The following is a 72,089-nucleotide window of genomic DNA, read 5'->3' as shown; positions in this document are numbered from 1 at the left end:
TTGGAGCCCAAGAAAGTGAAGTCTGTCACTGTTTCCATTTTTTTTCCCCATCTATTTGCCATGAAGTGATGAAACTGATACCTGATACCAAAAAGGTTGGGGACCACTGGGGTAAGTGTGCACCAGGCGCAGGAGGTAAGGGTTGATGGCAATAACCCAGGATGGTGGAGGTGAGGGGACTTCACCTCCTAACCACCTGCCTAAGGAGGTTTCATGGCAGTGATAAGGGAGGAAACAGGCAAATCTAGGAGATGATGTGTGCTCAAAGGCAGGGATGCCTCAGGGTCTTACTTGATTTAGAGCAAGGAGAGGCATCAGGGAGCCCTGGAAGAATCTGGAACATCCTATGTCATTGACATTGTCCTGGGAGCTGCAATAGGCAGGCACGATTAGAACTAAATTGAGACCAGAGTTACCAGGACATTTATTCCACAAAGGAACCACATACAGCTGTCAGTCTGCAGCCTAGCAACTTGATGCCTCTAGTGAGGGTGATGGATGGAAAAGCTGTTGGGGGAGAGGAGACCCACCCTCAAATGCTGCCATACATTTAATGTGGGAGCACAGGGCCAGAATGGCCAGAGCTGCAGATTTTTAAAGAGAAGCTGGGGAACCCAGATGGTGAAATCTTCCATTCTTAAGCGTTGACAACTAAGTTAAATATTTTCCTATAAATACAGTAAGCCAAACTAAACACATCCACAGGCCAGATCTGGTTCCTGGGACTCAGCTTGCAGCCACTGTCCAGGGCGAAGAGGGTAAGAGCTGAGGGCAGGGACTCAAATTCTGTCTCTGCTGCTTCAGCAGCCAAGCCCATCTAAGCCTCATTTTTCCATATAATGGGGACAATTCTAGGACCTACCTCTTGCGGCAGTAATGAGGAATAAATGTCTCTCTTAAGTAAAGCACAGATGAGAGTACCTGGTATGTAAAACTGCTGCACAGTTTATATATTCTACTGTATTTTAGGATTGATTCCCTGGTGGCTCAGACAGCAAAGTGTCTGCCCCCAATGCGGGAGACCCGGGTTCGATCCCTGGGTCTACCCTTGGAGAAGGAAATGACAACCCACTCCAGTATTCTTGCCTAGAAAATCCCATGGATGAAGGAGCCTGGTGGGCTACAGTCTATGGGATTGCAAAGAGTCGGACACGACTGAGCGACTTCACTTTCACTTTTCACTGTATTTTAGGCTTACACCACACAGTCAAGTAAGGTTTATTACAAGAGACCCATTTCCTAGAGAAGGGTGGAAAGAAAGGCTCAGAAATATGAAGTCACTTGCCTCAAATCACTCACACCAAGTCTGAGCAAGCCTTCAAATCTCATTATTTCTGCTTCCAAATGTATTGTGTCTTAGCCCTGACATGTATACCTATCATGTGTAAAATAGATAACTAGTGAAAGCTGCTGTATAAGATAGGAAACCCAGCTTGGCCCTCTGTGATGACCTAGAGGGGTGGGATGGGAGGGAGACTCAAGAGGGAAGGAATGCAGATATCATTATGACTGATTCACTTTGCTGTATGGCAGAAACCAGCACAACACTGTAAAGCAATTATCCTCCAAATAACAATAAATAAATCAAAAGTCTCTCTTACCTTGTACTGACTCTTGTATTCTATTTCAGAGATTGCTAGAAAGAATATTCTAGCCAAGGGTGCTTTTCAAGAAAATTTTAATAGCAAAACAAATTCCAAAAAGGGAAAAAAGTCTCTTCCTCCCCACCTCCCCCCTCCACACACACTCAATCGTGCACACACATAATCAAAATAAAAGTAATGAAAGTTGGGCTCCCTTTGTGGCTTATTGATAAACAATCCATCTGCAATGCAGGGGACATAGGTTCAATCCCTGATCCAGGAAGATGCCACAGGCCGCAGAGCAACTAAGCATGTGCACCACAACTACTGAGCATGCGCCCTAGAGCCTGGGAGCCGCAACTAATGAGGCCTGAGCGCCTGAGAGCCCATGCTTCGCAACAAGAGAGGCCACCACAGTGAGAAGCCTGTGGAAGACCCCCACTCGCAACAACAAAGACCCAGTACAGCCAAAAATAAATAAACAAAACTATAAAAAAAGAAAGTAATGAAAACTGCCAGAACATTCCCCTCCCCACCCCACCACCAATCCAACGGACTCTTAGATAACGTTATTTGAGGGAGTACATTCTTCTTTGTATTTTCTCAATGTCTCAGGACAACCACGATAGTACTATCCTTCCATGTTTTAATTTTATACAGTTTCTAAAAGTTACTTTCCATTTACTGTGATTGAGAAATATTGGCTATATTCTCTATATTGTGCATTACATCCTTGAGCCTCTATTATACTCAATAGTTTATACTGGCCACCCCCCGCCCCTATAACCTCCCCCTTCCCACTGGTAACCACTAGTCTGTTCTCTATATGGTATATGTGAGTCTACTTCTGCTATGTTATTGTATTTACTAGTTGTAATTTTTTAGATTCCACCTATGAGTGGTATCATACGGGCTGCACACCTGTTCTGCCTCAGAAGGGCAGGAGCTGATAGTATAGCATCAGGGACCTATGCGTAGGCCCTACGGCAAGAGACGAACAGGCAGGACCCTAACGCCTTTCTTGAGGAGACCGGGCCCTTGGGTCCACTCAGCAGTGGTGACAGACTCAGCACCAAACATAGGGCCCTACCCTGGAAGGCAGTTAGACATTTGCTCAGTGGCCTGTCCTTCACGTGCATCCTCCAGTTCCACAAACCGATCATTCCATCTCCTGTTTCTCCTCAGGGCCTTTATCCTCTGGAGCTGTCTACCCAGATCTTCCAGCGACCAGGACTTCCTTTCTTAAAAAGAGTAGATGAAAGAAAAGATTTGTCTTGTTCATATGTCTGAAAGTAGCACGAATTTTAACCTGTTCCTGGAATAAATTCTGGAACATTCGAATGGGGAGTAGCATTGGGGTCAGGGTAGGGGAGGTTCCAACTGGGAAAGTCAGAGTGATGAAAGTCATAGCCAACAGTTCTGTTTGGTTCTTCTGAGCATGGCCCAGGCAGTGGGACTGACAGCACAATGTTCTCAATAACAGCCTTGACAATAACGTGATTTGTTTCCCTTTCGGAGCTGAAAAGGGCATCTCAGCCTGCCAAGGGGAGCTTTCTTCTGAATCCGTGTGATGGCAGAGCCGATGTCAGCCTCATACTAGAAAATGAAGACATTAAGGGGGGTGGATTCAAATTGAAATACCATCCGAGCCATCACACTCGCCCAAACAATACATGTTTCTTTTTGTATTCTGGAGGAACGTCTCTTCGGTGTTTTCATGGGTAGGATTTCAGACTAAGATGTTCATCTTTTCTAACCACCAGATTGAAACTGAATACTGCCTCATTCCACAGGGGTACAATGGCTTTGTTTTTTTTCTGTAATTCACAGCAGAAATGAAGTCCTGAAGCCTGACCCAAGCCAGCTGACATTTTTAGGCCCCGGACTGAGACTTACCAAATGGTTTTCCTTTCTTTACGCTTTTCTGGATTCTTTTGGTGAATTGGGTGGATGTAAAGTAAGCCTTGGTGCTTTCTCAACAGAGAAAACTGAAAGCAAATAGCCATTTCTGCTGTTAAGAAGAATAATGGCTGCAGTTAGGTAGCAGTTAATCAGGATGGTAAGTGATTGCACATCTTGAACGCTACAGACAGAAACAAATGAGGGTTCTGATGCTTTCTCCGTTGGTGAAAAGCACAGATTAAGCTCAACACTGGCCAAAGCCGGGCTCTAGTACTGTAGGGAAACAGTGAGTCATCGAAGTCATTTCAGTCCCTGCCCCGAATGAAATTACAGGAATGCAAGAGCAGGGTGCCCACAGGCACACACATGCACACACCTGCAGTAGCTAGCACCGTCTCCAAGGCAAGCTTGGGTGTACGCGTTCATTTACAAATCAATGGCTTGAATTCAGATTGCACTTGGCAATGTAAATTAGACCCTGGAGGCTACATAAATTCTTAGGCTGACAGATCTCACCGTCCCTTTGCTTCTTCAGACAACTGTAGGATTTGTCCGCCTTCTGTAACATTGTTTCTATGGACTAATGGATTGCTTTCCATGGTTCTGATAGCAAATTCCAGAAGCTTCATGTCACCACCCTGGCTGGAGAGAATGTCCCCTCCTCTCTCCTTTTACTGGGATTCTGCTTTCTTAAGTGCTCCTGTCGGGGTGGGGCAATATACCTGACTGTGGGTGGGAGTAGTGAGAGATGGGGACTTGAGTAAGGCCAGGAGGTCTCCAGGGCATTCAGGGAGCACGGCATCTTTAGGAAGGAGTTTATACCTTAGCTGTGGCACTTATTAGTCCTGGGGCCTTAAGCAACACCTTCTTTTTTAAAAATTTATTTTGAATTGGAGGATTATTGCTTTACAGTATAGCATTGATTTCTACCAAACATCAACACGAATCAGCCGTAGGTGTACCCATGTCCCCTCCCACTTGAACATCCCTTCCACCTCCCTCCCCATCCCACCCCTCTAGGTTGTCACAGAGCCCTGGTGGTTTGAGTTCCCTGAGTCATACAGCAAATTCCCATTGGCTGTCTATTTTGCATATGGTAATGTATGTTTCCATGTTACTCTCACCACACCTCCCACCCTTTCTTTCTCCCCTGCCTGCGAGGCAGCAACATCTTCTTGAAGAGTCCTTCAGCCCTCAGGGACCTTTTGAATCTCAGTTTCCACATCCAGATAATGGGAACAATAGTAACACAGAAGCTCCCCTCAGGGGGTTGTTGTGAAGATAAGAAGATGGGGTCTGAGAAAGCACCTAACATGATTTGCTATCCCAAGGTGGGCATTCAGTAAACCACTGAATTTGGATCTGTGAGAGGAAGGGATGGCTTGTACAAAAGTTTAAACAAGTACAAATACATCGAATGCAATGTATTGGAGTTATGGGGAGATGAGGTCATTTGTGGATTCGCAGATAAATCTATCCAGGGAGATTCTGAAACTTCTGCATGGATGCCTCTCTCCAGGATGTATCTCTTAGCAGGGCCTGGCTTTTGAGGTTCTTTGTACTGATGTGGGCTTGGTCAGGACTTCCATGTGAGGCTCTTGGCTCTGCTTCTGTTCCCACTGATAAGAAGGAGCTCAGCCCCACCCACGTAGGGCTGTAAGATTTATCAAGCAAGACCATAGAATGCTCAGCTAAATGTGAATTTCAAATAGACAATACAAAATTGTTTAGTATAAGTATGTCTGACAGAATTGTGGTCCACTGGAGAAGGGAATGGCAAACCACTTCAATATTCTTGCCTTGAGAACCCCATGAACAGTATTAAAAGGCAAAATGATAGCATACTGAAAGAGGAACTCCCCAGGTCGGTAGGTGCCCAATATGCTACTGGAGATCAGTGGAGAAATAACTCCAGAAAGAATGAAGGGATGGAGCCAAAGCAAAAACAATACCCAGCTGTGGATGTGACTGGTGATAGAAGCAAGGTCCAATGCTGTAAAGAGCAATACTGCATAGGAACCTGGAATGTTAGGTTCATGAATCAAGGCAAATTGGAAGTGGTGAAACAAGAGATGGCAAGAGTGAATGTCAACATTCTAGGAATCAGCAAACTAAAATGGACTGGAATGGGTGAATTTAACTCAGATGATCATTATATCTACTACTGCAGGCAGGAATCCCTCAGAAGAAATGGAGTAGCCATCATGGTCAACAAAAGAGTCTGAAATGCAGTACTTGGATGCAATCTCAAAAATGACAGAATGATCTCTGTTCATCTCCAAGGCAAACCATTCAATATCACGGTAATCCAAGTCTATGCTGCAACCAGAAATGCTGAAAAAGCTGAAGTTGACCGGTACTATGAAGATCTACAAGACCTTTAAGAACTAACACCTCAAAAAAGATGTCCTTTTCATTATAGGGGACCGGAATGCAAAAGTAGGAAGTCAAGAAACACCTGGAGTAACAGGCAAATTGGGCCTTGGAATACGGAATGAAGCAGGGCAAAGACTAATAGAGTTTTGCCAAGAAAATGCACTGGTCATAGCAAACACCCTCTTCCAACAACACAAGAGAAGACTCTACACATGGACATCACCAGATGGTCAACACCGAAATCAGATTGATTATATTCTTTGCAGCCAAAGATGGAGAAGCTGTATACAGTCAACAAAAACAAGACCAGGAGCTGACTGTAGCTCAGATCATGAACTTCTTATTACCAAATTCAGACTTAAATTAAAGAAAGGAGGGAAAACCACTAGACCATTCAGGTATGACCTAAATCAAATCCCTTATGGTTATACAGTGGAAGTGAGAAATAGATTTAAGGGCCTAGATCTGATAGATAGAGTGCCTGATGAACTATGGAATGAGGTTGGTGACACTGTACAGAAGACAGGGATCAAGACCATCCTCATGGAAAAGAAATGCAAAAAAGCAAAATGGCTGTCTGGGGAGGCCTTACAAATAGCTGTGAAAGAAGAGAAGCAAAAAGCCAAGGAGAAAAGGAAAGATATAAGCATCTGAATGCAGAGTTCCAAAGAATAGCAAGATGAGATAAGAAAGTCTTCTTCAGCGATCAATGCAAAGAAATAGAGGAAAACAACAGAATGGGAAAGACTAGAGATCTCTTCAAGAAAACTAGAGCTACCAAGGGAACATTTCATGCAAAGATGGGCTTGATAAAGGACAGAAATGGTCTGGACCTAACAGAAGCAGAAGATATTAAGGAGATATGGCAAGAATACACAGAAGAACTGTACAAAAAGGATCTTCACGACCCGGATAATCACGATGGTGTGAACACTCATCTAGAGCCAGACATCTTGGAATGTGAAGTCAAGTGGGCCTTAGAAAGCATCACTACAAACAAAGCTAGTGGAGGTGATGGAATTCCAGTAGAGCTATTTCAAATCCTGAAAGATGATGCTATGAAAGTGCAGCACTCAATATGCCAGCAAATTTGGAAAACTTAGCAGTGGCCACAGGACTGGAAATGGTCAGTTTTCATTCCTATCCCAAAGAAAGGCAATCCCAAAGAATGCTCAAACTACTGCACAATTGCACTCATCTCACATGCTAGTAAAGTAATGCTCAAAAGTCTCCAAGCCAGGCTTCAGCAATATGTGAACCATGAACTTCCAGATGTTCAAGCTGGTTTTAGAAAAGGCAGAGGAACCTGAGATCAAATTGCCAACATCCACTGGATCATGGAAAAAGCAAGAGAGTTACAGGAAAACATCTATTTCTGCTTTATTGACTATGCCAAAGCCTTTGACTGTGGATCACAATAAAGTGTGGAAAATTCTGAGAGAGATGGGAATACCAGACCTGCCTCTTGAGAAATCTGTATGAAGGTCAGGAAGCAACAGTTAGAACTGGACATGGAACAACAGACTGGTTCCAAATAGGAAAAGGAGTACATCAAGGCTGTATATTGTCACCCTGCTTAATTAACTTCTATGCAGAGTACATCATGAGAAATGCTGGGCTGGAAGAAGCATAAGCTGGAATCAAGATTGCTGGGAGAAATATCAATCACCTCAGATATGCAGATGACACCACCCTTATGGCAGAAAGTGAAGAGGAACTAAAAAGCCTCTTGATGAAAGTGAAAGAGGAGAGTGAAAAAGTTGGCTTAAATCTCAACATTCAGAAAACCGATGATGATGGCATCTGGTCCCATCACTTCATGGGAAATAGATGGAGAAACCGTGGAAACAGCATCAGACTTTATTTTTTTGGGCTCCAAAATCACTTCAGATGGTGACTGCAGCCATGAAATTAAAAGACGCTTACTCCTTGGAAGAAAAGTTATGACCAACCTAGATAGCATATCCAAAAGCAGAGATATTACTTTGCCGACTAAGGTCCGACTAGTCAAGGCTATGGTTTTTCCAGTAGTCATGTATGGATGTGAGAATTGGACTGTGAAGAAGGCTGAGCACCGAAGAATTGATGCTTTTGAACTATGGTGTTGGAAAAGACTCTTGAGAGTCCCTTGGACTGCAAGGAGATCCAACCAGTGCATTCTGAAGGAGATCAGCCCTGGGATTTCTTTGGAAGGAATGATGCTAAAGCTGAAACTCCAGTACTTTGGCCACCTCATGCGAAGAGTTGACTCATTGGAAAAGACTTTGATGCTGGGAGGGATTGGGGGCAGGAGGAGAAGGGGACGACAGAGGATGAGATGGCTGGATGGCATCACAGACTCAATGGACGTGAGTCTGAGTGAACTCCGAGAGTTGGTGATGGACAGGGAGGCCTGGCGTACTGCGATTCATGGGGTCGCAAAGAGTTGGACACGACTGAATGACTGAACTGAACTGATAAGTATGTCCCATACAATATGAGGGGGGTGCGTGTCCAACTCTTTGTAATGCTATGGACTGTAGCCTACAAGGCTCCACTGTCCGTGGGATTCTCCAGGCAAGAATAAGGGTTGCCATTTCCTCCTCCTGGGGATCTTTCTGACCCAGAGTTCAAACCTGCATCTCCCGCACTGGCAGGCAGATTCTTTCCTACTGAGGCCCCTGGGAAGTCCTATTTGAGATGTACTTTTACTTAAAAAAAAAAATCCATTATTAATCTGAGATTGAAATTCAACTGAGTGACTTGTATCATATTTGGAGACCTTACCTTTGTCACCCAGAATCTCAAAGGACTAAGGGCAGAAGTCAACAGGATACTCCACACTGACCTATTGGGGAAGAGAAATTAACTACACCCTGGATAGTTGGATAGATTCAGGAAAAATGGTGAGAGCAGTGCTGAGGGACAGGAAGGATTTCTGTTGTCAAAAAAAGGATCGAGGACTTCGCAGGTGGTCCAATGACTAAGACTCTGGTATCCCAATGCAGGGGGCCCGGGTTTGATCCCTGACTAGAGAACTAAATCCTGCATGCCCCACCTAAAAGTTCGCATGTCACAACTAAAAGATTCTACATGCCACAATTAAATAAGACTCAGTGCAGCCAAATAAATAGATAAATATTAAGGAGAAAGGCTCTGTCACCTCCCCTCTCCTCAACTCTCCTCTTTGGATCAGGAACTCTCCGTGAATGAACACCAAGATTGATGCCCCTGGACTGTGTAGCTTTGGGATTCAGCCCCAGAGGGAGAATGCTTGCCTGTCCCGGATATGGATCTGAGAGGAATTACATGTGACCTTAGGCCAGGGTTTCTCTAGATTCTAATCAGTCCTCTGCCTCCGAGTCAAGCTTTAGAGCATGGAATCCACGGCTCCCCTCAGCACCCACCATCTTTATGCTTTCCTGATGGAGACACAGGGTTCTGTGTTTCCTTGGTCGTGTTTTGAGGAGATGGAACTTGGTAAATTCTTAAGACAACAACATGGCTTGAAGAGAAAGATCTGAGGAGGCAAAGAAAACCTTGAAAATATAAAAATAATTATATTAAATGACAGAAGCTTGGAGGGAGGTGATCTTAGAAGAATGGAAAAGCACTGGCTTCTTAACCTTACATAGTGGGGGATGAATCAGTGCTATCAAAGGCTGGTGAAACAAGATACAACAACATAATTTTGAGTTATACACATAACTAACAGAAATATTTTTAAAAGAATAATAAAACGAACCAAAGTCAAGAAATGGGAAGTAACGTGAGAAAGGCAGAGACAGTGAAGAGGTATTTACTCTTTTTATTTTTTTAGAATAGAAAGTTAAAAAAAACATTAAAAGTTTATAATTAAAGGCATATAACATATCAGTCAGCTTTCAGTCGGTTATAATGAGATAACAGATAATGCCTGAAACAACGGTTTATCATTTTGCTTTTATCTCATGACTGTGGCTGCCAGCCTCTGAAATGGCCTCCGACCAACCTTGGCTCTTGGAATGCGTACCCTTGTGTAGTCCCCTCCCACTTGGTACTGAGAATTGGTCTATGTGACCAATATAGTACTAGAACAGTGATGAGATGCAGCTTCTGAAGTTAGGCTATAAAAGACACTGTGACTTCCATCACGGGCACGTGGCATGTGTCGCTCTCTCTTGGATCCCTTGCTTTGAAGGATATCGGTTGCCACGCTGAACAGCCCCATAGAGAGGTGCCTGTGGTGAGGACTGGAGACACACCTCCTACAGATAGCCACATGAGTTGGTCCTCTTGGGAGCAGATCCAGCCCCACTCAAGTCTTCAGATTGCCCCACACCAACTTGGCTGCTTAACAGCAGCCTCGTGAGACTGAACTGGTATTGCCCCACTAGATTGCTACCAGATTCCTGACCCTCAAAAATTTGGTGAGACAGTAATACCTACGTTGCTCTAACCCTCTGAGAAGGTGACTATACTTGGAGATAAGGTCTTTAAAGTGTTGTTGTTTAGTCGGTAAGTGGTGTCTGACTCTTTTGCCACCCCATGGACTGTAACCCTCCAAGTTCCTTTGTCTACAGGATTTTCCAGGCAAGAATACTTAAATGGGCTGCCATTTCCTTCTCCAGAGGATCTTCCCGACCAAGGGATTCAACCTATGTCTCCTGCATTGCAAGTGGATTCTTTACCGCTAAGCCACTAGGGAAGCCCTCTAAGTAGATACAGTACCTACTAAAAATACTTACTTGAAATTAAAATTTAAAGTGGGAGAGGGAGTGTAAGACTTCTATTTTGAAATAAGTCATTACCGGGGAGACACTTGGAGAACACTAGTTATTTATGGAGAGTGAAGTGAGGGTAAGGCAGGAGAAGTGAGATGCTTAGATGTTTCGTTTAGATCCTGTTAGTTACTTTTTAAAATAAGACAAACTTCTGCTTCCATTTTTCCCCCTATTTCCTCACCAAGGACAACTAAAATCCCTGGACATTCTATTTAAAACAAAGATTAGGTGATACTGAAAGATAGAGAGACGTAGACAGACTGGCTAGGCATCTAGGGACCTGAGAAATGACATGCTCAGGAGTTCCCTGAGTTCTCTTTTTACCTCATATACCCCAGACTTGGAGCTGAAGAAGCCAGTGACAGAAAAAATGTTCACTTATTGAGGTATGAACAGTTGCTCTGGATTATATGTGATTTGGCTTGAACATTATGCTAGCTGCAACAGCCTGTCTTTTGGCCTGTCAAACACACATTGTACATTGGCTTTAACCATTAAAGAAAAGAATGTAGTTAAAAATCAAAATGGGCTAACTGTGGTTTGAGCTTTCAAAGCAAAACTGGGTGGCCATTGTGGATGTGGTTTCAGGCACGTTCCTGCATCTCTGAGAACTTGACTCTTCTGAACTGTATCAGACTCAAGGACACCACCAACTGTTCTCAAAACAATACCTGCTGGCAGCTACCAGCTGCCACCTTATGGTTACAAGTTCTCCCCTTGTAATTATGCCACCATTTCAGACCCCAACCAAGTCTTACTGTTGAACAGCACCCTTACTTCTTGCAGTTGTCTACTCTTGAAAAGGGCTTCCCTGATAGCTCAGTTGGTAAAGAATCTGCTTGCAATGCAGGAGATCCCGGTTCAATTCCTTGGTGGGGAAGATTTCCTAGAGACGGGATAGACTACCCACTCCAGTATTCTTGGGCTTCCCCTGTGGCTCAGCTGATTAAGAATCTGCCTGCAATGCGGGAGACCTGGGTTCAATCGCTAGGTTGGGAAGATCCCCTGGAGAAGGGAAAGGCTACTCACTTCAGTATCCTGGCCTGGAGAATTCCATGGAGTCAGAAAGAGTCAGACACGACTGAGCGACTTTCACTCTTGATAAATAACTCATGTAACTAACTGTAACCTTGTGGGTTTTGGCTAAGTAAGCCTCCCCCAGTTTGTAGTACAATGGAACATACAATTTAAGCATTTCTTGAATCTGTGTCTCATGGGCTATGTCACCTTGCAACGCAGGGGACTCGGGTTTGATCCCTGGTAGGGGAACTAAGATTCCCCCACACCTCAGGGCAACTAAGCCCACATGCCATAACTATGGAGCCCACACAGTCTGGAGCCCGAAGCAGCCAAATAATTATATAAACATTAAAAAAAAATACTCAATTTGGATAGAATAAAACACTTGTGTTTCCATTATACATTGTTTATTGACTATATTTCTGTCAATACCAGCAACCCAGAAAGTACAACAGGAGCAGACAAAAAAAAAAAAAAAAGCCCTAAGAAAAGTCAATTTTCTCTAGTCTAAGGAAGAGGAAAGAAGCAATCAGTCCAGAAAGACAGAAATGTTTAGATAATAACTGCTTTTTCAGTGGAAGACCATAGGAAAACTGCCACCCATGCCAGTGATGACCAAGTGGAGAACCATACTTTGACCTTTGTGAGGTTGTACCAAGGTGCTCCCGAACACCCCACTAGGGCATGGTCAGAGAAAGGCAAGTAGGGCGTTTTTACCTCTAGAGGTCTGTAAGAATCCCCCTATCTAAAATTTATATGGAAAGAAAACTAATTTAGGATAACTAAAACTGTTTTGAAATATAAGAATGAAATGAAAGAAATTGGTCTACTGAATTTCAAGACATTATATAGCTACAGTATAATTTGGCCAACTGATGCGGAGAACCAGTCATTGGAAAAGACCCTGATTCTGGGAAAGATTAAGGGTAAGAGGAGAAAGGGATGACAGAGGATGAGATGGTTGGATGGCATCACTAACTCAATGGATATGAATTTGAGCAAACTCGGAGAGAGATAGTGAAGGACAGGGAAGTCTGGCATGCTACAGTTCATGGAGTCACAAAGAGTCAGACACGAATTGGTGACTGAACAACAGCAATTACTATAGCTACTGCTGCTGCTGCTAAGTCGCCTCAGTCGTGTCCGACTCTGTGCGACCCCACAGACTAGAATTGTGCGACATTGGTGGGAGAACAGACCCACAGATCAACAGGACACAACAGAGACCCTAGAAACAGACCCAGACAAATATAGCCTATTTCTATTTGACAAAAAGTGTCCCAAGAAAGGGAAGAAAAGAGAAAATTGTGGTTTTAGTGCAAATTGGACATCCACAGGCAAATAATGAAACTCAACCTAAGGCTCACATTTTATAAAAATTAACTCAAAATGGATCATGAACATGTAAAATGTATGATTATAAAACTGCTAGAAAAAACCATACAAGAATATTTTCTGGATCCAGGGTGAAGAGTTATCGGACAAGACACCAAAAGTACAATCTATAATGGGAAAAATTGATAAATATAGAAAGTTAAAAAAATTCAGTCTGTGAAAAACTCTCTTAAGAGGAAGAAAAGGTAAGCTATATATTGGGAGAACATATTTAAAAATCACATATCTGTCAAAGGACTGGTATACAAAGAATGTTCAAAAACAAATAGTGAAAAACCAAACAATCCAGTTAGAAAGTGGGCAAAAGATATGAAGACACATTTCATCAAGTTGAATATACAAATATCAATAAGCACATGAAGAAATGTTCAACATCGCTGTCCATAAGGGCAATTTAAATTATAACCACAATATTTCTACTCACCCAGTAAAATGCCTAAAATAAAAAATAGCAACAACACCTACTGATGGCAAGGATGTAGAGAAACTGGATGACTCATACATTGCTGGTGGGCATGCAAAATGATACAGCCATGGGAAACAGTTTGTCAGTTCCTTAAAAAACCAGACACACTACAATCAAATGACACCCCAATTGCATTTCTAGGAATTTATCCTAGAGCAATGAAGAATTATGTTTACACAAAAATCTATACATGAATGTTTATAGCAGCTTTATTTGTAACAGCCCCAAAGAGGAAATAACCCAGATGTACTTAAATGGGTGAATGGTTAAACAAATGGTGATACACCGATACCTTGGAACACCACTCAGGAAAAAGAACAGATTATCAGTACACATGACAAACTGGATGAGTCTCCAGAGTATTATGCTGAATGAAAAAAGCCAGTTCCCAAAGGTTATATCCTGTTGATTCCAATTATGACAAAATTTAAAAAATGGAGAACAGATTCACAGTTGCTAGGGATTATGGGAAAGGTGAGAGGAATGTGGATGTGGCTATAAAAGGGAAATATGAGGGATCCTTTTGATATTAGAAATGATCTGTATCTTGGCTGAATTGATGCCAACAGCCTGACTGTAATAGTGTATTGGTTGGCCAAAAAGTTCCTTCAGGTTTTCCCGTAGCTTGTTATGGAAAAATCCAAACAAATTTTTTGGCCAAACCAATGCTATAGTTGGAGGAAACTGGATAAAGAGTAGAGGCAATCTCTCTACATTATTTCTTAGAATTGCTTGTGAATCTACAATTGTCTCAAAAGTTTAATGAAAAAAATCATACTTCAGTTATAAGGAAACCTGAAACAAGCGAAAACAATGTTCATTTATAACTTAAAATAAACAACATACTGGGAAAATACATTTAGCATAAATTACAAAGTGCTAATATTATATTGTAACATGATCTTTATGTAATATTGACAACAGACAACTTAATAGAAAAATAAGCAAAAGCCACAAACAAGTGATTCTCAAACTAAGAAATGCAATGTCTGGTAAGTCGTATGACTTGAGTTTCATTTGCTTCCCTTTTAGCACACCTTTCCACTCTTACAAGACTATAAATTGTATGGTAAGTTATATGATCATCTCACTGATAAATTACTAAAAAGATTTTAACTTTCACAGTGAAAGAAAAGTGAGAAACCAAGGTATTGTTTTTCCCTATCAGCTTGTTGATGGAGAAGGAAATGGCAACCCACTCCAGTATTCTTGCCTAGAGAATCCGTGGACAGAGGAGCCTGGCGGGCTGCTGTCCATAGGGTCGCACAGAGTCGGACACGACTGAAGCGACTTAGCATGCAGGCATCAGCTTGTTGAAGGATATAAATTTGCTAATTCTCACTGTGGGCAAAGATGAGGAGGGAAAGGTGGATCTCATGTTCTGTTGGTCAGAGTGAAAATTTGTTCGGTTCTCTTGAGATTCATTTGTCAACATGTCAAACCCTTTAAGAAAAATACATTCTGTATATGGCGCTATTTCATTTCTTTTCATGACTGAGTAATATTCCATTGCATCCATGTACCACATCTTTATCCATTCCTCTGTTGATGGACATCTAGGTGGACTTACAGATTGTCATTTTGAGTGAAGTAAGTCTGAAAGAGAAAAACAAAAATCATATAATATCACTTATATGTGGAATCTAAAAACATGGTAGAGGTGAAGTTGTTTGCAAAGCAGAGTCACAGATGTAGAATATAAATTTATGGTTACCAAGGAAGAAGGAGGGGGTAGGATGAATTGGGAGATTGACATATGTACACTGTTAATACTATGTATAAAATAGATAACTAATGAGAACTACTGTCTATCACAGGGAATTCTACTCAGTGCTCTGTAGTGATCTGAATGGGAAGGAAATCTGAAAAAGAGTAGGTACATGTATAAATGTGATTAGTTCACTTAGCTGTACAGCAAGAAACTAACACAATATTGTGAAGCAACTATATGCAATAAAACTTAATTTAAAAAAGTGCATTCTTATGAACAATAATTCAATTTCTGGAAAATTAGACAAGTATACATAGATGGATATTCAAGAATTTTCAGTGAAATGTTGTATTAGGTTGGCCAAAAGTTTCATTCAGCTTTTTCTATACCATCTTATGGGAAACCCTGAATGGATTTTTTGATCAATCCAATATACATTAATACATTGAAGACAATCCAAATAGCAAACATTCATTAAAATATAAATAATGGTACCTACAAACAGGTAGATATGATGGAATATTATATATATACATATTAATATATAATATGGTCATATATTATATAATCATATATAATATATAATATGGTCATATTTAAAGATAATAAAATGAGCATATCTTGGTAAGTGGGTTACTTGTTAGTGCTTATTTTCTCCTTTATACCAAACTATTTTCAAAAGTCACACACTATTTTCATAGTTATAATACAGCAAATCTATTTTAAGAGGATCCTGAGTAAATTAAACCTAGAAGATCAAGATAGCCCCAAGGAGATTCAGTGAAGCAGTGAGAACATGTCACTTAGGAAAGTGACCTTCACAGAATGTGGGAACTGATTCTAGCATCTAAGAATAACACCAGCGCTGAGCCTACCTACCAGGCTGAAAAACATGGTCACCTTGCTGTTCTGTTTTCAGAGTGGCTCCTTCACAGCTAGAATATGTGAGGAATGTCCTTAATAGATTATAAAATGCCATGAACATGTTGGCTATCACTCTTAACAGAAGTGGCCACTCCACACTGCTGAGATGGGATCTGAGGGTGGTTGTGGAATACCAGCAAGCCAGCCAGATCCTGGGGGATCGTGAATGGAGCACGCTGGTGCTCAGCTCACATCCAGCCCTTTGGCCAGCCTTGGGCTCTGCGCTGAGATGTCACATGGTGTTGGGCCCAGAGCAAACGTTTGGGCATTGTTAAGACATGGGATCAATTTCTGCAGACCCATTCACATCAAGAAACTTGGGCAAATTGTTGCAATCCCGCTATCTGTTTTCTCCACTTCGAAGTGAAGAAAAGAATAACTCTCATGTCACAGGACTGTTCTGAAGTGCTAATGAAATGGGACAGGTGAAAGTGGTTTACAAATGCAGTATTCTACAAAGCTCAGGTATGCTCGTGGAAGAGGTACCACTGATACTAGGAAAGCATCGCTTTTGCAATGTGAACTCAGAGTGGCCACCTGTAGTCATCTTACTTAAACTCTTTAATCTTCTGTTTCCTTATCTATAAAATAAAAATTATAATAACTTCCTTAGAGTGTTTTTGTAAGGAGGGAAACACAGTTTTGAGCATCTGCTATGCTTCATGCCCACAGTAGGTGCTTTTTTAAATAGCAAGTTTAAAAAAAATAATTTTATTTATGTATTTACTTATGGCTGTGTGGGGTCTTCGTTGCTGGGTGGACTTCTCTCTAGTTACAGCAAGTGAGGTCTACTCTTATTGCACCATGCAGGCTTCTCAGTGTGGTGGCTCCTCTTGTTGCTGAGCATGGGCTCTAGGGTATATGGGCTTCAGGAGTTGCGACACATGGGCTCAGTAGTTGTGGCTCCCGAACGCTAGAGCACAGGCTCAGTAGTTGTACTGCACGGGCTTAGTTGCTCCAAGGCATATGGGATCTTCCCGGACCAGAGAGAGAATCTGTGTCTCCTGCAGTGGCATGTGGATTCTTTACCACTGAGCCACCAGGGAACCCCAGTAGGAGCTTTTTAAATGATAGTAAATAAATGTAAGGCACATTTTCCTCCAAATTACCCTTTGATATAAGAGTGGTACCTTCCTTTCAGGTCCTTACAATTTCCCCTGTATTATGGGATGTTTTCTCAGTTATTTTATTTTTGAACAGCAAAGTACCATTTAAGAAGTACACAATGACTTAGATCAGAATGACTCAGTGGATGTTGATTTTGAACACAGAGGTCATCGGACAAAATCTGTGAAATGAGGAAGTAACATTCCAGGATGGTTAACCAGCACATGACATGTTTGATCGTGAGTCAGCATCTGCAGAGTGGCTATCTAGCATTCACCATCAGTCAGTTCAGTTCAGTCGCTCAGTCGTGTCCGACTCTCTGCGACCCCGTGAATAGCAGCACGCCAGGCCTCCCTGTCCATCACCAACTCCAGGAGTTTACCCAAACCTATGTCCATCGAATCGGTGATGCCATCCAGCCATCTCATCCTCTGTTGTCCCCTTCTCCTCCTGCCCCCAATCCCTCACAGAGTCAGAGTCTTTTCCAATGAGTCAACTCTTCCATGAGGTGGCCAAAGTATTGGAGTTTCAGCTTTAGCATCAGTCCTTCCAGTGAACACTCAGGACTGATCTCCTTTAGGATGAACTGGTTGGATCTCCTTGCAGTCCAAGGGACTCGCAAGAGTCTTCTCCAACATCACAGTTCAAAAGCATCAATTCTTTGGTGCTCTGCTTTCTTCACAGTCCAACTCGCACATCCATACATGGCCACTGGAAAAATCATAGCCTTGACTAGATGGACCTTTGTTGGCAAAGTAATGTCTCTGCTTTTTAATATGCTATCTAGGTGGGTCATAACTTTCCTTCCAAGGAGTAAGTGTCTTTTAATTTCCTGGCTGCAATCACCATCTGCAGTGATTTTGGAGCCCCCCAAAATAAAGTCTGACACAGTTTCCCCCATCTATCTGCAATGAAGTGATGGGACCGGACACCATGATCTTTGTTTTCTGAATATTGAGCTTTAAGCCAACTTTTTCACTCTCTTCTTTCACTTTCATCAAGAAGCTTTTTAGTTCCTCTTCACTTACTGCCATAAGGGTGATGTCATCTGCATATCTGAAGTTATTGATATTTCTCCCGGCAATCTTGATTCCAGCTTGTGCTTCTTCCAACCCAGTGTTTCTCATGATGTACTCTGCAGAGAAGTTAAATAAGCAGGGTAACAATATACAGCCTTGATGTACTCCTTTTCCTATTTGAAACCAGTCTGTTGTTCCATATCCAGTTCTAACTGTTGCTTCCTGACCTGCATATAGGTTCCTCAAGAGAGAGGTCAGGTGGTCTGGTATGCCCATCTCTTTCAGAATTTTCCATGGCTTATTGTGATCCACAGAGTCAAAGGCTTTGGCATAGTCAATAAAGCAGAAATAGATGTTTTCCTGGAACTCTCTTGCTTTTTCCATGATCCAGCGGATGTTGGCAATTTGATCTCTGGTTCCTCTGCCTTTTCTAAAACCAGCTTGAACATCTGGAAGTTCATGGTTCATGTATTGCTGAAGCCTGGCTTGGAGACTTTTGAGCATGACTTTACTAGCATGTGAGATGAGTGCAATTGTGCAGTAGTTTGAGCATTCTTTGGCATTGCCTTTCTTTGGGATTGGAATGAAAACTGACCATTTCCAGTCCTGTGGCCACTGCTGAGTTTTCCAAATTTGCTGGCATATTGAGTGCAGCACTTTCACAGCATCATCTTTCAGGATTGGAAATAGCTCAACTGGAATTCCATCACCTCCACTAGCTTTCTTCGTAGCGATGCTTCCTAAGGCCCACTTGACTTCACATTCCAGGATGTCTGGCTCTAAGTGAGTGATCACACCATCGTGGTTATCTGGGTCGTGAACATCTTTTTTGTATAGTTCTTCTGTGTATTCTTGTCACCTCTTCTTAATATCTTCTGCTTCTGTTAGGTCCATACCATTTCTGTCCTTTATAAAGCCCATCTTTGCATGAAATATTCCCTTGGTATCTCTAATTTTCTTGAAGAGATTTCTAGTCTTTCCTATTCTATTGTTTTCCTCTATGTCTTTGCACTGATTGCTGAGGAAGGCTTTCTTATCTCTCCTTGCTATTCTTTGGAACTCTGAATTCAAATGGGAATATCTTTCCTTTTCTCCTTGGCTTTTTGCTTCTCTTCTTTTCACAGCTATTTGTAAGGCCTCCTCAAACAGCCATTTTGCTTTTTTGCATTTCTTTTCCATGGGGATGGTCTTGATCCCTGTCTTCTGTACAATGTCATGAACCTCCATCCATAGTTCATCAGGCACTCTGTCTATCAGATCTAGTCCCTTAAATCTATTTCTCACTTCCACTGTATAATCATAAGGGATTTGATTTAGGTCATACCTGAATGGTCTAGCAGTTTTCCCTACTTTCTTCAATTTAAGTCTGAACTTGGCAATAAGGAGTTCATGATCTGAGCCACAGTCTGCTCCTGGTCTTGTTTTTGTTGCCTGTATAGAGCTTCTCCATCTTTGGCTGCAAAGAATATAATCAATCTGATTTCAGTGTTGACTATCTGGTGATGTCCATGTGTAGAGTCTTCTCTTGTGTTGTTGGAAGAGGGTGTTTGCTATGACCAGTGCATTCTCTTGGCAAAACTCTATTAGTCTTTGCCCTGCTTCATTCCGTATTCCAAGGCCCAATTTGCCTATTCCTCCAGGTGTTTCTTGACTTCCTACTTTTGCATTCCGGTCCCCTATAATGAAAAGGACATCTTTTTTGAGGTGTTAGTTCTTAAAGGTCTTGTAGGTCTTCATAGAACCACTCAACTTCAGCTTCTTCAGTGTTACCGGTTGGGGCATAGACTTGGATAACTGTGATATTGAATGGTTTGCCTTGGAAAGAAACAGAGATCATTCTGTCGTTTTTGAGATTGCATCCAAGTACTGCATTTCAGACTCTTTTGTTGACCATGATGGCTACTCCATTTCTTCTAAGGGATTCCTGCCTGCAGTAGTAGACATAATGGTCATCTGAGTTCAATTCACCCATTCCAGTCCATTTTAGTTTGCTGATTCCTAGAATGTCGACATTCACTCTTGCCATCTCTTGTTTGACCACTTCCAATTTGCCTTGATTCATGGACCTAACATTCCAGGTTCCTATGCAATATTGCTCTTTATAGCATTGGATCTTGCTTCTATCACCAGTCACATCCACAACCGGGTATTGTTTTTGCTTTGGCTCCATCCCTTCATTCTTTCTGGAGTTATTTCTCCACTGATCTCCAGTAGCATATTGGGCACCTACCGACCTGGGGAGTTCTTCTTTCAGTATCCTATCATTTTGCCTTTTAATACTGTTCATGGGGTTCTCAAGGCAAGAATCCTGAAGTGGTTTGCCATTCCCTTCTCCAGTGGACCACATTCTGTCAGACCTCTCCACCATGACCCATCCATCTTGGGTGGCCCCACATGGCATGGCTTAGTTTCATTGAGTTAGACAAGGCTGTGGTGCATGTGATCAGATTGACTAGTTTTCTGTGATTATGGTTTCAGTGTGTCTTCCCTCTGATGCCCTCTCACAACACCTACTGTCTCACTTGGGTTTCTGTTACCTTGAACGTGGGGTATCTCTTCATGGCTGCTCCAGCAGAGTGCAGCTGCTGCTCCTTACCTTGGACGAGGTCACCCCTCCTGACTTTGAATGTGGAGTAGCTCCTCTCGGCCCTCCTGTGCCTGCTACTCCTTGGATGTGGGGTTGCTCCTCTTAGACGTGGGACTTCCCTGGTGGCTCAGATGGTAAAGTGTCTGCCTACAATGTGGGAGAAAGTGAAAGTGAAAGTGAAGTCGTGTCCGACTCTTTGCGACCCCATGGACTGTAGCCTACCAGGCTCCTCTGTCCATGGGATTCTCCAGGCAATAGTACTGGAGTGGATTGTCATTTCCTTCTCCAGGGAATCTTCCTGACTCAGGGATCAAACCCAGGTCTCCCACATTGTAGACAGGCGCTTTACCGTCTCAGCAGGAGAGCCGGGTTCAATCCCTGGGTTGGGAAGATCTCCTGGAGAAGAGAAATACAACCTACTCCAGTATTCTTGCCCGCCCCCACCCAAAAAAAGGTGGGGGCATTCACCATATCTTTAGTGAAATCATTTCTCTGATACAAGGAATAGTGTCAAGACTAGTGATCGGTTAGGCATATTGTACAGGTTCCTCTCAGCCCATGTCCTTTTATAAACAAGACATAAGAAAGTGGCAGATGTAGACCAGCTATCAGCCCCTTGGCCCTCTGTCCTTCCCTTCATGGGGGACCCTGTTTCCTGATCTGACCCAGACTGTCCAGTGCTCTCTAAGAACATCAACGTGTTCGCCCCAGTGCTAGCCTTTCACACCCAATGCTCACTAAGTAGAACTCCTTTTCTGCACTTGCTTGTCAGTACGTCCCTGTTTGTCTGGTGGGGTTCAGTCCAACATTTTTGAGGTTGTGGGAGAGGAGACTTATAATTCCCCACATTCCCTTTAGCTGGGAGAAGTTACCAGTAGTCCCCAAAAGAAACTGATGCTTTCCAAATGACAAACTTTGCTTAAGTCAGAAGGCAGTGTCCTTGTCTCTCTCCCCAAGACCATAAAGTCCTTTAAGCAAGAACTATGCCTCAAGATGCTTTGTGTAGCGCTTTGTGCCAAAATGATGCAGGAAACCAACAGGTCATTTGGAGTAAAGCTACTTATGTTCAAATCCTGGCTCTTGCATACATTGAGAGTCTTTGGGGAAGTTACTTAAGCTCATCACGCCTCAGTTTCCTTTTCTGTAAAATGGAAAGGGCAACCATGTCACCCACTCTGTAGGGCTTTTGTGCAGATTCAGGTAATAGATATGAAGAGTTCAGAAAAACACTTGATTTTCAATAAACATTAGCTCTTCTCATTAAGAAGGTGGAAAATGTTTGCTATGTGAGGTAGGAATATAGGATTCTGGTAACTACACTGAAATCTGCCCAGACCAGCTATGATTGTGTAATCAGTTGCTATAAATCTGCTAACCTTCCCAAGAAATACATCCATCAACGAATGAATCTACCTGCACTGCACTTGAAGCTGCCCCAGTAGGGCTGAAGGCAGGCCACATGGCCAGCCCCTCCATCACCCCATCCTGCTTCTCAGTATAAGCCCCCAGAACACTTTCTGAGAAGACCTTTGGTTCTGAGATGGATCTAGTTCCAACTTGTCCCTAATGGGCCCTATTTTTTTCCCACACTGAGTGACCTTCCCATCACCATGTTGCGTCTGATAATTGGTAGATCTCCTCCTTGGTTTCATTCCATCTCGTTACTTCATGCTTCTCCTTTCCCCCAGCGATGCTTCGTGGTTCCCAGAGGGTGAACTGGCATGAGAACAGGGCACTTGTCGAGTCTTGGAAAAGAATGGCTTTTCCCATCAGAGTTGGGTTTGGCAACTGTTCTGTGGTTAGGCTGACATGTGTGGTGCTTGTACGGTTTGCAGCAGCACATGAGTCTCCACATGCATGCCCGGAGCCACTAGCACTCGGATCTGGATCTACGTGAGGCTGTGCGCGCACCCCATGTTCATTCACACGTGTTCATTCACAAGGCCCTCCCGTTCGCACAGATTCCCCACTTACCCTGAAATGGCCTGGTCTGGGGAGAGGAGGGGGAAGCAATCCACGTTCATCCTCTCATTATGTTTGCCAGACTTGTTGCTGTTGTTGTTTTAGTCACTCAGTCGTGTCCAACTCCTTTGCCACCCCAGGGACTGTAGCCCGCCAGGCTCCTCTGTTCACAGGGTTTTCCAGGCAAGAGTACTGGAATGGGCTGCCATTTCCTCCTGCAGGAGATCTTCTTGACCCAAGGATCGAACCCGTGTCTCCTGCATTAGCAGACAGATAATTTACCACTGAACCACCCGTTGGCCAGACACTTGTTTGGAATACTGGGCCCCTCCACTCACATTTATTCCTTTCCTCTCTGCCCTCTGGGTTCTGTTCCCTGCCTCCTCCACCCAGAGAAGATTTCAGCTGGGTGGATAAAGCCCAGGTATATGAGCATGTGCTGTACTCAAGGTGATGACTTGTTCTAAATGCAACTTTGTGGGCCCTTTATGTCCAACTGAGAGGAAGTCAGGACATTGTCCTACCATTCTTCCCCAGTGGCCTTGGGACTGTGGTGGTAAGGACAGTCGTGGGGAATGGACTTGAGGACTGAGATTCCATCGTCCTTGGGCAGACTTTCTATCTTGGTTGCTGCCTCTCTCGTGAGAATGTGCCCCTGGAATTCTGAAGCACTTACAGGCTGTTGCCACCCATTTCCTTGAGATGGGTCCAGCTTATTTAGCAAATCCCTGGGTTTGGTTCACATCAAGCACCCTGGAACTGGCTTACGTGGTGTGTCTTGCATGCCAAGAGAGCAAACATGCCCATGTGGTCCCTCATGATGAGGACGTCCTCTCCTCCTCATGTAGGATGGTGACAACATGACCCAACCCCTCCCACACAACGGAGGCTATTTATAGCTAGGTGAGTGTCTATACATAGAACTTTCTAGAATAACCTTCCAAGTAAATTTTCTTATCTGTCCCTTAAATAATATTGACTGACAGGGAGAGGCAAAGTTATATTAGCTTTCCACCAGAAAGCAGAAGGCATGGCTGATCAATCCGCCAGGTGAGATGTTAATGAGTTTGTGTAGGTGAACTCCCGGCCAGAGGGATGAGAGATAAACACCGTCTAAGAGATGTGAACTCTCACCCAGTACCTATGTTTTTTGTGTTGTTGTTTTTTTTTTTCTCCACTAATTACGCCCTGGCTTCAGAAAAGAGATTAGATAATGCAGGTAAAATGTGCTTGTATCCTGGTTGTCAGGGAGAGGGGGAAATCTGTTTGCTTAAGTCTACATACAGGCAGACTTCGTAAGCACAGCCCAACATTTAGATTTCTGGATTTTTATCAAATCACTGCATCTTTGCTTCAAAACTCTGTTGAGTTCAGTGACTTGTGGTGTGTTCTTTTCCTTCCATGGTTCTCTTCTCTCAGCCTCTCCCCAGCCAGGGAAACTACTGACATACAATGAAATCTCCTGTGGAAGGGGAGCTTTGCCAGGCTCCCACATCTGATGTCTTTGAGCCCCTAGGATGACAGAGCTGGGCAAGGTGTCCATCCGCAGCCCAACTCCCACACCCACTTCTCTGGACAGGGAAGTAGAGACCTTCTCAGCCTACTGACTGGTTGGTTCAAAGGACAGGTGATTGAAGTAGAGAAGTGTGATTTTGGAGTCAAAGGGGCTTGGAGCCAGAGAAGAATACACTGAGACACGAGGGCAAGAAACCTGAACCATAGATTTTGTTGACCTGTTTCCATGTCAACCAACTGTTTCAGATCCAGGGGCTGGAATGACAGGGTTTTCCTGGCAGAATGGTGGGGAAGCTTGTGGGACCAGTCAGGCCAGGATGAGCTTTGCTGGCTGTTCTGTTTTTCCCCTGGGATCATTTCTTGGTAAGCTTGGTCCCCTTTGGTCGATCAGTGTTAAATCATTACAGAGCTACAACTGGGGTATGTGTGAAAGCTCCCCATGTTCTTTAGCCTTGGACACAATTGAAATCGTCAGACTTTTAGGATCAATTTTTGTTCACTCAGCTGTGTCTTCTCCACGGGGCTTCCTTCAGTCCTTGCCTCTCCAGTCTCTCTGAGCATTCCGAGGCAATGTCTTATAGCCTCCTTGGTCCATCTGTATGGAAACAGCAGCCTGTCACCTGTGAGCCTCTGTTTGAGAGGGTTCCCTGAAAATTTGTTGGAAGTTTAGGAGGTCAGGGTTGAGTTGCATCTGACCCTTTCACTTCTGGGCACATCCCTTACCACCAAAGGGGATGGTTGGGGTGAGTCCAGCAAAAGCCATCCATGCCTTTCACTCACATGGTTCTTCATCCCTGGGAAACATTCTCCCCAAGGAGGCAGCCACCCTTCCTGTGGTTTGCCTTCTTTTATCCTCGCCTCTCTCATTACCGTTCACCAGTCAAGGAGGCAAAGTTCAAAGAAATAAATCATCTTTTTTGAAAATGAATGAATCAAAAAGGACAGATGAAAGTAAACTGATCTGATTGCAAGTGTGAGGAGGAGGGCCTGGGGGGACCAGGTGACAGGGCAGCTATGGGAAGTGCCCTGGGAGAGGTGACTGGAGCCAGGAGGGAGCTCAGAAATGGGATTATGCAGACATGGGGTGGGGGAGGGGGGGAGGATGTTCTAAGTGCTTCCATAGCAACCGGGCTTTCCTCTGAATGGCCTCCCACAATTATAGTGCCTTGTAATTGCTCTCTCCGTGTCTCTCCACTAATCTAGGAGCTTCAGAGACTGAAGCTTTAATCTCTGAATTCCCAGAACCCAGCTCAGTTCCTGATATATAACAGGTGTTCCAAACACAGAAGAATGACTCAGGTAAAGATCTGGAGGCGAAGCAGGCACACTGTGGACCACAGGCCGTAAACAAAACTGCTTGGTTTAAAATGATGGGTGTTGTAAATTGACTATACTTCAGTAAAAATAAAATGTAGTTTGATTTTTTAAATTATGGATATATATAGGGAAATGACTCTTATAGTCAGCCTTGAGGACCTTGGTTTTATTTAACAATGAGTTGGAAGCTGAAATCAATCCTTGAGAGTGATCCCAACAAAGCCTGAGAATGAATTTTCAGAAGTTGGGTGTAGAAAGGCTGGGGTTGAGGGAGAGGAGGAAAGAGGTTATGGGCTGAGGGACTCACCTAGAAGGTGTTGTGGGTAGTCAGCCAGTGACCCGGGAGGGAGGAGCTGAAGGTCCATTTACTGGAAGACAAGGCCGAGCAATGGGGGAGGAGGACATTGGATGAGCAGGAATTAGGCTGGACCGAATGAAAGACTTCTTGGCACAGACTCATTCATTTGCTCCTTTGTCCATTAATTCATAAGCTCATGCAGGCTTCATTTAGCACTGGGTTGTGTCCTTGCCCTTGTTAAGCACTCCACTCTCTTCATGGTCAGATGATAGCTGCAGGTTTCACCGCAGTCAGGGTGACCTCACAGCAGTCTGGACCCTGGATTCAGAGCACGCTGGTTCATATCCAGATTCTGCCTGCATGTGGTGATGACTTAGTTGCTCAGTCGTGTCCGACTCTTGTGACCCCATAGACTCTAGCCTGCTAGGCTTTTCTGTCCATGGGATTCTCCAGACAAGAATATTGGAGTGGGTTTTGCCATTTCCTTCTCCAAGGGATCTTCCCAACCCAGGGATCGAACCCAGGTCTCCTGCATTGCGGTTAGATCCTTTACCAGCTGAGCTGCCAGGGAAGCCCAGGTAAAAGGAGCAGAAACAACAGGCTTCATGTCACATAAGCTGAGGAAGGGCAAGTTAGGAATTGGGCCAGTTATGTGGTCTGTAGTGAGGGGCCAATAAGGACTGACTGAGGCACCGTCTTCACCCAGCACCAGGGTCTGTGAGGCCATAGCAAGACTAGACGCATCCACATTCATTCACTTCTTTCTGCCCTGGCTGAATCCAAACTGTCTCTTCTCTAGACAGCTTGCAGCTAGACCGAAAAACAGAGAAGGCAATGGCAAGCCACTCCAGTGTTCTTGCCTGGAGAATCCCAGGGACCGGGGAGCCTGGCGGGCTGCCGTCTATGGGGTCGCACAGAGTCCAACACGACTGAAGCGACTTAGCAGCAGCAGCAGACCGAAAACATGGAGGGACATCTCAGAAAAGAGAGGAGAAAGAAGGCAGGGGTTCTAAGACCAAGGCTTGATGACCAAGGTTAATGAATAAACGGAGAGAGTAAAACAGAGTCTGCAAAGGAGGCTGTCAGAGGTCACTCCGGGTAAAAGGAGCAGGAACCACAGGGTTCATGTCACACAAGCTGAGGAAGGGCAAGTTAGGAATTGGGCCAGTTATGTGGTCTGTAACGAGGGGTCAATAAAGGAAGAACACCCCCAGGGCCATTTCCAGTGGTCGGCAGCATCCTCCTCAGAGGTTTCTATGGTAACGGCTATGGCCACTCCGGGCTGGCTCTCTGGTGGCAGCCCGCAATTTCAAAAACATTTCTTCTTCCCTCCAGGTCCCCATTGCCCTCTATATCCCCCACCACTCCAGGTCCGCAGGTCACGCAGATCCCAGTGAGGGGGAGCAGGAGGGCGTGGGGCTCTACTGGGGGCCACTCCACAGACCACGCCGCTCTCCCAGGACAGCCCTGCCAACCCCCAAGCCTTCTGATGGTTATGGTTCCAGCAGGAGAGCCCCGCCGTCATGAAGGGCAGCTGCCTGTCAGCCTGGGGTGAGCCTCCAGGAGGAATTCAGTAAAGCTGAGATGAAGCAAAACAGAGACTTCCTGTGTCGCTCTTGCAGCTGCGATTGGTCTGCAAACTACCTGCTGGTGTCATTCTCCCAGGAGATGACCTTAAAAGACTCAGACCTCAAATATTTAATGACAAACAAGTATGGTTGTTAAGATAAAGTCCTATGATACTGGGTCATTCACAAATGCACTGGTAAGCAGTGAGGGCCACACTAAACTCTGCCAGCTGCTGCTGCTGCTAAGTCGGGTCAGTCGTGTCTGACTCTGCGCGACCCCATAGATGGCAGCCCACCAGGCTCCCCCTCCAGGCTCCCCCTCCAACACTGGAGTGGGTTGCCATTTCCTTCTCCAATGCATGAAAGTGAAAAGTGAAAGTGAAGTCGCTCAGTGAAGTCCGACTCTTCGAGACCCCATGGACTGCAGCCTACCAGGCTCCTCTGTCCATGGGATTTTCCAGGCAAGAGTACTGGAGTGGGGTGCAATTGCCTTCTCCGAAACTCTGCCAGAGGTCCAATCTATTCCAGCACCTAAAACAAAACTTAGGAAATGTGCAGTTCCTAAAAACAACAGATTAGTAGGCCCACCTTTGCTTGCACTGTATGCCAGTGAGTCCAAACATGGGTTCCCTCTGGTCTATTTATAGCTGAAACTTTGTCCAGTGGAATAAAATAGTACTTTCTCCTGAAAGTACAGTAATACAGTGGAGAAGACAAATATGGTAGGAGATTTCCTGTTTTTTTTTTTTTTTTTTTGCCTCCTCTTTGCCTCATATTTTCTAAAACTTAGATTGTGAATGAAATCTAAAGAACTACCCTAAGACAGCAGGGTAAACTAACAGGGTTAATGTTTAATTTGCTTTTGGTTGATGAGGACTTTAAAACTTTGAACAAACTGGGCTTCACTAAAGATAGAAGGTGGAAGAAGACGTTAATACAGTTTTGGTGTAGAAACAGGACAAAAGCAAGTCATTAAGGAGGAACTAGTTTGTAAGGAAAAACAAGCCACATCCAGGGGTTGGTGAACAGAGTAGGGAGAGCCAAAATCTCTGCTTATGTAAACGAAGCTCTTGCCTCTTCTTCAGGGACTGGGCTGTGTTCTCACTGTACCTCATTCTGCTGGACCTTCCTCACGTCATACGCAGTCAAAACTTGCCAACTGGTCACCAAATACCAATCTAGGACCTACTAATTGAATTGCTAAGCAGAATACTTAGCATATGGGGGTATAGAAAGTAGTCCATGCAACCCCATGGACTGTAGCCCACCAGGCTCCTCTGTCCATGGAATTTTCCAGGCCAGAATACTGGAGTGGGCAGCCTTTCCCTTCTCCAGGGGATCTTCCCAACCCAGGGATGGAACCCAGGTCTCCTGCATTGCAGCCGGATTTCTGTACCATCTGAGCCACCAGGAAAAGCCCATAGAAAGAAGAATATTCTAAAACCTTCTTCATCATTTTTACAAACTATTTTATTTTTTGGCAATGCTGTGTAGCACGTGGGATCTTAGTTTCCCAACCAAGGATCAAAATCCATGCCCCCTACACTGGAAGCATGAAGTCTTAACCACTGGACCTCTGAGAAGTCCTAAAGCCCTCTTCATCTTCATCTACTTGAGATGACTCTGACCCCCAGACTAAGTGTGGGGCCCCATCACGTGTGTGTACAAAACCTCAACTTTCTCTTTCACTCGACCTCTTGTTTACTTGATGAGTATCTGTCTCCCTACAAACTATAAGCCCCAAGAGGGCAGTGACTCTTGGGGAGCTGATCCCATCTATATCTGGAACACCTAGCATAGTGCCTGACACAGAATGAATGAATAAGCAATGGAAGGACAAGTACCATTCCAGTGCCATTGAGAGTATCAGTTCATCCTTCTTTTGGAACAGCCATGGAAGAAGTGAAGTGAAGTGAAATCGCTCAGTTGTGTCCGACTCTTTGCGACGCCATGGACTGTAGCCTACCAGGCTCCTCCGTCCATGGGATTTTCCAGGCAAGAGTGCTGGAGTGGATTGCCATTTCCTTCTCCGGGGGACCTTCCCGACCCAGAAATCGAACCCGGGTCTCCCGCACTGCAGGCAGACGCTTTACGCTTTACCGTTTGAGCCACCAGGGAAGCCGTGGAAGAACGCCATTCAAATATCATCAGCTCACTCACCCTCCCTTCTCTTATCTTCTCTTTCTGCCTCCCGGTTTACTGCTGCATGCTTCACTCCTCACCCCCCTATCAGCCCCTCAAATATTGAAAGAACATCTTCAATACCCCAAAACGCACTCTGAGCGCCTGCCTCACCGAGGAGGTGGTGGCGTCCCTGTGGGCTGCGTGGACAAGCCCACGTCCTCAGCTGCGCTGCCTGGGGTTTTTATGTAATAGGAACATGTCGATTGGCACGTTCTCAGCGTGGAAAGAGAAGCCATGCCTTGTTGTGGCTTTGAGTTCGGACCAATCTTTCTTCATCTTTGAAGATGAAGAGCCCTACAAGCCAAGCCAGTCAAAACGAGCCTGAATGCTTCAAGGCAGCAGGAAGAATGCTGTGCAGTGATATTGTTTAGAAAGACTTGGTAATTGCTGTGCTGGAGAGCCGACATTTGCAGAACTCAATTGTGTGGCGTCCGACTGAGTAAGTTAGCAAAATAAAGACAGATGGCAATGGATTAACTCCAACCCGCCCACCAGACAGCAGCCAACGTGGAGAACGGTGGAGGGCTCTCAAAAAGCGCTTTCTGGAAGAGTTCGCCAAGCGCCTCCGGGAGATGCCACCTAGCGACTCACCCAAGCATCGCATCCTGCACAATCCTATAGAGGAAGCCGCTTAAGGGGACTGAGGCCCTTGGCTTTGTTTAACAGGAAAAGACAAGAGGGAGAGATACCAGGTCATGGAGGCCTTGAAAATGTACAGTAGTTTAACGCTCAGTTCAGTGAGAAGTAATGGCTGAATTCTGTATTTTGCCTTGTACGCTTAGGAAAAAAGAGAGAGATACAGAACACAAATCCTACAAAGCAGGCAGAAATAAATGACCATCCAGAAATAAACGACCCAGAGGGAAATATAAGATACAGGAGAGTTTATGCATTGGGGTGGGCTTCCTTGGTAGCTCGGATGGTAAACAATCTGCCTGCAAGGCAAGAAACCCGGGTTCCAGTCCCTGGGTCAGGAAGAGCCCTTGGAAAAGGGAATGGTTACCCACTCCAGTATTCTTGCCTGGAGAATCACATGGACAGAGGAGCCTGGCAGGGCTACAGTTCATGGGTTGCAAAGAGTTGGACACAACTGAGTATGCATGAATGTATTGGGGTCTTGGATTTATACAACTAAAACCTAGGATATGAATCATTCACTTCAAGTGCCAGCTTCAGTTGACTAGCAGAAGCTCTTGGGAAGATGTGAGGGGGGCTCCATGCTCATGGTTGGGAACTTGTGGTCCTTGAGGTTGTCTGCTGCAGCTGCAGGCAAGGGACTGTAGTGTCTGGGTCTGCATTAGACAATCATATATCAGGCTACCAAATACCCTATTTTTTTTTTTTTTTGTTTTGTTTTAAGAAACTGTACTCCTGACTATCAGAGGGGAGGAACTGAAATGTACATAGAACATATAGAAAAGGTGGTGGTTTCCATGTAAAGGAGAGATGAACAAGTAACATTTGTAGTTTTGTTCATTTCTACCAAACTCCGGTTTCAGTATGTTTGTCCTCCATTGTGGAAGGTGGTGTTTGATTGGTAGTTTACACCCTGGCATATATAATTTAGGGCTTATAGCCCTTGAATATGTGCCAAGAACTTGATGCTGAAACACTGATTATTCTTAACTGTAGATGTATTTTATGAGTGATGGTCTAGACAATTTCACTACAGGCTGACCTCAAAGATATCATAGGTTCAGTTCCAGACGACCACAATAAAAGCCAATATTGCAGTAAAACAAGTCACATGAATTTTTTGGCTTCCCAGTGCGTATAAAAGTTATGTCTATGCTATACAGTAGTCTGCTAAGTGTGCAAGAGCAGTCTGTCTATAAAACAATGTACATGCATTCATTTAAAAGTACTTTATTGTTAAAAATTGCTAACCATCATCTGAGCCTGTGCTGAGACATCGTAGTTAACATCAGAGATCACCAATCACAAATCGCAGTAAAATATAACAATAATGACAAAGTTTGAAATATTTTGAGGATTACCTGTGACACAGAGAGATGAAGTGAGAAAATGTTATTAGAAAAATGTTGCCAATGGGCTCGAAGGATGCAGCCCAAACCTTCAATTTGTAAAAAAATGTGAAGTTTCATAAAATGAGAAGTTTTATAAAATGATGTAGTCTATTCATTGTCACATGCGGCAAACTCATTGGAAGTGTCTAGAAGTGTAGCCCAAAGTGGTTGGTGAACACATCTTGTGCCAGGCACTATTCTAGGGGTTCAGGGACACAGAAATGAAAAAGAACCACAACTTGTGCAGGAGAAGTCTGTGTTTTAGTGAAGAGACAGACATGCATAGATAAATCCCCAATATTATGAAAGAGATGCTATGATTGAGGTCATGGCTGAAGGATCTGAAAGCTCAGTGCAGAAGGTGAAAATTTAGCTGGGTCTTGAGGCACAACTGAACAGGCTGAAGATGACAGACTAGTATTTTCAGGGGCAAGGTCACGCAGAAGGGCAATGCACAATAGGAAATAATAAGTTCTAAGCATTGGAGAAGGAAATGGCAACCTACTCCAGTGTTTTTGCCTGGAGGATCCCAGGGACAGGGGAGCCTGGTGGGCTGCCATCTATGGGGTCGCACAGAGTCGGACACGACTGAAGTGACTCAGCAGCAGTAGCAGCAAGCTCCAAGCCGACTGAAACACAGGGCAACAAGAAGCCACTGCTAACAAAATCACAAAGGTTTTCATGTCTTCTCTGCTTTAACATGGACAGAGGAGCCTGGTAGGCTGCAGTCCATGGAGTCGCTAGGAGTCGGAAACGACTGAGCGGCTTCACTTTCACTTTTCATTTTCATGCATTGGAGAAGGAAATGGCAACCCACTCCAGTGTTCTTGCCTGGAGGATCCCAGGGATGGGGGAGCCTGGTGGGCTGCCATCTATGGGGTCACACAGAGTTGGACACGACTGAAGCAACATAGCAGCACAGCAGCTGCTTTAACATGAGCTTCATGTCTGGAGTTTATTCTGTGGGCCAGCAGCCCCCCGATATTCACTCTTAAGAACTTTTTTTATACTTCCTTTCCAGTGAATCATAACTTTATAGATTTCTTTTCAGAACTTCCCCAATCCTACAATTCAGTTCAGTTCAGTCATGTCCAACTCGACTCTCTGTGACCCCACGGACTGCAGCACACCAGGCTTCCCTGTCCATCACCAACTCCTGGAGCTTACTCAAACTCATGTCCATTGAGTCGGTGATGCCATCCAACCATCTCATCCTCTGTCATCCCCTTCTCCTCCCACCTTCAATCTTTCCCAGCATCAAGGTCTTTCCCAATGAGTCAGTTCTTAGCATCAGGTTGTCAAAGTATTGAAGTTTCAGCTTCAACATCGGTCCTTCCAATGAATATTCAGGACTGATTTCCTTTAGGATGGAATTGTTGGATTTCCTTGCAGTCCAAGAGACTCTCAAGAGTTTTCTCCAACATCACAGTTCAAAAGCATCAATTCTTCAGCACTCAGCTTTCTTTATGGTCTGACTGTCACATCCATACATGACTACTGGAAAAACCATAGCTTTGACTAGATGGACCTTTGTCGGCATAGTAATGTCTCTACTTTTTAATATGCTATCTAGGTTGGTCATAACTTTTCTTCCAAAGAGCAAGCATCTTTTAATTTCATGGCTGCAGTCACCATGTGCAGTGATTTTAGAGCCTAAGCAAATAGATTCTCACTGTTTCCATTGTTTCCCATCTATTTGCCATGAAGTGATGGGAACTCATATGCCATGATCTTAGTTTTCTGAATGTTGAGTTTTAAGCCAACTTTTTCACTCTCCTCCTTCACTTTCATCAAGAGGCTCTTTAGTTTGTCTTTGCTTTCCTCCATAAGGATGGTGTCATCTGCATATCTGAGGTTATTGATATTTCTCGCAGCAACCTTGATTCCAGCTTGTGTTTCATCCAGCCTGGCATTTTGCATGATGTACTCTGCATAGAAGTTAAATAAGCAGGGTGACAATATACAGCCTTGATGTACTCGTTTCCCAATTTGGAACCAGTCTGTTGTTCTGGGTTCAGTTCTAACTGTTGCTTCTTGACCTGCATACAGATTTCTCAGGAGCCAGGTCAGGTGGTCATGTATTCCCATCTCTTGAAGAATTTTCCACAGTTTGTTGTTATCAACACAGTCAAAGGATTTGGCGTAGTCAATAAAGCAGAAGTAATGTTTTTCTGGAACTCTCTTGCTTTTTTGATGATCCAACAGATGTTGGCTATTCAATCTCTGGTGTCTCTGCTTTTCTAAATCTAGCTTGAACATCTGGACTTTCATGGTTCTCGTACTCTGCTGAAGCCTTGCTTGGAGAATTTTGAGCATTACTTTGCTAGCGTGTGAGATGAGAGCCATGAAATTAAAAGACGCTTGCTCCTTGGAAGGAAAGCTATGACCAACCTAGACAGCATATTAGAAAGCAGAGACATTACTTTGTCAACAAAGGTCCATCTAGTCAAAGCTATGGTTTTTTCCAGTAGTCATGTACGGCTGTGAGAGTTGAACTATGAAGAAAGCTGAGTGCCAAAGAATTGATGCTTTTGAACTATGGTGTTGGAGAAGACATTTGAGAGTCCCTTGGCCTGCAGGGAGATCCAACCAGTCCATCCTAAAGGAGATAAGTCCTGGGTGTTCATTGAAAGGACTGATGCTGAAGCTGAAATTCCAATACTTTGGTCACCTGATGCGAAGAACTGACTGATTTGAAAAGACCCTGATGCTGGGACAGATTGAAGGTGGGAGGAGAAGGGGATGACAGAGGATGAGATGGTTGGATGGCATCACTGACTCGATGGATATGAATTTGAGTAAGCTCCAGGAGTTGGTGATGGACAGGGAAGCCTGGTGTGCTGCAGTCCATGGGGTCACAAAGAGTCGGACACAACTGAGTGACTGAACTCAACTGAACTGAACTGAGATGAGTGCAACTGTATGGTAGTTTGAACATTCTTTGGCATTGCCTTTCTTTGGGATTGGAATGAAAACAGTCCTGTGGCCACTGCTGAGTTTTCCAAATTTGCTGGCATATTGAGTGCAGCACTTTCACAGCATCATCTTTTAGGATTTGAAATAGCTCAACTGGAATTCCATCACCCCCGCTAGCTTTGTTCATGGTGTTGCTTCCTAAGGCCCACTTGACTTCGCATTCCAGGATGTCTGACTCTAGGTGAGTGATCACACCATTGTGATTACCTGGGTCATGAAGATCTTTTGTACAGTTCTTCTGTGTATTCTTGCCACCTCTTCTTAATATCTTCTGCTTCTGTTAGGTCCATACCATTTGTGTCCTTTATTGAGCCGATCTTTGCATGAAATATTCCCTTGGTGTCTCTAATTTTCTTGAAGAGATCTCTAGTCTTTCCCATTCTATTGTTTTCCTCTATTTCTTTTCACTGATCGCTGAGGAAGGCTTTTTTTAAAAATTTTTTTTTGTACTTTACAATATTGTATTGGTTTTGCCATACTTCAACATGAATCCACCACGGGTGTACATGTGTTCCTCTCCTTGCTATTCTTTGGAACTCTGCTAGAAAGTAAATAATTTGTTTCCTATTTCAAAAAAAGTCATCTAATCTCCATGAGATCCAGCAGATAACATGAGATAAAGGGACTTCCCTGGCCATCCAGTGGTTAAAACTTTGCCTACCAAGGCAAGGGTGTAGGTTTGATCCCTGGTCGGGCAGCTAAGATCCCACATGCCTCCAGGCCAAAATCCAAAACATAAAATAGAAGCAATACTGTAAGAAATCCAATAAGGACTTTAAAAATGGTCCACATCAAAAAAAGAATCTAAAAGGAAAAACGGAAAACAAAAACTGAGTTGATAAAATACCATTCAGGAGAACAGGCACTTTCTTATGCAGAGAGCTATATGATGGGATGTGTTGATCAGATATAGAACATTAGTTGCTGCCCTAGATAAGACCACCAAATCTCATTGTTTTAAGTGAAAGTGAAGTCGCTCAGTCGTGTCCAAATCTTTGCTTCCCCATGGACTGTAGCCTACCAAGCTCCTCTGTCCATGGGATTTTCCAGGCAATCGTACTGGAGTGGATTGCCATTTCCTTCTCCAGGGGATCTCCCCAACCCACGGATTAAACCCAGGTCTCCCGCATTGTAGACGTATGCTTTACCGTCTGAGCCACCAGGGACGTCTTAAGTCTTGTTTTAAGACACAGAGGTTATTTTGCTCAAGTGAGGGCCAGTGCATGTAAAATCTGTGTCTACACTATACAATAGCCTCCCTTCATGTAACAGTAAAGCCACTGAGAACATTGTCTTCCAAGGTCCCTGCATCAGAGGAAGAGAGAGCACAGAGGAGGCATCCTGTCTCAGCCTGTCGGTGACCTTGTTACTTGTACTCACCATTTATTGGATAACACTAGTCACATACCAAGACACAGGATTAGTATTCTGGGTTTCTTAGTGGCTCGGTGGTAAGGAATCCACCTGGCAATGGAGGAGACACAGGTTCGATTCCTGGGTCGAGAAGATCGTATTCTTGCCTGGGAAATCCCATAGACAGAGGAGCCTGGCCGGCTACAGTCCATGGAACCGCTAAAGAGTCAGACAGCACTTAGCAACTAAACAACAAGTCACATGCCCCAATCTAACCACAGGGGAGGGTAGAAGGTGTGGGAGTGCGTCATTTGCTCATCATTAACGGCCTCTGCCCTGTGTCATGCATGTGTGATTTTGCTCCTGGGTCTGTGGAGCTCAGAGGAACCTCCAGTTGAGAACCACAGCCATGGCAATAGGAAATGGGAGAGTACAGCATTGGTTTCTTTCTCAGAAAGATCTCACAGGTGGGAGTTCAGTGAATGGACTCCAGGAAGTAGACTGGAGACAGGAAGACCAGTTTAGGAGGATGAGGGCCTGGCCCAAAGCAAGGGGTGGAGCTAGGGAATGGGTTCTAAAAATAGTCTTAGGGTAAGATCCCTCCGTGTTGGGGCCAGATATGATGCCTGAGGGAGTCAGAGGTGTCAGCATTGGTCTTGGGCTTCTAGCCTGGGTGAGTCAGAAGCACCATGACAGCCGTGGCATGAGTCAGATCGGAAGTCGGGCCAGGGAGGCAGGATCCCCTTCTCCAGGGTTGCAGTATAATGATTGCCAGTCATCCCCTTTTGCCTGCTGACCTAGTCATTTGTCCTACCCATTCCCCACCCAAGAAAACACCAAGTTTGAGTCACAGCCTGTGGAAGCTCAAGAGCCAAAGCATCAGAGTTAGCACAGGTGTGGCCTAAAGTTTCAGACTCCAGCCCAGGGAATGAAGCCTTCCCAGTTCTTCCCATCCTTGCTCAGATGCTCCCTTAATGTGTTTGGGCCAAACAGCACTTAAAGCCACCACTGCAGGGGACTTTCTTGGTGGTCCAGCAGTTAAGACTCTGTGCTTCCACTGCAGGTGGTGCTGGTTCGATTGCTGGTCAGGGAACTAAGACCTCACGTGTCCCATGGCATGGCCAACACATTAAAAAAGAAAAACAAGACAAACAAACAAAAATGCAACTACTGCCATCGCCCAGTGCTCCTTCTTCTATACTTTCCTTCATCAGATATTTTCCCTTCCAGATGCTTCTCAGTTACTCCAACTGACTTTGTCAATTTGTACCAAGAATTATGTCTCCCTGTTCATCACTCTGCAGATATTGTAATCAAATATACCATGTACTTCTTGTCCAGCCTGTCCTGTCTCCCACTGGACGGTGACTTCCTCCATGGAGGAATCACACCTTCCCGATTGCTGTGAATGAGCAGAAAGGGGCAAACGCCACTGCTTTCAATAACGCAGCTATGCTCTTTATCTGGACACCAGGGCCTCGAAGGCAAAAATCTATCTGTGTTCCCCTATTTGAAGCATCACCTTCTTAGCAGAACCTACTGGAACATGGTTTCTTTAAACTTTATAAGGAGAATTGAAACAACCACTTGAGAAGAACTGAAACTATATTTAGGAAAAAAACACTGTTCTGTGTACTAAAAATCTGTTTTGTCTACTCAATACCATGAACTACCAATGACTAAGGGGCTATTATCTGGAGAAGGAAATGGCAGCCCACTCCAGTATTCTTGCCTGGAGAATCCCACGGACAGAGGAGCCTGGTGAGCTACAGTCCACAGGATCACAAACAGCTGGACACGACTGAGCAACTAATACTACACTAAGGGGCTATTATGGTGGATAGCAGGAGAGAATTAGTTTAGCATCAGGGAGAACTTGGCATTGGGTTCTAAATTCCCTGATAGCTCAGTTGGTAAAAGTATCTGGCTTCAATGCAAGAGACCCCAGTTCAATTCCTGGGTCAGGAAGATCCCCTGGAGAAGGGAAAGGCTACCCACTCCAGTATTCTCGCCTGGAGAATTCCATGGACTATATTGTCCAGAGGCTCGCAAAGAGTCGGATACAACTGAGCGACTTTCACTTTCACTTTCTAATTTGCTGCATGTAAAGCTTCTCTCTCTTCATTTGCAAACAAGGGGTCATAAGAGGCAAAGGCAGTGCTGTTCGAGGCCTTGAGTCATGCAAAGTACACATTGCAGCTTTGCATGCTAAGAGCCACTCAATAAAGAGCAGCTGATACCACATGATTACCATTCAGTTCCCATCCTATGCCATTTGATGCTACAGCCTGGAATGTTTCTGCCTTTTTCCTTTCTTCCTTCCTTTCTTTTTTATTTTTGGCTGTCTGAGTCTTCATTGCTGAGCATGGGGCTTTCTCTAGTTGCGGTGAGCGGAGACTGCTCTCTAGTTGCGGTACACAGTCTTCTCATTGTAGTGATTTCTCTTGTTGCACAGCATGGGCTCTACAGCGCAGGCTCAGTAGTTGGGGCACATGGGTTTAGTTGCCCCTTAGCAAGGGGATCTTCTTGGACAAGGGATCGGCCCCATGTCCTCTGCATTGTCAGACAGATTCTTAACCACTGCATCATCAAGGGAAGTCTCCTCAGCCTTTTTTCTTGTCCAGGTCGCCTTTGCATTTTATCTTCCTGATCTTGGGTCATTCACTGACCCTCATTCATGTATCACACAGAACCTTGCTGGGCTCATCCTTTCTTAGTCCTACTAATAGCATTAATTGTGAAAGGCGGTCAGTATTTTGTTTGCTTAAAAGTTGAACATAAAGTACAGAGTTTGCCTCCACTGCTTTTATAAAGAGAGCCTGAGCTATGGAAGTTTCCATTTGTTGTTCTATGGGACCACACAAAGGCCACTGGATTTGCTTCCAATTTTCTGAGAGCTGCCTGGGAATATCATTTTGTGGTCAAAGAAGATGAGCCAGCACCGATGCTCCTTCTGCCAGAAGTTCAAGAGGTCTCCCTTCCTTTCAGCTTGAGAAGATTATGCTGCTCAGAAATTAATTACTTTGGGATCTGACTGTTGTCTGACCATGAGTTATCCCTACTCGCTGCAGAAGCTGGGGTTCAAAGCTGCACTGTTGTTGCCTGACTGTGGATTTGCTAGTCAAGCATTTCTTACCATCTGTGTATGTGGTGGCAGCAAGTGCAAGGCTATGTGTACTCTGGGAAGTACTTTCTGTTTGATGTGTCTGATGCATTCCTGATGTAGTTTGAGAGTTCAAAGCCACTTCAAGTAACTCTTTTTTTTGCAACACGTGGGCTCAGTGATTGCAGCTCCTAGGTTTAGCTGTCCTGTGGCATGTGGAATCTTAGTTCCCATCAAAGGATCAAACCCACATCCACTGCATTGGAAGACAGATTATTGACCACTGGACCATCAGGGAAATCTCTCTACATAGCCTTTTGAGGAAAGGAGTTGTAAGAATACACCCAAACAAACAAACAAAAACATATTAAATGGCGTATTTTTCCATCTGGGCCTGCATTGAGTGTTAGGGCATCTTTAGGGTATCAGAGTATTGGGGTTTCCTTCTACCTTTTGCAAATGTTTGACCAGAGCATGGAGGTAACCAAGGTGAAAATAAAGGGAAGAGGTTATAGCCTGGGAGAGGTCCTATGGCTGAGAACGTAAGAGTGCATGGTAGAGGGGGAGGAGTGGAAACATGCTGTTCTCTACTCAGCTGTGTTTCCCCCAAATCCATATGCTGGGGTCCTAACCCCTGAGAAGGTGACGATGTCTGGAGACAGGGTCTTTGAAGAGCTGTTGCTTAGTCGCCAAGTCATGTCTGACTCTTTTGCCACCGCATGGACTGTAGCCCTGCAGGCTCCTCTGTCCATGGGATTTCCTAGGCAAGAATACTGGAGTGGGTTGCCATTTCCTCTGCCAGGGGAATCTTCCCAACCCAGATGGGATTGAATCTGTGTCTCCTGCATTTGCAGGCAGATTCTTTACCACTGAGCCACCTGAGAAGTCCCCTTTAAAGAGTTAATCAAGTTAACATGAGGTCATTAGAGTGGGCCCTAACACAATATGATGGTCGTCCTTGTAAGAAGAGGTCAGGAACGGACACACATAGAGGCTAGACAACGTGAAGACATAAGGAGGAGAAGACGGCCATCTACAAGCCAAGATGGGAGGGCTCCAAAGATGTCAACTCTGCTGACACCTTGGTCTCAGTCTTCCAGCTTTCAAAACTGTGAAAAAAGATATTTCTGTTTTTTTAGCTACCTAAGCTTGTACTACTAGAAACAGTTGCATGCATGCTAAGTAGCTTCAGTCACATCTGACTCTTATGGAGTCAAAAAAGAGTAGCCCACCCAGAGGAGACCTATGAACCATAGCCAGCCAGGCTCCTCTGTCCTTGGGATTCTCCAAGCAAGAGTACTAGAATGGGTTACCATGCCCTTCTCCAGGGGATCTTCCTGACCCGGGGATTGAACCTGCATCTCTTAAGTCTTTTGCATTAGCAAGCAGGTTCTTTACCACTAACACCACCTGGGAAACCCCCTAGAAATGGATAGACTTGCCTTATCCATGCAGAGCAACAAGTGAACATTTCACAAGTAAGGAAGTTTAGGAAAGCTGGGATAAAAGATTACATATCTCTAAAATATTGTGTATAGGTATGTTGGTATTTAAAGTTGCCCTATGCCTCTTACTCCTGAAATGCTTGTTCAAGTTTAAATAGTTCAAGATCTTGGGGTCAATCTCATTCAGAATCATACTCAAAACTCCTCCTTTTAAAAGAACATTAAATGGGTAATATTCAAACTCTTCTATCTGGGTATTCCTAAAAACAAGTAAGAAGAGGTAGATCCAGGGACTTCTCTGGTGGTTCAGTGGCTCAGGATCCACCTGCCAGTGAAGGGAATAGTGTTTCAACCCCTGGTCTTGAAAGATCCCACGTGCCACGGGGCAACTAAGCCCGAGCACCATAACTACTGAAGCTGTGACCAGAGAGTCTGCAATGCAACCAAAGATCCTGCATGGATCATCCCTTTAAAACCACACACACGGGGCCAGGGTTTGGGTGGGAGGCTCTTGCCAACCATCCCTGTGGAAGCCTCTTGTTTCTCCTTCACTGCCTTGCAGGGTATACTGACAACAGACTAGTAAAACCCAGGGTTTGCAAGAGGGCTGTATGGTGATGACTCAGTTGATTTACACTTATAACAGAAGCTCATATAATCTAAAATAAAGCTGCCTGTGTTAAAAAAAAAAAAAGATCTCACATGGCATGGGGATATCCCATGTGCCACAACTAAGACCTGACACAGCCAGATAAATAAAGAATATATATATATATATATATATATATATATATATTTTTTTTTTTTTTTTAAGAGTAGATGCAGCAGGGAATTAGCCTGCACCAGGAGCCTGGAGTAACCTGATTTTTTTTTAAAGTCAGGTTTATTAAGATGTAAGATGTACTTTACATAAAGTAAAATTCATCCTTTTAAATTATATAGCTAATTGCATTTTTACAAGTATATACAGTCATGTACAAAAAAGATCTTCATGACCCAGATAATCACGATGGTGTGATCACTCACCTAGAGCCAGACATCCTGGAATGTGAAGTCAAGTGGGTCTTAGAAAGCATCATTATGAACAAAGCTAGTGGAGGTGATGGAATTCCAATTGAGCTATTTCAAATCTTGGAAGATGATGCTATGAAAGTGCTGCACTCAATATGCCAGCAAATTTGGAAAACTCAGCAGTGGCCACAGGACTGGAATAGGTCAGTTTTCATTCCAATCCCAAAGAAAGGCAATCCCAAAGAATGCTCAAACTACCACACAATTGCACTCATCTCACATGTTAGTAAAGTAATGCTCAAAAGTCTCCAAGCCAGGCTTCAGCAATATGTGAACCATGAACTTCCAGATGTTCAAGCTGGTTTTAGAAAAGGCAGAGAAATCAGAGATCAAATTGCCAACATCTGCTGGATCATGGGAAAAGCAAGAGAGTTCCAGAAAAATATCTATTTCTGCTTTATTGACTATGCCAAAGCCTTTGACTGTGTGAATCACCATAAACTGTGGACAACTCTGAAAGAGATGGGAATACTAGACCACCTGACCTGCCTCTTGAGAAACCTACATTCAGGTCAGGAAGCAACAGTTAGAACTGGACATGGAACAACAGACTGGTTCCAAATAGGAAAAGGAGTACGTCAAGGCTGAATATTGTCACCCTGCTTATTTAACTTCTATGCAGAGTACATCATGAGAAATGCTGGGCTGGAAGAAGCACAAGCTGGAATCAAGATTGCCGGCAGAAATATCAATAACCTCAGATATGCAGATGACACCACCCTTATGGCAGAAAGTGAAGAGGAACTAAAAAGCCTCTTGATGAAAGTAAAAGAGGAGAATGAAAAAGTTGACTTAAAGCTCAACATTCAGAAAACGAAGATCATGGCATCTGGTTCCATCACTTCATGGGAAATAGATGGGGAAACAGTGGAAACAGTGTCAGACTTTATTTTTGGGGGCTCCAAAATCACTGCAGATGGTGATTGCAGCCAAGAAATTAAAAGACACTTACTCCTTGGAAGAAAAGTTATGACCAACCTAGATAGCATATTCTAAAGCAGAGATATTACTTTGCCGACTAAGGTCCGACTAGTCAAGGCTATGGTTTTTCCAGTGGTCCTGTATGGATGTGAGAGTTGAACTGTGAAGAAAGCTGAGCGCCGAAGAATTGATGCTTTTGAACTGTGATGTTGGAGAAGACTCTTGAGAGTCCCTTGGACTGCAAGGAGATCCAACCAGTCCATCCTAAAGGAGATCAGTCCTGAGTGTTCATTGGAAGGACTGATGCTAAAGCTGAAACTCCAATACTTTGGCCACCTCATGTGAAGAGTTGACTCATTGGAAAAGACCCTGATGCTGAGAGGGATTGGGGGCAGGAGGAGAAGGGGACAACAGAGGATGAGATGTCTGGATGGCATCACCGACTCGATGGACATGAGTTTGGATAAACTCCAGGAGATAGTGATGGACAGGGAGGCCTGGCGTGCTGCAATGCATGGGGTCGCAAAGAGTTGGACACGACTGACCAGCTAAACTGAACTGAATCATCATCACAGTCAAGATATAGAACATTTTCATCATCCCAGATGATGGGATGATTTCCTTGTGTACCACTGCAATTTCCTTCCTCTGCTCGTAGCCCCTGGCAAGCACTGAAATGAATTTTATGCTTATAATCTTCTCTTTATTAGAATGTCATGTAAGTGGATTCACATGTCTGGTCTCTTTCATTATTCTGAGGTCCAGTATTTAGGTTCTAAAATTTATTTGAATTTTATATTCAATACTGATATATATGATATATACACATTTAACATATATTTAAAATGCTAAATAATATACCCACATTTGTTTTAATACTGGGAAACATTTAAACCTACCTACACAGCTAGATTACTTAAACATGACCTGATAATAATTAGATAGAATGAATACCCCATGAAGATGCCCCATTTTCTAATTTAAAAAATATCAGTTAATTATAAAGATGTTGGGTTACAAGAGACCTCCAAGAAAGTTCAAAGAGGTATTCATTAAATACTGAAAAAGTATGGAACAGGGAAAAATGAGAGACAGCCTCCACCCCTTCTGTCAGAGGCTGAAATCAGAAATGCCTTCTTGGGGTTTGAGAGACAACACATTCTATAAGTAAAATCAGTGGAAAAAACTTTAATAAGAAAGATATCCAATGGGCTTCCCTGGTGGTCCAGTGGTTAAGAATCTGCCTTCCAATGCTGGGGACGCAGGTTTGATTTTTGGCCGGGGAACTAAGATCTGCTGTGCCAGGAGCAACTAAGCCCCACGCACCACAACTACTGGGCCCATGCACTCAGCACAACCAGAGGGGAGCCCACACACTGGAGCAAAGAGCTGCCCTCCACAGCTTAGATCCTGCGTGCTGCAACTAAGATGCTGCCATGCAGCCAAAAATAAAGCAATTAAATAACTTTTTTTTTTTTTTAAAGAAAGATATAGAAGCAGGCCACCTGATAATCTCAATAATGATGTATCATTGAAACATGCTGATACCCTAGAGTTCACTGTGTGGACAGGAGTCGCTGTGGATGTGGGGTCTCTGCTACCCACCAAACCAGCTCCTCACAACTGGAGGCTTTTCTGCTTGGTTGTTTCCCTGGGCCATGATGCATTCGTAGAAGATGCTTGAGATCTGTCTTTAGATTGCTGATCAGAAAAAGATCTTGTGCAGGGACTCCCCTGGTGGTCTAGTGGTTACTAATCTGCCTGCCGACACAGAGGTCATGGGTTCAATCCTTGGTCTTGGAAGATCACACCTGCAGAGGGGTAACTAAGCCGGAGCACCACAGCGACCAAAGCCCGAGCACCTAGAGCCTGTGCTCTGCAACAAGAGAAGACCTTGCGTCACAGTGAAGAGTAGCACCCACTCACCGCAAATAAAGTCCATATGCAACAAAGACCCAGTGCAGCTCCAAATAAAAACTAATCACTTGTTTTTAAAAAGAAATAGTTCTTGTGTTAAAAATAAAATGTTCTTTTGATGCAAGGTCTAAGCTCTGGATAAGATCAACACAAAGAAAGAGGAGAGGAAGAGGCTCCCACTCGGTCAACTAGACAGTGTACTTTCTGGGCTGTCTTTCCATACTCTCCTTACTGAATTCTTCAAGATCCCACTCACATATTTCCTCTTCTGTGCCCCCACCATGACCTGACCCCTAATGCAAGGCAGAATTGGACCTCTTATAACACTTGCACATAGAGTTACCACATTTTATGACAATTTGTTTTATATTTTATGTATATATATCATATGCAATCTTCCTGCAATGCGGGAAACCTGGGTTCACTCCCTGGGTTGGGAAGATTCCCCTGGAGGAGGACATAGCAACCTACTCCAGTTTTCTTGCCTGGAGAGTTCTTATGGACAGAGGAGCCTGGTGGGCTACAGTCCATGGGGTCGCAAAGAGTCGGACACGACTGAACAACAAAGCGCAGGACATGTCATGTGCTATGTCCTAACCCTTTATCCGTAGAGCCTGGCATTAAAGCAAATGCTTGCCCCTTACAATATATGATATGCCACATGAAACAGACCTGCCTCAATTAGACTTTGGAGAACCAAGCACTGGACTGTGCAGATGAAGAGCTAGTCTCCATTTTAATTTGTGTATCAGGCTTCATGTTTCCTACCAGTCTGCCAAGCTTTTGACCTAGATTCCTTCTCTGAGCCTATTTGCTTGGTCCAAGTGCAAACATAATTCCTGCTCTGACCCAGATCTACTGCTCCTACTTGTTTCAGCTCACCAGGGTCTCCTGCTTTGGCCTCATCTATGAAACCTGATGTGTGACTAAGGCAACCCTGGGGAAGAGCCAGGTGGGGCAAGCTGGCACTGCAAGGTCCCAGGGTGACATCCGACTCTCCTGGATGTCTGCAAGGCCACTGGGTGGGCCAACTGGAGTACGCTTTCAGGGGCTCCAGTGTACACCATGCTGCCTGCAGCGAATCCTGAGGTAGGGAGCAGGTGCAGACAGGGGCCAGAGTGGAGCCTGGAAGAGGTTGATTGGTTGGTCAGGATGTCTTGCTTGCCCCTCTGTCTGTTACCATTCCATGAAAGAGGTCTGGATGACACTAGAATAAGTGTGCAGGGGAAAGGAAAAGCAGATATATGTAGGTTCTAGCAAGGTTAAGGGATGAATTCTGTTTAGAACCAATTGCATGGGCATGTGTGAGTTCTCAGTCACTTCATTCATGTCTGACTCTTTGCAAGCCCATGTACTATAGCCCCCCAGGCTCCTCTGTCCATGGGGAGTCTCCAGGCAAGAATATTGGAGTGGGTTGCCATGACCTTCTCTAGGGGATCTTCCCAACCCAGGGATTGAACCCATGTCTCTTATGTCTCCTGCATTGGCAGGCGAGTTCTTTACCACTACTGCCATCTGTGAAAGAGTTAGAACCCATTAGGGCCTTTTTATTTCTCCTGGTGGGTTGACAAGGCTGCCCCCAAAAGATATATCCATGTCCTAACTCCTGTGAATGTGAACCTATTTGGAGAAAATTGTCTTTGTAGGTATAATTAAGGATCTCAGGATGAGGTCTTCCAGAATTTAGGGTGAATCTTAAGTCCTACGACAGGTGTCCTTAATAGAGATGGGTAGAGGAGGATTGACTTCCCTGGTGGCTCAGAGGTTAAAGCGTCTGCCTGCAATACGGGAGACCCAGGTTCAGTTTGTGACAGAGATGCAGAGAGGGAGAAGTCCACGTGAAGATGAATACAGAGACTAGAGTGATTCCTGCCACAAGCCAAGGAATGCCTGGAGTCACCAGAAGGTGGAAGAGGCACAGAATTCTCCCCCAGAGTTTTCAGAGGGAGATGGCCCTGCCAGTACCTTGGTTTCAGACTTCTGATTCCAGAGCTGTAAGAGAACAACTTTCTATTGTGTTAAGCCTCCAAGTGTGGGGTGTTTTGTATAGCAGTCCAGGAAAATTAATGCACCCCTCCTTTGTTCACTTATGAGAGAAATAGACATGCATTTGAATGTTTAGGTCAATGAGGAAGGTTTTCAGAGCATTAAGGAAAGAAGACAAAGCACAAGGAAGAGACTGGCTCAGAATCACACAGAAAAAACTCCTTTTCTCCCCCAAACATCAGTATAGACCCAAAGCATCCACTGGAAGAAAGTTTCTATTATTCCATTAAATTCGCCCTAGGAAAGTATTGAGTTGGCCAAAATGTTTGCTCAGGTTTCTCCATTACATCTTATGAAAAGCCCAAATGAACTTTTTGGTTAACCCAATTGTCCTCCACTTACAAAGGAAGTGATGATAATAGAAATATTAATAATAATTACAGGGAGTATGCCATATGTTAGGCACTGAATCAAGTGTTCTGCATATATCCTTTTTTTTTTTTTTTTCTGATGAGGCTCAGGATAATTAGGTATACCTTTACATTGTACTGGGTTTCCCTTGTGGCTCAGCTGGTAAAGAATCTGCCTGCAATGTGGGAGACCTGGGTTCGATCCCTGGGTTGGGATCCATGGGATCCCTGGGATCCCTGGAGAAGGGAAAGGCTACCCACTCCAGTATTCTTGCCTGGAGAATTCCATGAATGGTATAGGCCATGGGGTCGCAAAGAGTTGGACACAACTGAGCGACTTTCACTTCACTTTACATTGTACTTAGGGCTTCCCAGGCAGCTCAGTGATAAAGAATCTGCCTGTCAATGCAGGAGACACAGCCTCTATCCCTGTGTAGGGAAGATCCTCTGGAGAAGGAAATGACAACCCAATCCAGTATACCTGTCTGGGAAATCCCATGGAGAGAAGAGGCTGGCAGGTGACAGTCCATGGGATCGAACAAAGTCAGACACAACTGAACGACTAACAGTTTTACTTTACATTGTACTTATTATATGCCAAGCCCTGTTCTAAGAATTTTACAATTATTAACTCATTCAGTCCTCATAATAACCCTATGAAGGAGAAATTATTTCCACCTTACAGATGAGAAAAACCAAAGCCCAGAGGGGGACTGTAGGCGCTAGAATTCAAATCCATAAGTTTTGCCCCAAAGATTCTGCCCTTACCTGAAATTTACCCGATGGCCATAGGTAAAGGAAGTCTTGAATGCAAGTTCATCTGACCCCAAATCCCATGTATATTCCATAGACTGTACTGTATCTTAGGAAAAAGTGTGGAATCCCATTGTGAACAGTGGTCCTGCCCACATGACCAGCCCTGTCTGCCCTCTCAGTTACAGGTTCTGAAGCCAGAAAGGAAATCCTCCCTGTTGCTTACATAATCCTGAGCACAACTGCCAGTGTAGATGGAAGCTGAGACCTTCCTCCAGGCAAAGACTGGCACTGGCTTCATGGGCCAGTCTCTGGGAGATTGGAGGAAAGCTCTAGCCACCTCCCTCCCTCCCCCCTTGCCCTCCCCCATGCTGTCCTGGCCATGTTTACCCAGTTGTGTAACTGAAAGTTGTACTGTTTCAACAAATATTTACCAGGCATTTACTGCATGGTCTGCAATGTGGCAGATGGGATAAAGGCCAAGACCTAGGCAAAGCATGCACGGTCTCCAACTCAGAATGACAGGCGCCATCAAGGGAGAATAACAGTAACAGCCAATATTTGCAGAGTATTTGTTATGCTCTAGTCATTAAATTGGGTTGCCCAGAAAGTTCGTTTGGGTTTTCCTATATGATGTTACAGAAAATCCAAAAGAACTTTCTGGTCAGTCTGATACAATCCTGGGCTTCCCAGGTGGCTCAGTGGTAACAAATTTGCCTGCAATGTGGGAGGCCTGGCTTTGATCCCTGGGTCGAGAAGATCCCCTGGAGAAGGAAATGGCAACCCACTCCAGCATTCTGGCCTGGGAAATCCCATGGACAGGGGAGCCTGGTGGGCCACAGTCCATGGAGTAGCAAAGAGTAGGACACGACTTAGCAACTAAATAACAGCAACAAAGGAGAGTATGGTAGGGTTCCCAGGGCAGTTATCTCTTTAAACCTCTCAATTTTTCTCTACTTGAGAGGCTATTTCATGGTCCAGGCATGAGGAAACAGTAGCTTGGAATGAGACACAGCAGTAAGGAGGAGACTCAAGGAGATTTGGTGTGAGAAGCCTCAGATCTTGGTGATGTTTTTATTTAGAGATTAGGAACAAGAAAGGGAGAACAAAGGGTCAAAAATAGGGACGGGGGGCTTCCCTAGTGGCTCAGTGGTAAAGAATCCGACTACCGATGCAGAAGAGACAGGTTCAATCCCCGATCAACTAAGCCTGGTTCACCACACCTATTGAGCCTGTGGTTTAGAGCCAGAAAGTCACAACTACTGAGCCCACGTGCTACAACCATTAAAGCCGGTGCACCTAGAGTCCGTGCTCTGCAACAAAAGCCACCGCAATGAGAAGGCCATGCACTGCATCTGGAGAGCAGCCCCTGCTCGAAACAACTAGAGAGAGCCCAAGCAGCAGCGAAGACCTGGCACAACCAAAGGGAAAAAAAAAAGATGGGCATGGGAGTTCTTCACACTTCTTCTAGTGTTATCTGCACCCCCTGCAGTTTTATCTTCAGCAGCCTAATGAAGAAAGGGTTAGTTTCTGTCGTGTCCAACTCTTTGTGATCCCATGGACTCTTAGCAAGCCCACTAGGCTCCTCTGTCTATGGGATTCTCCAGGCAAGAATACTGGAGTGAGTTGCCATTCCCTTCTCCAGGGAATCTTCTGACAGAAGAATCTGCCAGCAGGTTTCTTTACTGTCTGAACCACCAGGGAAGCCCACTTTCTTTCTCTTTCATTATAGTTTCATTTAAATAGAGGCAAAAGAAAAATTTAGTACCACTCTTTGCAGTATCAAAAAGATGATGCTGAAGAAGTTATAAAAAAGAGATTAATTTTGGGGGGAAAGAGGGGTGGGGTGGAGAACGAAATGGCAACCCACTCCAGTATTCTTGCCTGGAGAATTCCATGGACAGATGAGCCTGGTGGGCTCCAGGCCATGGGGTCCAAAGAGTCGGACATGACTGAGTGACTATCACTTGGGGGGAAATTCCCCATCTCCACTCCAAACATTCTTCCCTCTGAATATTGCTCTTTAGGTTAATTGATTGGCCTTGTTGAAATAACCACATTTAGGTATTAAAAAAAATATATATTTAGAGGCTTAGGAAATTACACCAAGGGATTTTTCCATGCTTTGGGCAATGGGAAGCATAGCCACCCAGCATGCTAAATTTTGCAAAAGGAACTTTGTGGCTGGCTTCACCCTGGCCCTACCTCTTCTAAACGGAGTCAGGAGATGGCAGCAGTCGGAAATGGTCCCACTTTCCTGTTGCTCTGATTGGCTGGCTCGCAGTTCACCTCATATTCTTGGCATAATGACTGTGTTGTGGGATCTGACAGTTGCGACATCTAATCTGCCTCAAAGACTTTCCTCATGTCCAGGGAGTTCCACGGGACCTCCCTTAGTCTGGTGTAAGATCTAACCACAACCTTAATTAGTAGTCTTGAGAGAACCAGAGAGACTGTCTCCCACACTATGACTGTCCACTCAGCCCTGAATGAACAATTCAGCTCTTCACAGCTAATTCCCAAACAAGTGTCAAGCCCCGAGCATGAGTAAACTAATTCTGTGCTTTGCACAACACAGCCCAGGCATGCCGCTCCTATTTTGCTTCTTAGGCAGCGTTTTACACTCATTTGCAGACTGAGTAAAACTTTCTCTGGTACCTTCTCTGACTCACAAGAGCACCAACTTAATCCACGGTAATAACAGAGTATTCTATTTAGCTGTACTTGTGAAAGAGGCAGCATCAAGGTTGCTTAGCAGCAGACATTGGTTTATTAAAAACAACTGTCTGTCTGCGAGGAAATCACCTCCTCATTTTCCTATGGATTCATGTCTTCCACGTGATTGTTGACTGAATGGCTCAAAAGAGTCTCTTTGGATGTGATGGGGGTGGAGGGGGGACTGAAGAGCAAAATGGCCAGGAAAGACTCAACATTAGAAAGAAGTTGAGATGCCTTGAAGCAATTAGGGGGACTGCATTTCCTCTGTCTAAAAAGTTGCAGGACCTCAGCACAGCTGTGTGTCCCGTGTTCTGCCATTGGGTTTCATGTGAGCTCCAGCAGGAGGAGAGAGCTCTCAGCGCTCAGAGAGAGAGAAGGGACAGCTCAGCGGGGACTTGAGGATAATCAAGCTAGGAAACGACGCAGACTTGAGTTATCACCTCTGACCCGGAGGACCATAAGTGCCAAACTCATTTTGTTAAACTTCTTAGACTAACAGTTAACAATTATGCTCACGGGGCTGGGAAGGTATGGAAAATGGTAAAGCTACTTGTGTCAGGGGGGTGGAGAGGGAGAATCATTGACATTTATTGGACGATTGTTATATGCTAGCCACTGTTTAAAGCATTTTTGGTACATAAAAATAATTGCTATTAGTTTAACATTGTCTCAAAAGATGAGAAACCAAGACTTTGAGAGGTTAAGTTCATGAATTTGGTTGCCTGTAAGTTTTAGATTTGCAATGGAGTAGAGTCTAGACCAGGAGAAGGCAATGGCACCCCACTCCAGTACTCTTGCCTGGAAAATCCCAGGGACAGCGGAGCCTGGTGGGCTGCCGTCTATGGGGTCACACAGAGTTGGACACGACTGAAGTGACTTAGCAGCAGCAGCAGAGTCTAGACCTGTGTGTTTAGACCACACTGCCATGATCCCATAGTTCAAAGAGGTCAGAGGAAGCTGTGATGCTGACCAGGATGGAGCAGGGATGGGATCTGAAACCTGACAACCAATATTCCTATCCATTTTCCTAGGTAGTCCCTCACTTATCAGATAATTGTGACCATGGGGTATATTGTGGTCCTCAACTGTCAGATCTTCCCATTTTTTCAAGCTTCTCTGAATTTATCAATAAGAAAATTTTGAATTTTTTAATTGTTGGAAATATCTTTTTAATGTTTTTGTAAGACCAATTTCAGGTCAGCAATTGAATGCAGATTGAATGGGATGGAGGATTACTTCCTGACCAAAGTCATTAGGTCATCGCTCACCCTGCAGCCCTGCCTACATGCTGGGGAAGCCTGCACCAAGGAAGCAGAAATGGAAACAGGAACCTACACACTCCCATTCCATTACAGGAAGTGCCTTTTGGGGAAGCACTGAAACGTTGGGTCATCAGAGGGAGTTTATTCACCTGCTGCTGCTAAGTCGCTTCAGTCATGTCTGACTCTGTGTGACCCCATAGACGGCAGCCCGCCAGGCTCCCCTGTCCCTGGGATTCTCCAGGCAAGAAGACTGGAGTGGATTGCCATTTCCTTCTCCAATGCATGACAGTGAAAAGTGAAAGTGAAGTTGCTCAGTCGTGTCTGATTCTTTGTAACCCCATTGACTGCAGCCCACCAGGCGCCTCCATCCATGGGATTTTCCAGGCAAGAGTACTGGAGTGGGGTGCCATTGCCTAGGCTTTGCTAATTTCACCAGAAAACTAGGGGAATTGTGGATTTTAGATTTGCAATGGAGTAGAGTCTAGACCTGTGTGTTTAGACAACATTGCCATGATCCCATAGTTCAAAGAGGTCAGAGGAAGCTGTGATGCTGACCAGGATGGATCAAGCTCTAGGACACTGAGAACCAGGTAGACCCACGATAGTTAGAGACAAAGGAAGTCTCACTCCCCATATCAGAGGAAAACTTCTCATTATGGACAGTCACCATTTAGAAAACATTTTTATGTAGAACAACAGCTTGCAGATTGACATGCATTTGAACACAATAGTGTGGCATTTGAGCAGCCTTATATAATCTTGGGAGGCAGGCATCAGAGTTCCTATTCTCTCCATTCTATAGATGAGAAAACTGAGCTTGCAAGTAGTTTAGGTCACAGAGCTGAGTCTTGGACTCTGTTCTCTTGAAAGTGAAAGTCGTTCAGTTATGTCTGACTCTTTGCGACCCCAGGGACTATACAGTCCATGGAATTCTTGAGGCCAGAATACTGGAGTGGGTAGCCTTTCCATGAATCTCTGGAAACTCTACAGAGAGTGGGGGGAGGGATGTCAGTGGGGTCTTATCACTGAGCAGCCATCTCAGAAGCTGGAGCCCTAGGCATGGAGCATTAGGGACCCCTGAAACATAGACTGGAGCAGAGGCCTGGGGTTGGGAATGCCATGAATGTTGGGGCACCAAAGAGATCCATTAGGGACTTGCCTAGTGGTCCAGTGGCTAAGACTCTGAGCTTTCAATGCCGGAGGCCCAAGGTTCAATCCCTGGTCAGGGAACTAGATACCACATGCTGCAACCAAGATTGAAGATCCTGAGTTTCGCAATTAAGACCCAGAGTGGGCAAATGAAATAAATAAATGCAAAATTTGAAAAAAGAGATACACTAGATTTGGGGCTTCCCTGGTGACTCAGATGGTAAAGAATTTGCCTGCAATTCAGGAGACCCAGGTTCTATCCCTGGGTGGGGAAGATCTCCTGGAGAAGGAAATGGCTATCCATTCCAGTATTCTTGTCTTGAGAATTCCATGGACAGAGGAGTCTGGCAGTCGGATCAGACAGGACTGAACAACTAACACGCTTTTTCAACACACACTAGATCTGAAGGCAATCTGTGTGTGCACCCTCTGCTGGGGCTGTGTCCCTGCGATCACATCTCCAATCTGATCACTGCTTGTCTCCCTCATCCTGATTGCTCCCGACTGGTGCTCTGGGGTGCCATGGGGCTGAAATGATCTCAGAGCCCTGAGAGGGCTCATGCTTCTCTGCTGTGTGCTACCACGTGAAGCAGGATGATATTGTACCACTTTTGATGCTGTTTAGATAGCTTGTCCATTATAGATGATTATTCCACGAGTATAACTGTAATGTATTCTTATACGTCTGAATTTAACTAAGAACCTTTATCTCGCCAGCATAGATGTGCGTTTACTGTTTCTGGCCAGGTCAGACAAAGAAGCTGGAAGACAGATTTTTGAATTTGGGCTAATTTCCCCGATCTTTTAAACCTTGGGCCCTAGCTCTGAGATGGAGATGTATGATCTTGACATGCTGTCTTCAACCACTCTCTGGTCACTGGGGAAAACACAGAGCCACTGCTCCCAGGAGTCAGAGCTGTCCCCTGCAACATCACTGGGATCCTCATGGGATTCAGAGGATTGCTTAATTTTCAATATTTAGAGGATCTGGGTGCCAGGATCACCCCAGCTTTTCTTAATCATCTCATGACTTGGGAGGGCTGGTGATGAGATTCAGTCTTCTGTACTGTGGTCCATTTCTGATGAGTTTGGCCCTCGGAGACTCAAAGGGCACTGTGGGCTCTACTTTTTGTGTTCCAAAAGGACTCAGACCAGAAGCTCATGTATTGGGTTGGCCAATAATTTCATTCCCATTTTTCCATTGAATCTAATAAAAAGCCCAAATGAACTTTTTGGCCAACCCAATACTATTTGTGCTGTAGTTTCTGTTTAGCAATACCTCATCTTTGATGCTGATACTGTTTAAAAATAAAGGAAGGTTCAGGAACACTGACAATTGTTACCAAGGGCACTTCTCACAGCCCTTGCCTCTCTGCGTATGTGATGGCCACATCACCTGCACCTGGGGCGATCAGAGCCTGCACCCTTTAATCACCTCTCAAGTGCTCACCCCAGCTGTTGGCTCAGACTTAAACATCCAGGTTAGGGAACATTGCCTCTCTGGTGCATGTGGTAATTAGGAGATTAGGGCTCTCTTGAGATTCTGGACTTCATTTAGGGTGGAGAGTTTGGGAAGCAGGGATGAAGGGATGGCAGCATCAATCTGTCCATCTATTCACACATCGGTCCAGTCTTCTCTTACCTAGTGACTGGGTACTGTGTGTGTGCCATGTGCCAAGCTGGGTGCTGTGCATTCAGTGGTGAGCAGAGAAGACCCCCATCTCAAGGAGCAGCTTCTGTTTCAATAGAGCAGCCCAAGCAACTTCATCTGCTATTATTTCAGGTGTATTCATTGCCAAGAGTCTGTAGGTGTCTAGGGACTTCATTAAAGTTTTGGACCTCAGTAAGCTCTGTATCCTCTCTGCTCCTTTGGAGCCCTGCCCTTGAATGGGCTGGGCCCTCAACGTGCCACCATTAGCACTTTCCAGAAGGGGAGGGGCTGGGCCTAGGGCCCCAGTGACTGTGTCATCCTCAGCTCTGGCCACAGAGGCTTCTGAAGCTGAGCTGTGAACATGTTGCTAGGCTGTGGCTTTTTTTTTTTTTTTTAATAAACAAGGCTTGGGCTTAATTTAGAAATCTGCTTTTGCTTTTTCTTTCTTTTTTTCCCAGCGTCATCTGGCTGTCTGGCACCGTCAGAGAATTGCATTTCTGACCCAAGTAGAGCTCCCGAGTGAATGGGGGCAGGAAAGAGTTTGGGGAGAGGACTGATGCCAGCCCAGGCTGCCCCACGGGGAGGCGGAAACACGTGGGCCTGCTATTAGCATCCTGTTCGGCTTTTGGACGAGTGTCATTTGTGACACCTACATAGTCCTCTCTTGGAACAAGAGGATTCAAAGCAGCCCTGGTGCGAGTGCCTCTTCTGCTTACCACACCCCGGCATACAGCAGAACAGAAGGCAAAGCTGCACAAAAGAGGACCAGAGTCAGGCGCCAGAAGCAGATGACATCCAGACTTTCAGCTCTTTGGATGCATCTATTTCAATAAAGTCACTTTTTTTTGCTGCTATTTTAACATGAGGATATTTTGATTTGGCCTAAAAATTCAACCAATAAATGTTAGTTTTTCAGCACAGGGAATATAGCCAGTATTTTATAATACCTTTAAATGGAGTGTAATCAATAAAAGGGCTTACCAGGTGGCTCATGGGTAAAGAAGCTGCCTGCTAATGCAAGAGACACAGAAGACATGGGTTCAGTCCCTGGGTTGGGAAGATCCCCCTGGAGCAGGAAATGACGTTCCAATATTCTTGCCTTTGGACAGGAAAAATTAGGCAGAGAAGCCTGGTGGACTCCAATCCACAGGGTCACAAAGAGTCACTCACAAAATCTATAAAAATAATTGAATCAGTGTGTTGTACACTGGAAACTAATATAACATTGTAAATCAACTATACTTCAATAAGAAGTAAGTTTAAATAAATGATAGGTAAAATGGGCATTTTATACTCCATCGGTAAGTTTTATCCTAACCCTGAGATTTGCTCTATTGCCAATCCTACCTCTAGGCATCAAGGTGTATGGATCTAGTACAGGTAAGTGAAAAGTGTGGTTGAAGTTCAAAGTGGGAGCAATATCAGGGATCAGGTAATGGTCCAGGAAGGAAGGAATGTCAGGAATAAGGTGCCCGTAAGAACTGGAAGCAGATCAGGAGTAGAGAAGCATTGAGAGGTCTCCAAAGTCAACGAAAGTGTCAATCCAACTGAAAAAGAAGAGTCAGAGATTGAGTGAGGGCTGGGGAATTGTTTAGAAACATACAATTCTGTGAGCTTGCATTTCGGCTTTCTTGTTTTGAGGCTGTGTTAGAACAGCTGCATGAAATTGTTGGGCAAGAAAATAGTCCCCTTAGGATTCAGAACAGCTCATTTTGGCTCCTCCAGGGGAAAAGTCTGACTCATAAATGTCTATGCATTTCACTCGAGGGCTTGTTTGAGCCTTAATTTCTCCATATACCAGGCAGGTGACTGTGTCTACCCTTCCTCTCTCCCCACCTGTGTTCTTCCTCCAAGAGACAGAACTCAGAATGAGCCAGCAGCTCGTAAACTCCTTCGAGGCATTTGGAGACGATGCTTGCATAACTAGTGGGTAACTAGTCTGAATGAGTGCCCCGTGAGTCAAGGGTTTCCGAGTCGGGCAAGCGTAGCCATCCCTGCCGGGTGATTCCACAATGATGCCTTTGGTTGGAATGTACACTGTTGATGATGAATCTGTTCTTGCCAGTGCACAGAATTCCATCTTCACCCAGATGCTATCAGCATGAGGCTTCCCAGGTGGCGAGTGGTAAAGAACCTATCTGTCAATGTAGGAGAAGTAGAGACGTAGGTTCCATCCCTGGGTCAGGAAGATCCCCTGGAGGAGGAAATGGCAGCCTACTCCACTCCAGTATTCTTGCCTGGGAAATGCCACGGACAGAGGAGCCTGGCAGGCTATAGTCCATAGGGTGGCAAAAAGAGTCGGCCGTGACTTAGGGATTAAACAACAACAACAAAATCAGTGTGAGGAGTGTACACACGAGTACTCAGGGATTAGATGGGGGAAGAGTTGAAAAGAATCTGACACTTGTTCCTGCCTCTAAACCTCCACTGTACAAAGAACCATGGCAACATGTTTATGCCCAGCCATCAACTCCCCTTGGCCAGTGAAGAAATTTTTCCAGATTCTTCTGCCATTTGTCAAATGTGCCAAAGTCCCCGGAGGCAGATCCGGTGTAACTGAAGGTGGAGGGAAGGGAGGACTTTCTCTGCCAGGTTTCCCTAATTTCTGTGTTGATCTTTCACATCACACAGTGAAGCCTCACGGAGGTGGGGATGGCGTGTCCTTCCACGATTGGCACAAGAAGGCAGCAGGTCTGGGGCCTCAGCTTCCAGAATCCTGACCTGGGGCCGCCACGTGGCTGGGCAGGGACCCTCCTCTGAGCCCTCAGAGCGGAGGCCAAGGGCAGGAAGAGCTCATGTGTCTCTGCACCCTGTTGACCCAGCCTCTCCTTCAGGTGCTGGCAGCCCCATCCCTGATCTAGGAGCCAAGACACCAACCATCTCCCTGGTAGAGTTAATCTTCGTTCCTGCCATGAATGCATCTTTCTTTGTTACTACTCACCCTGCCCCTGGCTGCAGATTTCTGATGGATGCCTTTCTCAGGCGTTGTGTTTTGATTCTCTCCTCACATTTACTCCCAAGTGCCAAGAACAACTCTGTTCCAGCAGGAGGATGTTTTTGGCTTATAAATGAGAGGGAGCAGTAATTTCTCTGCATGAGCATTCTTGGGATTTACGTGCAGATTAATTCTGGGCACTGTCTAGAGGCTCCCCCAAGTCTCCCTACTAAACAGCATGTTTCTGTTGCAAAGAATTACTCTGCTTTCACTGCTTGTAGCTGGAGGATGATAAGAGCTTTTCTTTCAGAGCCCAGTAGAAGGACTCAGCACCCCCTACTCCCCCCAGACCTTGGCTGAGTCCAGACTGAACAACAGGATGTGTATTGTTACCATGGTTACAGCTCCACGCCTCGTCCCTAGTATTTGTGAGCTAAACCTTGAGACCTCTTCTGAAACCCTTGGTTTTTCCAGCCCTGGGTGGTGGGGGGAGGGTGTGTGTGTGTGTGTGGCATCACCCCTTGGGCCTGCCCTCCCTGAGCCACTGACAAGCCCTCTCGGGTATAGCGGGAGTCAGGTCCAACTGACGCTAGATTCTCTGTTGTCTTCGAGTCAGACTTAATGACACTTCCTTCTCGATAGTCCCCATCGTGGTTTGGGAAAAGTTGTGTTGCCTGATCTGCCGCTTTGTACAGGAATTTGCTGCTGTACATAGAACTAAATTTAGAGACAGGAGGGGTCATGCCTCACCCAGGCAGTAAGCAAGCCCGCCTGCCCTATCCTTTCCCCAGATGGGGGACTACTACTTCCGAGAGTGGCCAAGTCCTAGACTTGCTCTGCCTGGATCTCCTGCAAACAAAGGCCTCATCCCGTCTAGACCGGAAGACATTCTCCCCTTCCAGAACAAGGTGCTGCCCTTGGGGGTGAGGCTGTGAAAGATCGGCCAGCAAGACTCCCTGCCTTAGGGGCTAAAGCCAAGTCACGACCACATGGCTGAACAAGAGCCACCTTAAGTATGAAGGTGCTTCCAGGGACACAAGGCTCCTTTGAGTCCCAACACAGCTCTTGGAGGTAAACAAGGCAGGTGTTATTACTTCGATTTACCGATGGGGAAACTAAATTTCAGAAAGTTTCGTTAACTTCTTTAGGGTCGATTAAGCAAATCACTGGTGGACTTGAGAAACCTCAAATTCCTGACATCTGTTCCAGTTTTCTCCATGACTCCATGCTGCACTTCAGCAGGGCTTGAGCAAGCATCAAACAGCGCAAGTTCTGGCCCTTCCAGCTGGGAAGGGGCTGGCTGGAAGCTGGCACGAGCTTCCATCGGTGGGGCCAGGACCCTGGAGGCTGTCAGTGCCGCTTCCACTTGCTGTAGAGAGAAGCGAGGCTGCCTGTCTTGGAGGGGCTGAGACCATTTAGGTGCTTGCTGTTTATGAGGCTGTAGTGAGAGGGATGGAATTGAAAGAGAGAAAGGTGGATCAAGGAGGAGAGTGTGTGTGTGTGCACTTGTGTGTGTACACACACACCACACACACACAGCCTGCATTCACAGGTGACGAACAGCTGCTCTGCTGTGATGGCCATTGAAGACAAGTGGAATAGATCCCCTTGGAGGTCATCTGCAGCTTCTGGAGGACACACTGTGGCTTCTTGCCTCAGGCTTCAGCAGCCCCTGCCTGAAGGCTTCCCCTGGCCATGGGAATTTGCTGAGGTAAAGAACCCGCCTACCAATGCAGGAGACGTAAGAGATGTAGGTTTGATTCCTGGGTTGGGAAGATGCCCTGGAGAAGGAAATGACAACCTACTGGAGAATCCCATTGACAGAGGAGCCTGGCATTCTGCAGGCCTTGGGGTCAAAGAGTTGGACACGACTGAGCGACTCAGCATGCAGGCACCTGAGTGGGGCAGCCTAAAAAAGCCCCAGAGCTAAAGGTCCTTATTGTTATTGTTAGTTGCTCGGTTGTGTCTGACTCTATGCAACCCCATGGACTGCAGTACGCTAGACTTCCCTGTCCTTCACTATCTCCTGGAGCTTGCTCAAGCTCATGTCCATCCAGTCAATGATGCCATCCAACCATCTTATCCTCTGTCACCCCCTTCTCCTCCTGCCTTCAATCTTTCCCAGAATCAGGGTCTTTTCTAAAGAATCAGCTCTACGCATTAGGTGGCCGAAGTATAGGAGCTTCAGCATCTGTCCTTCCAATGAATATTCAGTGTTGATTTCCTTTAGGATTGACTGGTTTCATCTCCTTCCAGTGCAGGGTACTCAAGAGTCTTCTCTAGCACCACAGGCACTGGTTAAGACCCAATGAGGAATGGAGTTGGGAGGATATGTCCCTGATTCCTTGCCTGTTGATAAGACAATTGAGGTGTTTTCGAGAAGGATCCCAGTGGGAATGGACCCCAGTGCTCTGAGCAGCAACTTGCTTATAATGTCAACTTTTCGGTTCTTCTCTCTTCTATCTTGCTTCCCAATCCTTCACTGTGTTTCTAGGAATCATCTCCCCCCAAAACTCTGGGCAACCAGATTCCTGTTTCAGGCCTGAAAACTAAGACCATGGGCTCCTAACAAGCTTCTGCTTCCCAGGAGCATCTTGTATACAGTGGGCTTTCAGCACAGCCAGCATCCTGCTGAGAGTGGCAGTGTGCATACCCTGGCGGGCACTGCTCCTTTTCAGTCATCAGACAGGCAGCCTGTGGTTCTGCTACAATGATGGAGTTCTTTAAGCTGGAAGAGTCTCTCTGCCTGTGTATCCAGGAAGGGCCCCTGCATCAGGGCTGCGTGGGGAAGAAACAGAGAACCTGGGGTTGCAAAGAGTCAGACATGACTGAAGTGGCTTAGCATGAGTAGCGTCATAATCGCTCCCTTTCCTGAGCAGGGCTGCGTCATCTTGCTCTCTGCATGCGTGTGTGCGCAGTCGCTCAGCCGTGTCCAACTCTTTTTGACCCTGTGGACTGTGACCCGCTGGGCTTCTCTGTCCATGGAATTCTCCAGGCAAGAATGCTGGAGTGGGTTGTCATGCCCTTCTCTGGGGGAACTTCCTTCCCCGGGGATTGAATCTGCATCTCCTGCATTGCTGGCAGATTCTTTACCACTGAGGCCCCGGGGAAGCTCCACATTGCTCTCAAAATTCCTCTTAATGCAGCAGCAAATCTCGGTAGCGAGGGAGGCAGAGCCAGGGCTCTCCAAAGGGGAGCGGGCTCCTGGATGCCACTGATCCATGGGTCCTTCTGGGTCCAGCAGACAGTGGACCCCACTGGCAACCAGGCAGACACGTGGAAGCAAACGTGCGCTTCTAACATTTTGTAACCTGCCTCCCACAGAGCAGAAGGCACGCTTTCTCCTGCGTTGTTCCCTGCCTTGTTCTTGACATTTTTAATGTGCTGAGCTTACAGGCGACTCTGCATTCCTGCCACCACCCACTTGAATTGGCTCCTGGTCGCTCCAGGCCTGAGGATCCCAGCCACGTGCTACACCCCAAAGAACATTCTCCCACTCCCCAACCCCCTTTTTGGACGAGCCTCCCTCCTCCTCACCTTGACATTTAGGGCCTGCTGCTTTTTCTCCTCTCTTCCTCCAATAAATCGGGGCCAGTCAAGACTCACTGTATCCTTGGCAGGTCTGGGGCAGCTGCTGCTGGGATAAGGTGGCTTTGCTGCAGGCCTCTGATGAAAAGCAAACACAGCCCATCTTGCCTGGCTTTGCAGCCGTGTGAAACCTGAAGCAGAAGACCCAGGTTCCATTTCCAGGCCCTGGTCTGACCTGCCCAAAGCCGAGCGTACCTTCCAAGTTCTGCTTAAACCAAATCCAGCAATGCTGTCCCTCTTCCAGGTCCTTCCTAGTTTGCAGCTCAGATTGAGCTGCTGGTTGAGCTTGATCGCCCTCAGGGGGGCTGGCGTGGAGCAGGGTCCTCAGCAGCCTAAGGAATACAGAGGCTGGGCCATTTCCGCCTGTCCCCCACAATCTCCCAGGGCCACATTCAGGGTGGGGCTTTCATTCAGCCTGTGAGTGGAGGGAAGCATTTTTAGTCCAAAGTGTCAGACACTAAGCAATGCCTGAGGGTATGTATGTACAAGACGACAAAGTCATCAAATAGGTTGCCAGGATGTATTGTACAACGTGGGGAGCATAGCCAATATTTTGTAGTAACTGCAAAAGGAAAGAGACCCTTAAAAATTGAATAAAAATTTTTTAATTAATTTTTTTTTAAAAAGAGAGCAAAGGAGAGAAAGGGACACAGAGTAAATGGGAAAAAGATGGGAAAGGAGGAAAAGCAGTCTATGAAGTCAGAGTGATGCGGAGGAGGGGCTGAGCACCACCCACAAGGCTTTGAGCGGCACCGATGCCATCTGTCACCCATTCCTGCTTCAAAGTGGCATCAGGAGCTGGTGAGTACATTTACTGGCTCCACAGAAAACACACAGCTCCAACTGTAGAACCATGTTGCCTCCAAGGTTCCCTGGAGTGGGCACGAGTGTGAACTTCCTTACTCAACCACAAGACCTCTTAACCTAAGGACTCTAAAATGCTTCAGAAAACATGAAATCACTTGTGTAAATGCAAGATGGTATGTTTTTTTTCCTCTGATCTTACTTTAAGACCTGAACCTTCTTTTAAGAATACTTAGAAGGTGGTTAAAGGCTACCCTGGTGGCTCTGTTGGTAGAGAATCTGCCTGCAATACAGGAGACCTGGGATCAATCCCTGGCTTGGGAAGATTGCCTGGAGGGGGGCATGGCAACCCAATCCAGTATTCTTGCCTGGAGAATCCCATGGACAGAGGAGCCTGGTGGGCTCCAGTCCATGGGGTCACGAAGAGTCAGACACGATGGAGCGACTAACACCTTCACGTTCACTTTCAGGAGATTGTTAAAGGAAGAAACCATGACAGTTGTGTTGAACTGAGTGCCTGGCACATAGTAGGTGCTCAGCAGATGTCTGAAATTGAATGAGGGAAAGAATGAATATGAGAGACATACAAAGAAGACTATTTTAACAAGAAGATACTTGAATATTCAACACTGACTCCTTTCCAACACATTTCAGGCCTTTCCTTCTGGGCCCCGAGGATCAAGGATGAGTGTGCGCTCTACATGAGTACTCACCGGAGAGATGTGATCACATGTGTACACTGGAGTGAGGTGTGGACAGGCACAGGGATGGGGGTGGTTGACACCGCCCAGGAGATTCTGCAGAGGTGTCTACCATGTGGGTTCTGAGCCTACTCAGGAGGCCTCAGCAGACAGACCACTTGGAAAACAGAACATGATGATAAAGGGATGAAACAGCCTAGTGTGTCAGATACTTGCATATTGCTGGGCAAATGGAAGGGGTGTGTATGTGTGTGTGTGAGAGAGAGAGAGAGAAATGCTGGGGTTGAGGGAAGGCAGGATAGAACCCTGAATGTCTCTGATAATCACCAGCTTCTGCTGATCACCAAAGATGTCAGAATGTCTTCCATATGACCAACCACCAGCAACAGCGGTGCTGCTCTGTAGCCGCCAAATCACGTCTGATTCTTTTGTGACCCTATGCACTGTAACCCACCAGGCTCCTCTGTCTGTAGGGTTTTTAGGCAAGAATACTAGAGTGGGTTGCTGTTTCCTTCTCCAGGGATCTTCCCAACCCAGGAATCGACTGCATTAGTAGATGGGTTCTTTACCACTGAACCACCTGGGAAGCCCCAGCGGCAACAGTAGGTCTCACTTTTTCAAATCTTCCTGGAAGCCGAAACCGCATGGATCAGTTGTTGCTTGGTCACTGGGGGAGAGCATGGGTGTCTTCATTCCTCCTTAGGACACCCCACGCCCTTCACCCAGCTGATGGTAGAGGGCTATGATCTCTGCCCTTCTAAGCACCCATGGTATTTGCAAGGTTTCTGGTCTGTATTCTCGGTGCTGAGCTACCTCTGGGCAAAATCTCCCTATTTTCTGAGCAGACTGAATACAACAGTGTTTTCCTGGAAGGATAGATGGATAAACAGATGGACAAGTGGATGCTGAGTCCTACAAAAGCCTTTAAGCCCCACCACTCTTCTTTAAGGGGGAAAAATTCATATTTCCATGACTACTTGTTTATTATTAACCCTGCAAGTCTCCCATGGGCCCAGAGCCCAGACAAAACCAGTCCAGAATGAAAAGAGACAGAGTGGGAGTCTCCAAAGAACTTAGCAAGAAGCCAGATCAGGGCTTATCAGAGGAGTGGCCAGCACAGGCCCTGAGGCCTGGGAGGAAGAGGACAGGCTGGGAGCCTCGGTGGTCCCTCAGGCTCCTGGACCCCTGGCAGTCCTAGCAGGAGTGGGCCCAGTGCTGGAACACCACGAACGCTTCTGCTTCAGGATGCCCTAGAAGCAAGAGGATTTGATAAAGCCCAAAGCAGAGCAGATAAAAGGCAATTCTGGGAGAGAACAAGATGGCGGAGGAGTAGGCGGACATGGAATACATCTCTCTCCACAGATACATCGGGAATATACCTTCAGACACAGAGGTGCATGCAGAACACCATCTGAGAGCAGACAGGAGTACCTGACCGGTGGAAAAGAATATATATAGACACAAAACTTGGTAGGACAAAGGAACTAGGGGGAAAAACAGTGTTAGTAGGACTGGACCTGCCCTCAGCGGGTGGGGGAACTGAAGCAGGAGTCTGATCCCCACATCGGCAATTGTCTGAGTCAGAGGAGAAACATTTAAGGCTGAGATGGAAACAGCTGAGCTGTGGCAGCCTAAATGGACAGAGAATCAGACAGTCCTTGCCACAGCCATACATACCCTGGACAGGGATGCAGGTGGAGTTTAGGGATTGTGGAGCAATCCCAGGGCGAGGGCTGCTGTTGACTGCAGAGAGACGGATCAAGGGGATGTGAAGGAGGATATCGTGCTGGAAAATGCCTGTGGAGGAAAGCTGGGCAGCCATGGAAGCAAGGCGATACGCTGAGTCATGCGTAGGGGTGGAGCCATCACCATAGTGTCTCTCTCCCCACATGCCAGCATGGGCAGCTGAACAATAGAGGCTGGCCCATCAAACGACCGACACACTGAACTACAGTGTAGGACCCCACGCAGGGTGCCCCTTTAAGTGCCTGACATGCTGATCTACAGAGTAGGACCCCAGGCGAAGGACCCCCCTATTTGCCTGATGCCACAAACAACAGAGAAGGACCCCAGGCAGGGAAGCCCTTTAAGTGCCTGAACAGGTGGAGCTGTGGAGAAAGCCTGGCCAAAGAGGCCTTCTGATCACCAGTTACAAGAGGCTTGAAAAAAAGGCTCTGATAGGGCCATAACTCCTGTGGTGGAGGCAGCCCATGTCCCTGCACACTTGGCGCCACCAGGGTCCCCACAAGCCAAGCAGCTGTGCCACCTTCACGCTCAACTCTCACTGGGGCAGAGCTGCCACAAAAAATCTTGCAATCTTGCATCTATGCACGCAGGGTCGCTTTGGTCATGTCCAATTCTTTGCGACCCTGTAGACTGCGGCCCGCCAGGCTTCTTTGTCAGGGGGCTTCTCCAGGCAAGAATACTGGAGCATATTGGCCAATACCGGTTGCCATACCCTTCCAGAGCACTATATTTCCTGCTGCCCTAGCCACCAACTCCCCTGAGTACCTGGTGCTGCCAGAACCCCTGCGACCCAAGCAGCTGCACCACCTCTACACCTGGCCCTCACAGGGGCAAACCCAAGTCCTCCAGGGAAGACTCAGGAGTAAACCCCGGTGGACAGCCCATATCCAAAGGTGGAAATAAAACCACTATTGAAACCCAGGGGCAGTGTGGCTAAGGAAGAAGAACCAAAACCTTCCCACCAGCTGTACAAGCTGCAGATTAAATCCACATGATCAACTAGGCAGACTCTGTGTCTATGGATTATATAAAAAGACATTGAGAGCACCCACAAAAGAAAACACACTAGTTCTGATAGCTGTGGACATTGGAGGCAAAAACACACAGGAGTAGGACCAGATTAGAATCTGAGCTGCCCCCACAACAGGTCCAGAGATCAGCACAGTGTTGGAGGGCATCCTAGAGAGGTGACGTGGACTGTGACTCAGGGAAAGGACTCTGACAACAGTGACTCAAGAAAAACATTTATTACTCTTATGTTTTGACTTGTTTTATAGATTCTTTTGGATCCCCCCCCCATCCCTTTTTTCCACTTCTATTGTAGTTGTTGATTTTATTGGCACTATGAAATCTAATTAAGCTTTTGAGCTTTTTTTTTCCTCAGTCACATTTTTTATTGTTGTTATAAACCCTGCCTCTATGTTGGGCTTCTGCAGTTTTGTGGTGTTTTCCTTTTTTTCTTTGTATTTTTAGTTTTAATGTTTAAACCTATTATTACTTTTTCTACATTTATTCATTTGTTTGCTTTTTCTACTGTTCTTTTCACCTTGCAGTTAATCTTTAATGTATATAAATCTTCTCTATCTACCTCTATTTAACTTTGTATATCTATTCTTTCTTTTCTTTCTTTCGTTTCCTCTCAACATATTTGTTAGTTTTATTTTCATTGCTTTATTCTCCAATTGGCACCTTGCTTTGGTTTGTGTTCCAATTTGTGCTTTAGTTAGCTCTGATCTTAACTGATAGTTATAACTTTGGTTTCCTTTCTTCACCAGGTCAGTCTACTATACTCTATTTTTGTTGGACTGTTTTGATTTTGCTCAGGGGTGTATATGTATATGTGTATATTCAGTCACACTTTTTACTGTTGTTATAAACCTCTGCCTCTATGTTGGGCTTTTGCAATTCTGTGGAGTTTTCCTTTTTTTCTTTCTTCTTCCTTTTTTTTCTTTTCTCTTTTTTATAGTTAATTTTTAGTTTTTTTAAACCTATTATATTTTTTCTACATTTATTCCTTCATTTGCCTTTCCTACTGTTCTTTTCCCCTTGCAGTTAATCTTTAATGTATATGAAGCTTCTTCATCTACCTCGATTTAACTTTGCATATCTATTCTTTCTTTCTTTTCTTTCTCTCCTTTCCTCTCAACGTATTTGTTAGTTATATTTTCATTGCTTTATTCCCCACTTGACACCTTCCTTTCGTTTTGCTTTCTGGTTTGTGCTTTAGTTAGTTTTGTCCTTAACAGATAAAAGTAATTCTTTATTTCCTTTGTTCACCAAGTCAATCTATTGTACTTTATTTTAGTTGGACTGTTTTGACTTTGCATAAGGGTGTATATGTGTATATTGCATTATTTTAATTATTATTTGCCAGATTTAGTAACTGCCTTTCTCTGGGATTCATCTTTGGTTTCTCCTTCTTGGGTATTTGTTTTACTCTCACTCAATGCCATAACAAGCCACTAGTGGAATCTTGATTCCTGACCAGAAATAAAGCCCTGAGCCTTCAGAATAGGGGCACTGACTCCAAGACCCTAGTCTACCAGAGAACTAACCCTAGGGAGTATCAGATAGTGAGAACTCACACAAAGGAAACCATTTGAAAACAAGACCTGGCATCACCCAACCACCAGTAACACCCTGTGCACCCTCATCCAAACAACAAACAAAACAAAATACGAACCTGATCATCAGCAGACAGGATTACCACCTCACTCAGCCTTGCCCATCAGAGGAAAAACAAACAAACAAACAAAAAAACTCAACACAAATCTCACCCCATAGTACACTTACACAAACCACTGGACCAACCTTGGGAGGGCAGAAACCAAAAGGAAGAAAGAATTCAACCTTGAAGCCTGGGAAAAGGAAACCTCAAACCCAATAAGTTAAAAAAAAAAAAAAAGCTGGAAAAATACTACACAAATGAAGGAACAAACTAGAAACACAGAAGTCCAAATAAACAAAAAGGAAATGGGTAAACTACCTGAAAAAGAATTCAGAATATTGATAGTAAAGATGATCAAAAACCTGAAAATAAAATGAAGAAAATGCAAAAATCAATTAACATAGACCTAGAAGAATTAAAGAATAAACATACAGAGACAAGCAACACAATTACTGAAATTAAAAGTACTCTGGAAGGAATCAATAGCAGAATATCTAAAGCAGAAGAACAAATCAGTGAGCTGGAAGATAAACTGGTGGAAATAACTTCTGAAGATCAGAATAAAGTAAAAAGAATGAAAAGAACTGAGGATAGTCTCAGAGACCACTGGGACAATATCAAATGCACCAACATTTGAATTATAGGGGTCCCAGAACAAGAAGAGAAAAACAAAGGGTATGAGAAAATTTTTAAGAGATTATAGTTGAAAATTTCCCCAACATGGAAACAGAAATAGTCAATCAAGTCCAAGAGGTTCAAAGAGACCCACAGAGGATAAACTCAAGGAGAAACACACCAAGACACACACTAATCAAATTAACAAAGACTGAAAACAAAGAAAGAATATTAAAAGCAGCAAGAGAGAAGCAACACATAACATATAAGGGAAACCGCATATGCTTAACAGCTAATCTTTCAGCAGAAACTCTGCAGGCCAGAAGGGAATGGCAGGATATATTTAAAGTACTGAAAGGGAAAAATCTACAACCAAGATTACTGTACCTGGTGAGGATCTCATTCAAAATTGATGGAGAAATCAAAAGCTTTTCAGACAAGCAAAAGTTAAGAGAATTCAGTACCACCAAACCAGCTTTACAACAAATGTTAAAGGGATGTCTATAGTCAAGAAATACAAGAGAAGACAAGAGATCTACAAAATCAACCCCAAACAATTAAGAAAATGGCTATAGAAACAAACATATCAATAAGTACTTCGAATGTAAATGGATTAAGTGCTCCAACCAAAAGACACAGACTGGCTGAATGTATACAAATACATGACCCATATACATGCTGTCTATGAGAAACCCACTTTAGACCTCAAGACACATATAGACTGAAAGTGAGAGGATGGAAAAATACCTTCCATGCACATGGGAAACAAAAGAAAACTGGAGTAGCTATTCTCATATCAGACAAAATAGACCTTAAAATAAAGAAGATTACAAAAGATAAGGAAGGACATTACATAGTGATCAAGGGATCAATCAAAGAGGAAGACAGGACAATCGTAAATATCTATGCACCCAACATAGGAGCACCTCAATACATAAGACAAACACTAACAGACATAAAAGGAGAAACTGACAGTAACACAATAATAGTAGGACACTTTAACACCCGACTCACACCAATGGACAGATCATCAAAACAAAATTAATAAGGAAACACAAGTCTTAAATGATACATTAGATGAGATGGATCTCATTGCTATCTTCATGACATTCTATCCAAATGCAGAAGAATACATCTTCTTCTCAAGTGCACATGGAACATTCTCCAGGATAGACCACATCTTGGGTCACAAATGAAATATCAGTAAATTTAAGAAAATTGAAATCCTATCAAGCATCTTCTCTGACCACAAGGCTATGAGACTAGATATCAGTTACAAGAAAAACTATAAGAAACACAAACACAAGGAGATTAAGCAATACATTTCTAAATAACCAACAGGTTACTGAAGAAATAAAAAGAGAAATCAAAAAATTTCTAGAAACAAATGACAATGTAAACACAACTCAAAATCTATGGGATGCAGCAAAAGCAGTCCTAAGAGGGAAGTTTATAGCAACACAATCCTACTTTAAGAAACAAGAAAAACATCGAATAGATAACCTAACTTTACACCCAAAACAACTGGGAAAAGAATATAAAAAAGACCCCAAAATTAGTAGAAGGAAAGAAACCATAAAGACCTGAGCAGAAATAAATGAAAAAGAAATGAAAGAAACAATTGTAAAGCTGAATAAAACTAAAAGCTGGTTCTTTGAGAAGATAAACAAAATTGACAAACCCTTGGCCAGACTCATCAAGAAAGAAAGAGAGAAGAATCAAATCAAGAAAATTAGAAATGAAAAAGGAGAGGTTACAACAGACAATGCAGAAATACAAAGGATTATAAGAGACTATTATGAACAACTATATGGCAATAAAATGGATAACCTGGAGGAAAGGGACAGATTCTTAAAAAAGTTCAATCTTCCAAGACTGAACCAAGAAGAAATAGAAATTATGAACAACCCAATTATAAGCACTGAAATTGAAGCTGTGATCAAAAAAATCTCCAAAAAAAAAAAAAAAAAAAAAGTGCAGAACCAGATGGCTTCACAGGATTACTGTATCAAACATTTAGAGAAGAGCTAATGCCTATCCTTTGAAAACTCTTTCAAAAAATTGCAGAGGAAGGAACACTTCCAAACTCATTCTACAAGGCCAACATCACTGTGATGCCAAAACCAGACAAAGACAACACAAAAAAATGAAAACTGCAGGCCAATATCACTGATGAACATTGATGCAAAATCCTCAACAAAATTTTAGCAAACAGAATTCAGCAACACATCTAAAAGCTCATACACCATGTTCAAGTTGGGTTTATTCCAGGAATGCAAGGATTCTTCAATATACACAAATCAATCAATGTGATACACCATATTAATAAATTGAAAGATAGAAACCATATGATCATCTTAATAGATGCAGGAAAAGCCTTTGACAAAATTCAGCACCCATGTATGATTAAAACTCTTCAAAAAATGGGCATATAAGGAACCTACCTCAACATAGTAAAGGCCATATATGATAAGCCTACAGCAAACATTATTCTCAATGGTGAAAAACTGAAAACGTTCCCCCTAAGATCAGGAACAAGACCAGGGTGTCCACCTTCACCACTATTATTCAACATAGTTCTGGAAGTCCTAGCTAGAGCAATCAGAGAAGAAAAAGAAATAAAAGGAATCCAGATTGGAAAAAAAGAAATAAAGCTCTCACCGTTTGCAGATGACATGATACTATACATAGAAAACCTTAAAGATAGTATCAGAAAATTACTAGAGCTAATCAATGAATTTAGCCAAGTTGCAGGATACAAAATCAATACACAGAAATCATTTGCAGTTCTATATACTAACAATGAAAACTCAGAAAGAAAAGTTAAGGAATCAATCCTATTCACCACTGCAACAAAAAGAACTAAACATCTAGGAATAAACTTACCTAAGGAGACAAAAGAACTGTATACAGAAAATCATAAAACACTAATGAAAGAAATCAAAGAGAACATATACAGATGGAGAGATATTCTACATTCCTGGGCAGGAAGAATCAATATTGTGAAAATGATGATACTACCAAATGCAATCTACAGATTCAGTTTGATCCCTATTAAATTACCAATGACATTGTTCACAGCACTGGAACAAAAAATTTCACAATTCATATGGAAACACAAAAACCCTGAAGAGCCAAAGCAGTCTTGAGAAAGAAGAATGGAGTTGGAAGAATCAACCTTCCTAACTTCAGATTATATTATAAAACTACAGTCATCAAGACAGTATGGTACTGGCACAAAAACAGAAATATAGAGCCATGGAACAAGATAGAAAGCCTAGAAATAAATCCATGTACCTATGCGTACCTTATTTTTGACAAAGGCAGCAAGAATATACAATGGGCAAAAACAACCTCTTCAATAAGTGGTGCCAGGAAAACTGGACAGCTACATATAAAAGAATGAAACTAGAACTCTTCCTAACATCATACACAAAGATAAACACAAAATGGATTAAAGACCTAAATGTAAGACCAGAAACTATAAAACTCTTAGAGAAAAACATAGGCAGAACTCTTGATGACATAAATCAAAGCAAGATCCTCTATGACCCACCTTTTAGAGTAATGGAAGTAAAAACAAAAGTAAACAAGTGGGACCTGATTAACTTAGCTTTTGCACAGCAAAGGAAACTATAAGCAAGGTGAAAAGACAACCCACAGAGTGGGAGAAAATAATAGCAAATGAAACAATTGACAAAGGGTTAATTTCCAAAATATACAAGCAGCTTGTACAACTCAATGCCAGGAAACAAACGACCCAATCAAAAAGTAGGAAAAAGATCTAAACAGACATTTCTCCAAAGAAGACATACAGATGGCTAACAAACACATGACAAGATGCTCAAAATCTCTCATTATTAGAGAAATGCAAATCAATACAATGAGATATCACCCCATACCAGTCAAAACGGCATCAACAAAAAGTCTACAAACAGTAAATGCTAGAAAGGGTGTGGAGAAATGGGAATGCTCTTACACTGTTGGTGGAAATGTAAATTGATACAGCCACTATGGAAGATGGTATGGAGATTCCTTTAAAAACTAGGAATAAAACCACCATATGACACAGCAATCCCACTCCTAGGTGTATACCCTGAGGAAACCAATATTGCAAAAACACATGTATCCCACTATTCATTTCAGCACTATTTACAATAGCTAGAACATGGACACAACCTAGATGTCCATCAACAGATGAATGGATAAAGAAGTTGTGGTACATGAACACAACAGAATATTCAGTTCAGTTCAGTCACTCAGTCATGTCCGACTCTTTGTGACCCCATGAATTGCAGCACACCAGGCCTCCCTGTCCATCACCAACTCCCAGAGTTCACTCAGACTCACGTCCATCAAGTCAGTGATGCCATCCAGCTACCTTCTGTCGTCCCCTTCTCCTGCCCCCAATCCCTCCCAGCATCAGAGTCTTTTCCAATGAGTCAACTCTTCGCATGACTCAGCCATAAAAAGGAATGCATTTGAGTCAGTTCCAATGAAGTGGATGAACCGAGAACCTACTATAGAGACTGAAGTAAGTCAGAAAGAGAAAGAGAAATATCGTATTCTAACGCATACATATGGAAACTAGAAAAATGTCACTGAAGAATTTAT

At 44.4% G+C, this 72,089-nt stretch overlaps 1 protein-coding gene across 1 annotated transcript; it reads left to right on the top strand.

The window, feature by feature from the left end:
- The first annotated feature begins 39,079 nt into the window (after positions 1–39,079).
- Positions 39,080–55,283, top strand: SMIM2 (small integral membrane protein 2). The gene is given in 4 exon segments (XM_040266711.1): positions 39,080–39,175; positions 54,929–54,982; positions 54,985–55,129; positions 55,132–55,283. Coding segments are annotated over 4 exon segments (447 nt in total).
- The last annotated feature ends 16,806 nt before the right edge of the window (positions 55,284–72,089 follow it).

The sequence above is a fragment of the Oryx dammah genome, unplaced genomic scaffold (genome assembly GCF_014754425.2).
Source record: "Oryx dammah isolate SB20612 unplaced genomic scaffold, SCBI_Odam_1.1 HiC_scaffold_24, whole genome shotgun sequence".
Lineage (NCBI taxonomy): Eukaryota > Metazoa > Chordata > Mammalia > Artiodactyla > Bovidae > Oryx > Oryx dammah.
This window is presented reverse-complemented; position numbering and strand designations above follow the sequence as displayed.